The 72,089-nt window shown below is 45.8% G+C and overlaps 1 protein-coding gene and 1 long non-coding RNA gene across 2 annotated transcripts; one reads left to right on the plus strand and one right to left on the minus strand.

Moving 5' to 3' along the window:
- Positions 1 to 42,827: 42,827 nt before the first annotated feature.
- Positions 42,828 to 45,836, minus strand: LOC132385882 (uncharacterized). Its single transcript, XR_009509328.1, has 3 exons — positions 45,650 to 45,836; positions 43,455 to 43,595; positions 42,828 to 43,356 (listed from the first exon to the last, which is right to left on the minus strand). It is a non-coding gene; the product is annotated as an uncharacterized LOC132385882 (long non-coding RNA).
- Positions 45,837 to 45,841: 5 nt separating this feature from the next.
- LOC132385880 (gastrula zinc finger protein XlCGF57.1-like) lies at positions 45,842 to 58,272 on the plus strand. Its single transcript, XM_059958120.1, has 2 exons — positions 45,842 to 45,864; positions 54,252 to 58,272. Exon 2 carries the CDS (start codon positions 55,060 to 55,062, stop codon positions 56,287 to 56,289), a length of 1,230 nt encoding a protein of 409 aa, XP_059814103.1. The 5' UTR covers positions 45,842 to 45,864; positions 54,252 to 55,059; the 3' UTR covers positions 56,290 to 58,272.
- The last annotated feature ends 13,817 nt before the right edge of the window (positions 58,273 to 72,089 follow it).

Raw genomic sequence — 72,089 nt, forward strand, 5'->3', positions numbered from 1 at the left:
ACAAACTCTGCCCCAGCTAAACTCTTGGAACTAATCAAGTACTATTCAATATTCGGGAAGTTAAAGTCATCCATGATAACAACCCTGTTATTTTTGCACCTTTACAAAATCTGCCTCCCAATCTGCTCCTCAGTATGTCTTAAGAACATTCTACTCCTTTCACTCAGGTGAAGCTTTGCATGATGAGCAGAGTGCCAGTTCCCTGCGCTGAAACTGTTGTATTGATCCATTACCCAAGTCTTCCTTACTAGTGGGATCAATTATCAAGCTTGATGACATATTTGTGCCCCGTTATCAACTGTATAAGTTTCTTCACCCAAACCATTGTGCACCATTAGGACAGAAGTTTAATTTTAAAAAACCCAGTGATCATACCTGTGTCCATTCTGATTCTGTCTGACGATTGTCAATTGTCGTCTTCTTGCTTACACTGTAGGTCCGGTGCAGGATCCTCCACCTGTTGGTGATGTTCTGAATTGCACAAGACAGAGAAAGTACGATTACTTTGCAAATATCTCCATCCCCTGTTGCAGCATTTGGCTTCGGAAACCAAACATTCTCCGTTAACATAAACTTCCATACTATACCCGTATCCAGTGATATCCGGTGCATCCTACTGAGAGTGTCACAGAACAATGGAGCCCAACAATACCATGCCGACCACAGTGCCATTGAGATAAACCCAGTTTCTGGTGATAGGGTTAAATCCACCCAGGTCCCTTCACTCCGTCTACCCGCCCTAGGAGCTTCTTCAATGACACTATTGTACCTGCCTCGTCCACTTCTCCAACAACACATAATCACCAACCTCTGCATTAAAACGTTGCTGCTCGTTGCCTTTTAAAAATTTGCCTCACATCCGAAATCTATTTGTCTAGATTCTGGTCTCCCTGAAACTCTGGAAAAGACTTAACATTGACGTTATCTCTCTCTCATGGTTTTGGACATTTATGTAAAGTCGCTGCTGGTTCGTCAACGTTCCAAGGAGTAAAGACACATCTTGGCCACCCTCTTCTTGTAACTCAGGTCTTTAGTCATTGTAAATCTTTTCTACACTCTTTACAGTTTAATCACATCTTCCGTATAACAGAGCGATGAATTCTGCACCTAGCACTCCAAGTGCAGTCACACCAAGTACAAGTACAGCGGATGTCCCAACCTCTGTACTCAATATCCCGACCGCTGAAGGCCAGAGAGCTAAACACATTTCTCCCCACCCAGTACTCCTCGGGCTCTCTGTTCCATTACACTAGCTAGTGCAGCAAAGCATATTGGATCAGCCCTACGTTTGTTTGATTTCCAAAACTTCCGATACGTATTGGAATTGCAATCTATTGCCCACTCATCTGTCCATGTCCCTAACCGGTCACGATTCCCTCTAATGTAGAATAATCTTCAGTATCGACAGCACCTCCTAATTTTCTGTCATCTGCAAACTTACTGGTCTTGCGATTAGTATCCAATCATTGTTTTTTAAAAAAAACGAATGTCAAAGGTCCCATCTGCGGCCTTCCACTAGTTCCCTGCCTTCATTCTGAGGAGAAACCTTCAAGCTAACGTTGAATCCATTTGAGGATCCCACCCTGGGCAGCATGGAACCTAATCCCCCAGACCTACCTGTCATGTGGGTTCTTGTCAAATGCTTTGCTGAAGTCCAAAATACAACATCCACTTCCCTACCCTCTTTCACACTATTAGATAACTCTCGATAAATCTTAAATATTTTTTAAACACAGTTTTTCATGTAGAACGCCATGCTGACATCTAACTAGATTCTGGTGGCCCTGACGTTGGATTACCCTTCTGTCACAGTCCAGTAACTTCCCCACCGCTGACTGCCAGGCTGACTGGCCTATCCTGGCTGCACTTCTTATACCACAAAATGTATCTACCTACAACCTGTCGTCAGTAGAATCATCAGGGGGTGTTGGTGAAGCAAATGTCTTCACAGGAGCCTTCGCCTTTTCCTCTTTGCTGTCAAACCCTAGGTTAGCTCAGTCTCCAAACCTGAGGTGCTTATTGTCTGAAATCATTTATAGTTCACGACAGCATCTAACTACTCCTGATAACGCTTAGGGAAATGAGGAACTATTATTCTGCAGGTGAATACTGAAGTAACAAATTATTTTCCTTTTTTTATGGAACCCCATTAATCTGATTTGATAGGAAGTGGTCAGCAGTTCCATGTGATGATGCACCATGCATTTCGGTGCTTTCAGTTGAAAATACAGAGGCAATAAACACCATAATACCGTTGTGTCTCCTTACTTTGGATTGCGGAGACATTTCCCGACCGAACACTTAAGTCGGTCAATATCTTGATCCTAACAAAGATCAATTGACACTGTCATAAAATCCAATGTCATCCAATCACCTGATTCCTGACACACATATGTTCTGAAACACATGCAGGCATAGTCAAAACAGCAGCTCAAATTTTAAAAATATCATACGTTCTGTAGGAGAATTTAAATAGAAATACAGTATACACATGAACTTAAATAAAATTGTGTAATGCATCTACGTCTAATCGAAACGATGTAAAACATGACATTACTTGAGAAAATTGGGAAATTGGGAGATTCCAGGGAATGGTTCTCATTTGAAGAATATGTGGTAACTTTAATGCACAGAGAGGTGTTACCCACAGAACAGAGAACAGGAACGTTACTGCACATGCAAACTATTTGAGGATAGCACTCGAGGGTTAGTATATAATTGCAAATTGCAACACCAGGAGGAATCAATGACATATTTCTGTAGTTCATGGTAATTCCACATTTCTACAGCACGAAGCACCTGGAGCATCTTATAAAGGGAGGAAATTGTTAACGCATTTTGAGATTATGACGTAATACAGAGAAGCAAGGAAACTTCAGAACTGACTGAAAGCTACTACTGAACTTGCAAGATCTTCAAATGAGTAAACACTGTGAAGAAATGTGCTCGGTTTGAAGAGCTGGGATGCGAACAGCACATTAGATCGGGAGTGATTGCAACTGGGTATCATAGAGGTACGATTTTTACTTAGGGGCACGTTCAATCTCACTTCAGCTACGTCTTCCTGTGTACGGAGGTGTAATGTCTAAAGGACAAGTGTTTAAGTAAATGAAACTCACCAAATGTTCCTCTGACTGAATCTATGGAAACTCTAAGTTAGAAGGGCACTCTCCAGTTGCTCTGTCCTGGGGCTGGTTCACTTGCTTCAGTGACCATTTGCTTCCAGTTGTGGGCTTTTTTTCCAATAAATCTCTCACCGTAGGTCTAACATTAACATGAAAGAGAATGAAGCACGTTAACAATAAGTAGAATTATATAAAAACATTTTCTGCTCAATGTTCCTTAGAGCAATGCTGACAAATTTAAATGTGGAAAACAAATATCGTGATCTCGGTAGGTAATTCTGAAATTGTCCGTCACACTTGACGAAGCCTAATATGAGATACGAAGGAGTCATCTTTCAGTCATGGCAAGACATAAGATACTAGAGAAGAATTAGGTTATCCAGTCCATCGAATCGGCTCCACCATTCAATCATGGCTAATTTTTCCCCCGAAGCCATATTTCTGCCTTCTTCATGTAACCTTGAAGCTACTTAGTAATCAACAATATATCAATCTGTGCCATAAATGTACCCAAATGACTGCCTCCACCAGCATATGTAACAACACGTTCCACAGATAATCCACTCTTTGGCTGAAGAAACGTCTCTCATCTCGGTTTTAAAGGAAAAATTCATTCTTCTGAAGCAGTTCTCTCAGATCCAGACCCTCCGTCTGATGGAAACTTTTCCCTGTCCACTGTATCTAAGCTTTTCAGTGGTTGTGTAGACGGTGGTAGAGGAAGGTTTAAACTCCTACCTCATCCCTTCCATTTAGCTCCATTGAGCACAGGCCGGGAGTCATCAAATGGTTTGCATACATCAATCCAGAAATGATTCTTGTGAACCTTGTCAACAACAACTGCACTGAAAGCGCTTCCAGGAATAACAGGCAAAATTAACGAGAAAAGCTGTGGCTTCTTTACTATTCTAGAACTAATACAAAGCTAGCGCTTTGCAAAGATCCATTTCCTGGGACCTAAACCATTCCAGGAAGAATCTGATGACAAGAAATTGGAATTAATGGAAACGTTCAGCAGGTAAGGGACAGCTATGGAGAGGCGAACGAAGTGAGCAATTCTGGGCTTTCGTCAGAATATCTACATTTTTAGTGCAGACCTCGAGCATTTTGTGTTTCTCTTTGTTTCCTATCGCTGACAGACAGGTGAGAGTGACGGAGAATTTCCAAACACAGTTTGAACATTAATCTCCCCGGATCCATTTCTTCCTATTTTTTTGTAGACACCAGCAGCCTATGTAATCATGCCTCTCCCTGTGAGGGACGGAATGAAAAACCACTCTCTTGGAGTACCTTTCATTGCTTCCAAAGTAGCTTTGTATTAAACAGTAATATTGGCTGAACAGCTCATAAATGCGGGCAGCATAATCCCGGGTCCATTTTACTTGGGTCAAGTGCTGTGTGATATCCCAGAACCCATCCTCATATTGTCACACAGCTGAATCTGGCATTTAGCCATATCCGCTCCCGACAGCCTTGCACATCTTCCCCGCTTCTGAGACTGGCTGGTGTAGTCAGTGCTTTCCCTACAACCCATATCCAGCGGCCGGACGTTGCTGTGAAAGGGGAAAGATCCCTTTCAATCTATCTATACACCACCTGGTCTGAAACCCGAACACTGTCAGTTCCATTTCCGGAATACCCATCCCAGGATTTTAGCCAAAGCACCAACTCTCCCAGGACTCTTTGCAGCCGGTAATATGCTGCAGTGTCTCGGCTATTCTCATTTCTCAAATGAAAGCTTTCACCCGAACTCGCAAAAAGACTTTGAGCCTTATGATCTTTTGACTGGGATCTGGCAGAATCTGTGGCTGTTGGTCACCAGAGGGCGCGGTTTCGCTTCACATCGGCCCCAGCAGCTAAAATGAACACATTTTATCATTATCCTATTGTTAAATGAGATCTTGCGCAGCACAACTATCGTCACATTTCCTGTAAGCTAACAGGAATAAAATGCTTGTAATATAAAATTAAAATTAAAGTGCTGGAAACTCTGTACGTCAGATTGGTTTAGTTGTAAGGGAAATGGTGCAAGACCCAATATCAGAACTGGAGATGACCGAAATGCTGCCCGATCTGCTCAATATTTAGATCATGCGATATAATTGTCGAAGTAGACCGTCTGGCTCATCCAGACTGCTCCGCCATTTCAGCACGCCTTTTCCATTTTCTGTCTCAGTCCCAACCTCCTGTCTTCTCCCCATAAACCTTTCTGCCAGGACTGATCAAGTATCTACTAACTATTGCCTTAAATATAGCCAGAGGCTTGCTGTCTACACCTGCCCGTGTCGATGAATTTTTCAGACTCACCACTCCCTGGTTAAACCAAAAAGAAGAAAAAACCTCATCTCCGTTCTGAAAGGGTGCCCATTTATTCTGAGGCTGAGCCCTCTGGTCCTAGACTGTCCCACCATAAGAAACATCCTCTTCACATCGATTCTATGGAGACTTTTCAACATTCAATAGGTTTCACTAAGGTCCCTTCTTCTGAATTCCAGCGAGTAGAGGCCCAGGCCCATGAACGGCTGCGAATACGGAAAGCCTTTCAGATTTCCCCCTTCTCCAGCCCTTTATCTCTTTCACCAATGAACTTCACACCATCCCCATCGTCTGCTTTCACCCATCACCTGCTGCCACGTTTTCTTCCACTCCTTCCCCTCCCTCTAACTCATTTTTTTTCCAGAACTTATAAAGTTCGCTGCCAGAAACTTCGACTGTTTATACTTTTCCATAAATACTGCCTGGCCTTCTAATTTCCTCCAGTAATTTGTGTGTGTGTGCTCATCTCTCTTCACCTGTTTCAGCTCCCCCTAAATCGGTAAACATATTCTCCACATGCCTGTCAAGATAGCGCGTTATGCTGTATGTCCCCAGCAAGTGTTAAACTCGTTTACCTAAATTCTAGCAGATAATGCATCCTCTCATTCATCTAAATCACAGGGAATACAATCAACTCCCTGTCTTTAACGCGTCTCTTCTAATTGGCCTAAGCCATCGAAAGCAAGCTGAATTCATAAATAATTCCTCACAAGAGAATTCACACAAACAAGCTACCAATTTACAAAGCCTTCCGTGAACTATGACAGATTGATTGACTTTCGCTCTGGCATAAAGAAAACAACACCACATTCACTTTAGTTTCCAGGCACGGACTGTACAATAGTAGCATCATCTTCTTATATTTTCCTTCACTGCAATTGGCAACGTAGGTAGATTTTCTTGTTAAACCCGCACCCCCCGTACCTACCGACTGAATGATAGACGGTGATGGGCAAATAAAGAGGGTCCCAACAGAAAAGGAATAATTAAAGCAAAGCCTCAGTTCCCTATGTTCGGGATCATTAAAGCCCAATCTGTGGAAAGGTTAGTCTCTTGCATTGGAAACACTGGCCTGGAGACAGTTCAGGGTTGCGGGAATATCTCACTTCCCGGCCTTCGTTTTATAGTCTGTTCTATATGGAAAACACGCCATTTCCAATAACACTTCCAGCCGCACCGAGATCCCGCGGAAGATGTTCAGTGTTGATTCAACTCGCTGAACGAATTCGTTCATTTCTTCAAGAGCGAATTTGTCAAAGCTGCACTATTCAAGAATCCATTTTCTCTTGCAGTTTCATTTAAGAGTTCATAAAAATGCACAACTGTGTAAATGTGTTCCCATCGTGGAAAATGAGGATAAGGCTGTGGTGAACTATGTGCCTGTCTGGACACGCCCCCTGCTGACTGCTCCTGTGGCTCCTCCCGCAGGCCCCTGTATAAAGGCGATCTGAGGCCTGACGCTCGGCCTCAGTCTCCAGGACATAGTATGATAGACACTCGCTCCTGGTTCCTTCTTCCAGTCAATAAAAGCCGATATCTCGCCTTACGTCTCAGTGTGAGCTATTGATGGTGCATCAAAGGCAAATGTGACTTGCAAGTGAAATCAAAGTTAACATAAAAATAAGACAGAGCAGATGAAAAAGCAAACGATAGTGGGAAACTAAAGTATTGGAAGCTTTAAAAAACAAAAAAACAAATAAAGTAGATACCGATGTTTCAAATATATAAAGAGTAACTGAGGATGCTGGTGTTGGGGTGGGGGTGGTGTTGCAGGTGAGTGAATATCAGACCGCTGGAAACTGACGCTGGAGAGTTTGTAAAGGCAGAAAATGAAAGGACGGATGAGCTTATTAAATACTTGGCGTCAAATGTTACTGCGGAAAACAGCAGGAATGTGCCAGAACAGGAAATAGTCAGGGAGCAGAGGTGAGTGTAATTGCCATGACTGAAAAGAAGATGAAGGTTCGCAACACCTGCGCCAGATGTTGTGAACGTTGGGGTTCTGCATGAGTTAGTTGCAGAGATTGTGCAGGCATTAGTGATGATCTTTCAAGAATAGAAAACGAAAATGTCACAGATTTAAAGAAATTGGATTTTCAAAGTAACTGCTTAGCGTTAATTGAGTATCGTAAAGAAATTGAGTCTCATATCACTGTGCGCTTCTCTCGAACAAGACGAAATGATTTTATTTTGAGTTATTCATTACTGTTTTTTCTGATACCAGAGAGCCTCCCGGTGAATCAATTTGTCCACCCTGTTGACCATAATTATCTAGTCTGTAACCGGGAGCGCGATACTGTACCATATGCAAACGATGGGTTTTACCCTGATTAATATGCATAGTATCCAGCGTCATCTCTAATTATTATCTTTGTTTACAGCTGCTAGGTAACTACTGCTCTGAGCCGGTAATTCCTACACAGCCGGAAAGAAAAAACGAGGCACTTTAACGAGTATGCATTACTTCTGTAATCTGCACCGGTGAGTATTTAAAATGAAAATTGAAACAACAGAATAATTTTATTTATGAATGGAAGGATATGATAAAATGCAGAACAACAAAGAAACAATTTCACGTTTCGATTTTTTTCTAGCTGCGTTCAATTCCATCTGCGCTGGCACAAAGGCTACGTGTGCAGAAGCATTTTACTTACAGCCACCTTGCGGAACATTGACGGTCTCCCTCACCTGATTACACCGCCCTCATAACTGTGTTTGGCCCACTGCGTTATCAGCTGCAACCTATTGTTGGAAATAAGGGGATTCGCGAATACTCTGTCTCATGCTTATGTTCGAGACTGGGGAGACGATGTCTAAATGGGAAATACACTCAGCAGCCGCTTCATTAGGTACGCCTGCCTACCGGCTTGGTAATGCGAATCAGCTAAACGTATGGCGGCAACTCAATGTATGAAAAAAACCACGCAGACATGGTCAAGGCGTTCAGTGGATGTTCAGTTCGAATGTCAGAATGGGGCGGAAATGTAGTTTAAGTCACTTTGACCGTGGAGTGATTGCTGCTGACGACGGTGCTCTTGGAGTATCTGAGAAACTGCTCATCTCCTGGGATTTTCATATGTCGGGGGTTAAAGGAAATGCTGCGAAAAATAAGAAACGAAAAGAAAAGAAAAGGAAAGAAAACAAAAAAAAAACACCTCCAGTGAGCGGCAGATCTGAGGGTGAAAACACCTTGTTACCGAGAGAGATCAAAGAGATTGGGCAGACTGATTGAATCTGACAGGAAAGAGACAGTTGCTGGAAAAGCCACGCGTTACGAAAGTGAAATGCAGAAGAGTATCACTGAACGTGTAACATGCCGAACACCGAAGGGGATGGGAACCGCAGCAGGAGACCGGGAATTACACTCCGTGGCCACGTTAGAAGGCACAGGTGTCACCACCACGGACTCGGGAGCGCAACAGACGGCAATTGCGCTTGTGAGTTTGCACGGGTCAGGTAATTATCTAATCGTGATAGTATTTAACTCCATTCTTGTCGTCAACGTGCCTGTCGAGACTTCGCTGCTGTTTTGTATTCGGCCTTGGCCGAGACATTGGACTTTCAAAATCAACTGGCTCTGAAGACTAGCGGTATTCGCTCAACGTTGTGCTGACCTTTTCAGCCGCAGTGATCTTTTCGTTTCCTTTGAGAATTTTAGTTAACGGCCCTTTTTGGCCGAACATTTGTGGTTTCATTTTCTGTTCGTCTGTGAACTATCGACCTGCTTCAGTGTCTCTCACTCGGCACTTGGGCCAAATACGAACCGAGTTGACAACAGGAGGTAAGTACTAAAGTTCCCACTGACTACAAGCATCGATCTTTTCATCAACAGCCAGTCAGACTTAAAACAGGATTTTTAAAAAATTTAAAATAGCAGATTTACCCCGTCTTTGCTAAAAGCTCAATACACGGACAGAATAGAGAAACACACAGATCCGCAAAGCTATGCAGTTTTAAAGACAATATTGAATTGGTATAAACACTAGAAGTATTGCCATGAAAAGTGGGTGCAGTAAAGCGGCATCACATTTCCCGGTATAGTCTCTGTTCTTACCTGGTGACGAACCCCTGAGTCTGGCTGCAACAGATCCGAGCACCTGAATGTTATGTGAACACGCCGTGAGTGATGCACAATTGATAACACAGTCATAAACCCGAACCTGACCACACCCTGCTCCACAACGCTTGCATTAAACCGCACAAAGATTCATTTTGCTAACGTGGTTCGAGCCAGAATTACTCCTTCAGTGCATGTTGCAATTGTCCCCATTTTCTGAAGTACTTGATCTGCGCCAGAGCGGTGGCAAAACCTGCATCCTGGTCCGCTGCGGTCAGTGTTCAGGTTTTGGTTTATTGTTCTCCTTGGAAACAGTTTATTGTCAGGCGATTCGCTGAACCGACAGCTCGGGGCAAAGATCACCCTGGGTTTATTGCACTGAGTCAGCCGAGGAAGGGCAAAGTGAGTTGTGATCAACGATTACGCATTTGGAATAATATTTACTTTTGAACACCGCACATCACCTTTCTCCAGATATAACTTTGCTCCCCTGCCTGGCGCCGCACAGGCTTCAAGTTTGAGCCATCTGTTTGTCAAGCCATCTTTAGCTGTTCTCCGCAGTTGGATCGTTAGAGTAATGGGTCCGTTATGGAGTAACTGTGCCGAGATTACTGTCTCCCAGAGACAAATACCGGTCAAAGTCGACAGCAAGATAGGAACGCCCTTCTCCTTTAGGATATTGCTCACTTAGTGGAAACTAGCCTTTTGAACACGGCAGCAATCATATGAAATTACAATAATTTCCGGTAGTGAATTTGTATGTCATGGCATTTAGTTTAAATACACCTGAACCCAGGTTCTCTCTTCCTTTGTGGAACCAAATTCCAAGGACGCATTAGTCCCATCTCTTAAAAAGAATCTCACATACCTTCACCTGTACAGCAGCAAACACATTCTCCACTTTGCAGGCAAGAATCTGCGCGAACTTGTATATTCTCAGCTGTTGTAATCTGTTGTAATCAGTTGTAATATTTTATCTAAACAGCAGAGGAGAAAGTGATTTTTGCTTCATGTAAATAGTAGCGAATACAATCAACTCACCAGCTTTGTGACTGTAACCAGAGATTACAGTCAAATGCCGCATGTTCATGTAGTAACAGCGCTGCAGATGTATTCAGCACGAATCCTACTATGTCAGCGATATTTCCTCGCAAGACAATGCAGGTAAACCAGCTATCAATGTTCAGAACTGTCTTTGAACTAACTCATCCACCTATCATAAACAAAACGATGTCGCATGCATTGACCCGCATTAGTTCTCAGCAAAAACCAAAACAACCAAAACAGCGGAACTACCACCTCTTCAGATTTCCCCTCATTGTAGTTGGCTAGGTGGGTGAATTTCCTAACTACCCACGTATCTACCTACCGAATGGTAATCGGGATGGACTGATACTGACTGTCCCAGTACTGAAGGAGTAATTGAAGTGAAGCCTCTATCCGTCGGTCCAGGATCACTGAAGCCCAGAGTGTGCTGATGCAATCACGGGACAGAGGAAGTGTCGAGGCCGCCGGAGCCACGCACCTCTCCAACCTCTGTCCCTTAGTTGGACCTCTGTGGAAAGAGCAGTGTTTCCAACATATCCAACCGCACTGGGTTCCCGCTGGAAATGGAACGCAGCAGGCCAGCCAACTTACATAGGAAGAAGTGGATTCGACGTTTCGGGCCGAGACCCTTCGTCAAGACTAACTGAAAGAAAAGATGGTAAGAGATCTGAAAGTGGGAGGGAGAGAGGGAAATCCGAAATGCTAGGAGAAAACAGGATTGGGAGGGATTAAACTAAGAACCAGAAAGGTGATTGGCAAAAAGGATACAGAGCTAGAGAAGGGAAAGGATCACGGGACGGGAGGCCTGGGCAGAAAGAAAGGGGGAGGGGACCACCAGAACAGGCAAGGAATGATTGTGAGAAGGGCAGAGAGAGAAAAAAGAGAGAGAAAAAGAGGGGGGAGGATAATTAATTATTTAATAAGAGATGGGGTAAGAAGTGGAGGAGGGTCATTAACGCAAGTTAGAGACACCAGTGTTCATGCCATCAGGTTGGAGGCTACCCAGACGGAATATAAGGTGTTGTTCCTCCTACCTGAGTGTAGCTTCGTCTTGACAATGGAGGATGCCATGGATAGACGTATCAAAATGGGAATGGGACGTGGAATTAAAATGTGTGGCCACTGGGAGGTCCTGATTTCTTTGGCGGACGGAGCGTAGGCGTTCAGTGAAACGGTCTCCCAGTCTACGTCGAGTCTCACCAATATATAGAAGGCCGCACCGGGAGCACCGGATGCAGTATATCACACCAGCCGACTCACAGGTGAAGTGTCGCCTCACCTGGAAGGACTGTCTGGAGCCCTGGATGGTGGTGAGGAGGGAAGTGTAAGGGCGGGTGTAGCACTTACATTACTAAATGCCACCCCATTCTCTCGATTCCTCCGTCTCCACCGCATCTGCTCTCAGGATGTGGCTTTTCATTCCAGGACGAAGGAGATGTCTTCGTTTTTTAAAGAAAGTGGCTTCACTTCCTCTACCATCAACTCAGCTCTCTGACGCATCTGTCCCATTTCACGCTCACATGCTCTCACCCCGTCCTCCTGCCAGTCCACTCGGGATAGGTTCGCCTTGTCCTCACCTACCACCACACCACCCCTCGGAACCAACGTATAATTCTCCGTAACTTCCGCTATTCCAACGGGATCCCACTACCAAGCACATCTTTCCCTTTCCCATACACCCCCACTTTTTACTTTCAGCAGGGATCGCTCCCTACGCGATTCTCTTGTCCATTCGTCCCCCCCCCCATCCCTTCCCACCGACCTCTCTCCTTGTACTTATCCTTGTAAGCGGAACTCCATTAACTCATCCTTAAAAATTGACTCCAACAGTTTCTCAAGCACAGAGTTCAGGCTAACTGGTCTATAATTTCCATTCTGCTGTCTAACTACTCTCTTAAAGAATGGAGTGACATCTGCTTTTTTCCAGACCTCTGGCACCATGCAAAGTCCAATGGTTTTTGAAAAATACTTACTAATGCCTCCACAATCTCTGCTACTACCTCTTCCAGAACCATAGGGTGCAGTCCGCAATCCCAATCCAAGGATTAGTATATCATTCTGCATAATTATCTGCATGTTATAATCTGTATCTTTCTGCAGTAACATTTAAGAGTTCATAAAAATGCGGAACTGTGTAAGTGTGTTCCCATCGTGGAAAATGAGCATAAGGTAAATGTGACTTGCAAGTGAAATCAACTTTAACTTAAAAATAAGACAGGGCAGATGAAAAAGCAAAAGTTAGTGGGAAACTAAAGTATTGGAAGCTTTAAAAAACCAACAAAAGTAAAAAGAATATTATAAAAAAAACAAAAGGATAAAAATGAAATACGAAGGTAGGATACAGAAAAATATAAAAGTAGATACCGATGTTTCAAATATATAAAGAGTAACTGAGGATGCTGGTGTTGGGGTGGGGGTGGTGTTGCAGGTGAGTGAATATCAGACCGCTGGAAACTGACGCTGGAGAGTTTGTAAAGGCAGAAAATGAAAGGACGGACGAGCTTATTAAATACTTGGCGTCAAACGTTACTGTGGAAAACAGCAGGGATGTGCCAGAATAGGAAATTGTCAGGGAGCAGAGGTGAGTGTAATTGCCATGAATGAAAAGAAGATGAAGGTTCGCAGCACCTGCGCCAGATGTTGTGAACGCCGGGGTTCTGCATGAGTTAGTTGCAGAGATTGTGCAGGCATTAGTGATGATCTTTCAGGAACAGAAAACGAAAATGTCACAGATTTAAAGAAATTGGATTTTAAAAGAAACTGCTCAGTTTTGTAATCTGTATCGTTAAGAAATTGAGTCTTATATCACGGTGCGCTTCTCTCGAACAAGACGAAATGATGTTTTTGTTTTTCTGATACTAGAGAGCCTCCCCGTGAAACCGTTTGTCCACCCTGTTGACCATAATTATCTAGTCTGTAACCGGGAACGCGATACTGTACCATATGCAAACGATGGATTTTACCCTGATTAATATGCATAGTATCCAGCGTCATCTCTAATTATTATCTTTGTTTACAGCTGCTAGGTAACCACTGCTCTGAGCCTGTAATTTCTACACAGCCGGAAAGAAAAACGAGGCACTTTAAACGAGTATGCATTACTTCTGTAATCTGCACCGGTGAGTATTTAAAATGAAAATTGAAAAAACTGAATAATTTTATTTATGAATTGAAGGATATGATAAAATGCAGAACAACAAAGAAACAATTTCACGTTTCGATTTTTTTCTAGCTGCGTTCAATTCCATCTGCGCTGGCACAAAGGCTACGTGTGCAGAAGCATTTTACTTACAGCCACCTTGCGGAACATTGACGGTCTCCCTCACCTGATTACACCGCCCTCATAACTGTGTTTGGCCCACTGCGTTATCAGCTGCAACCTATTGTTGGAAATAAGGGGATTCGCGAATACTCTGTCTCATGCTTATGTTCGAGACTGGGGAGACGATGTCTAAATGGGAAATACACTCAGCAGCCGCTTCATTAGGTACGCCTGCCTATCGGCTTGGTAATGCGAATCAGCTAAACGTGTGGCGGCAACTCAATGTATGAAAAAAACCACGCAGACATGGTCAAGGCGTTCGGTGGATGTTCAGTTCGAATGTCAGAATGGGGCGGAAATGTAGTTTAAGTCACTTTGACCGTGGAGTGATTGCTGCTGACGACGGTGCTCTTGGAGTATCTGAGAAACTGCTCATCTCCTGGGATTTTCATATGTCGGGGGTTAAAGGAAATGCTGCGAAAAATAAGAAACGAAAACAAAATAAAACCTACAGTGAGCGGCAGATCTGAGGGTGAAAACACCTTGTTACTGAGAGAGATCAAAGAGATTGGGCAGACTGATTGAATCTGACAGGAAAGAGACAGTTGCTGGAAAAGCCACGCGTTACGAAAGTGAAATGCAGAAGAGAATCACTGAACGTGTAACATGCCGAACACCGAAGGGGATGGGAACCGCAGCAGGAGACCAGGAATTACACTCCGTGGCCACGTTAGAAGGCACAGATGTCACCACCACGGACTCGGGAGCGCAACAGACGGCAATTGCGCTTGTGAGTTTGCACGGGTCAGGTAATTATCTAATCGTGATAGTATTTAACTCCATTCTTGTCATCAACGTGCCTGTCGAGACTTCGCTGCTGTTTTGTATTCGGCCTTGGCCGAGACATTGGACTTTCAAAATCAACTGGCTCTGAAGACTAGCGGTATTCGCTCAACGTTGTGCTGACCTTTTCAGCCGCAGTGATCTTTTCGTTTCCTTTGAGAATTTTAGTTAACGGCCCTTTTTGGCCGAACATTTGTGGTTTCATTTTCTGTTCGTCTGTGAACTATCGACCTGCTTCAGTGTCTCTCACTCGGCACTTGGGCCAAATACGAACCGAGTTGACAACAGGAGGTAAGTACTAAAGTTCCCACTGACTACAAGCATCGATCTTTTCATCAACAGCCAGTCAGACTTAAAACAGGATTTTTAAAAAATTTAAAATAGCAGATTTACCCCGTCTTTGCTAAAAGCTCAATACACGGACAGAATAGAGAAACACACAGATCCGCAAAGCTATGCAGTTTTAAAGACAATATTGAATTGGTATAAACACTAGAAGTATTGCCATGAAAAGTGGGTGCAGTAAAGCGGCATCACATTTCCCGGTATAGTCTCTGTTCTTACCTGGTGACGAACCCCTGAGTCTGGCTGCAAAAGATCCGAGCACCTGAATGTTATGTGAACACGCCGTGAGTGATGCACAATTGATAACACAGTCATAAACCCGAACCTGACCACACCCTGCTCCACAACGCTTGCATTAAACCGCACAAAGATTCATTTTGCTAACGTGGTTCGAGCCAGAATTACTCCTTCAGTGCATGTTGCAATTGTCACTATTTTCTGAAGTATTTGATCTGCGCCAGAGCGGTGGCAAAACCTGCATCCTGGTCCGCTGCGGTCAGTGTTCAGGTTTTGGTTTATTGTTCTCCTTGGAAACAGTTTATTGTCAGGCGATTCGCTGAACCGACAGCTCGGGGCAAAGATCACCCTGGGTTTATTGCAGTCAGTCAGCCGAGGAAGGGCAAAGTGAGTTGTGATCAACGATTACGCATTTGGAATAATATTTACTTTTGAACACCGCACATCACCTTTCTCCAGATATAACTTTGCTCCTCTGCCTGGCGCCGCACAGGCTTCAAGTTTGAGCCATCTGTTTGTCAAGCCATCTTTAGCTGTTCTCCGCAGTTGGATCGTTAGAGTAATGGGTCCGTTATGGAGTAACTGTGCCGAGATTACTGTCTCCCAGAGACAAATACCGGTCAAAGTCGACAGCAAGATAGGAACGCCCTTCTCCTTTAGGATATTGCTCACTTAGTGGAAACTAGCCTTTTGAACACGGCAGCAATCATATGAAATTACAATAATTTCCGGTAGTGAATTTGTATGTCATGGCATTTAGTTTAAATACACCTGAACCCAGGTTCTCTCTTCCTTTGTGGAACCAAATTCCAAGGACGCATTAGTCCCATCTCTTAAAAAGAATCTCACATACCTTCACCTGTACAGCAGCAAACACATTCTCCACATTGCAGTCAAGAAATTGCGTGAACTTGTATATTCTCAGCTGTTGTAATCTGTTGTAATCAGTTGTAATCTTTTATCTAAACAGCAGAGGAGAAAGTGATTTTTGCTTCATGTAAATAGTAGCGAATACAATCAACTCACCAGCTTTGTGACTGTAACCAGAGATTACAGTCAAATGCCGCATGTTCATGTAGTAACAGCGCTGCAGATGTATTCAGCACGAATCCTACTATGTCAGCGATATTTCCTCGCAAGACAATGCAGGTAAACCAGCTATCAATGTTCAGAACTGTCTTTGAACTAACTCATCCACCTATCATAAACAAAACGATGTCACATGCATTGACCCGCATTAGTTCTCAGCAAAAACCAAAACAACCAAAACAGCGGAACTACCACCTCTTCAGATTTCCCCTCATTGTAGTTGGCTAGGTGGCTGAATTTCCTAACTACCCACGTATCTACCTACCGAATGGTAATCGGGATGGACTGATACTGACTGTCCCAATACTGAAGGAGTAATTGAAGTGAAGCCTCTATCCGTCGGTCCAGGATCACTGAAGCCCAGAGTGTGCTGATGAAATCACGGGACAGATGAAGTGTCGAGGCCGCCGGAGACACGCACCTCTCCAACCTCTGTCCCTTATTTGGACCTCTGTGGAAAGCGCAGTGTTTCCAACATATCCAACCGCACTGGGTTCCCGCTGGAAATGGAACGCAGCAGGCCAGCCAACTTACATAGGAAGAAGTGGATTCGACGTTTCGGGACGAGACCCTTCGTCAAGACTAACTGAAAGAATAGATGGTAAGAGATCTGAAAGTGGGAGGGAGAGAGGGAAATCCGAAATGCTAGGAAAAAACAGGATTGGGAGGGATTAAGCTAAGAACTAGAAAGGTGATTGGCAAAAAGGATACAGAGCTAGAGAAGGGAAAGGATCAGGGGACGGGAGGCCTGGGCAGAAAGAAAGGGGGAGGGGACCACCAGAAGAGGCAAGGAATGATTGTGAGAAGGGCAGAGAGAGAAGAAAGAGAGAGAAAAAGAGAGGGTGTCGAATAATTCATTATCTAATAAGAGCTGGGGTAAGAAGTGGAGGAGGGTCATTAACGCAAGTTAGAGACATCAGTGTTCATGCCATCAGGTTGGAGGCTACCCAGACGGAATATGAGGTGTTGTTCCTCCTACCTGAGTGTAGCTTCGTCTTGAGCATGGAGGAGGCAATGGATAGACATATCAGAATGGGAATGGGACGTGGAATTAAAATGTGTGGCCACTGGGATGTCCTGATTTCTTTGGCGGACGGAGCGTAGGCGTTCAATGAAACGGTCTGCAGGTCTGCGTCGAGTCTCACCAATATATAGAAGGCCGCACCGGGAGCACCGGATGCCGTATATCACACCAGCCGACTCACAGGTGAAGTGTCGCCTCACCTGGAAGGACTGTCTGGAGCCCTGAATGGTGGTGAGGGGGGAAGTGTAAGGGCAGGTGTAGCACTTACATTACTAAATGCCATCCCATTCTCTCCATTCCTCCGTCTCCGCCGCATCTGCTCTCAGGATGTGGCTTTTCATTCCAGGACGAAGGAGATGTCTTCGTTTTTTAAAGAAAGGGGCTTCCCTTCCTCCACATCAACTCTGCTCTCTAACGCATCTGTCCCATTTCACGCAAATAAGCTCTCACCCCGTCCTCCCTCTACTCCACCCGGGATAGGTTCGCCTTGTCCTCACTTACCACCACACCAGCCCTCAGATCCAACGTATAATTCTCCGCAACTTCCGCTATTCCAACGGGATACCACTATCAAGCACATCTTTCCCTTTCCCATACACCCCCACTTTTTGCTTTCAGCAGGGATCACTCCCTACGCGATTCTCTTGTCCATTCGTGTCCCCCCCCATCCCTTCCCACCGACCTCTCTCCTTGAACTTATCCTTGTAAGCGGAACAAGTGCTACACAGTCTCTTACGCTTCCTCCCTCACCACCTGTAGTACCATGGGCTCTGAAGCTCTCAAAGGGCTTGTTAAAGGGTTTCTGAAAGTCCAAATATATAACATCCACTGCGTCCCCTTTATCAATCTCACTTGTAATCTCCGCAAAAGCTTCCAACAGGTTCGTCAGTCAAGATGTTCCTTTAAGGAAACCATGTTGACTTTGTCCTTTCTTCTCCCGTGTCATCAAATACTCCATTAACTCATCCTGAAAAATTGACTCCAACAGTTTCTCAAGCACAGAGTTCAGGCTAACTGGTCGATAATTTCCATTCTGCTGTCTAACTACTCTCTTAAAGAATGGAGTGACATCTGCTTTTTTCCAGACGTCTGGCACCATGCAAAGTCCAATGGTTTTTGAAAAATACTTACTAATGCCTCCACAATCTCTGCTACTACCTCTTCCAGATCCATAGGGTGCAGTCCCCAATCTCAATCCAAGGATTAGTATATCATTCTCCATAATTATCTGTATCTTATCATCTGTATCTTTTTGCAGTAACATTTAAGAGTTCATAAAAATGCGGAACTGTGTAAGTGTGTTCCCATCGTGGAAAATGAGCATAAGGTAAATGTGACTTGCAAGTGAAATCAACGTTAACTTAAAAATAAGACAGGGCAGATGAAAAAGCAAAAGTTAGTGGGAAACTGAAGTACTGGAAGCTTTAAAAAACCAACAAAAGTAAAAAGAAAACTATAAAAAAAAACAAAAGGATAAAAATGAAATACGAAGGTACGATACAGAAAAATATAAAAGTAGATACCGATGTTTCAAATATATAAAGAGTAACTGAGGATGCTGGTGTTGGGGTGGGGGTGGCGTTGCAGGTGAGTGAATATCAGACCGCTGGAAACTGACGCTGGAGAGTTTGTAAAGGCAGAAAATGAAAGGACGGACGAGCTTATTAAATACTTGGCGTCAAACGTTACTGTGGAAAACAGCAGGAATGTGCCTGAACAGGAAATTGTCAGGGAGCAGAGGTGAGTGTAATTGCCATGACTGAAAAGAAGATGAAGGTTCGCAGCACCTGCGCCAGATGTTGTGAACGCTGGGGTTCTGCATGAGTTAGTTGCAGAGATTGTGCAGGCATTAGTGATGATCTTTCAGGAACAGAAAACGAAAATGTCACAGATTTAAAGAAATTGGATTTTAAAAGAAACTACTCAGCGTTAATTCTGTATCGTTAAGAAATTGAGTCTTGTATCACGGTGCGCTTCTCTCGAACAAAACGAAATGATTTTATTCTGAGTTATTCATTACTGTTTTTTCTGATACTAGAGAGCCTCCCGGTGAATCATTTGTCCACCATGTTGACCATAATTATCTTGTCAGTAACCGGGAGCGCGATACTGTACCATATGCAAACGATGGGTTTTACCCTGATTAATATGCATAGTATCCAGCGTCATCTCTAATTATTATCTTTGTTTACAGCTGCTAGGTAACCACTGCTCTGAGCCTTTAATTTCTACACAGCCGGAAAGAAAAACGAGGCACTTTAAACGAGTGTGCATTACTTCTGTAATCTGCACCGGTGAGTATTTAAAATGAAAATTGAAAAAACTGAATAATTTTATTTATGAATTGAAGGATATGATAAAATGCAGAACAACAAAGAAACAATTTCACGTTTCGAGTTTTTTCTAGCTGCGTTCAATACCATCTGCGCTGGCACAAAGGCGACGTGCTCGGAAGCATTTTACTTGTAGCTACCCTGTGGAACATTGACGGTCTCTCTGACCTGATTACACCACCCTCATAACTGTGTTTGGGTCACTGCGTTATCAGCTGCAACCTATTGTTGGAAATAAGGGGATTCGCGAATACTTTGTCCCATGCTTATGTTCGAGACAGGGGAGACGACGTCGAAATGGGAAATACATTCAGCAGCCGCTTCATTACACCTGCTTACCGGCTTGGTAATGCGAATCAGCTAAACGTGTGGCGGCAACTCAATATAAGAAAAAAACCATGCAGACATGGTCAAGGCGTTCGGTGGATGTTCAGTTCGAATGTCAGAATGGGGCGGAAATGTAGTTTAAGTCACTTTGACCGTGGAATGATTGCTGCTGACGACGGTGCTCTTGGAGTATCTGAGAAACTGCTCATCTCCTGGGATTTTCATATGTCGGGGGTTAAAGGAAATGCTGCGAAAAATAAGAAACGAAAAGAAAAGAAAAGGAAAGAAAACAAAATAAAACCTCCAGTGAGCGGCAGATCTGAGGGTGAAAACACCTCGTTACCGAGAGAGATCAAAGAGATTGGGCAGACTGACTGAATCTGACAGGAAAGAGACAGTTGCTGGAAAAGCCACGCGTTACGAAAGTGAAATGCAGAAGAGTATCACTGAACGTGTAACATGCCGAACACCGAAGGGGATGGGAACCGCAGCAGGAGACCGGGAATTACACTCCGTGGCCACGTTAGAAGGCACAGGTGTCACCACCACGGACTCGGCAGCGCAACAGACGGCAATTGCGCTTGTGAGTTTGCACGGGTCAGGTAATTATCTAATCGTGATAGTATTTAACTCCATTCTTGTCGTCAACGTGCCTGTCGAGACTTCGCTGCTGTTTTGAATTCGGCCTTGCCCGAGACATTGGACTTTCAAAATCAACTGGCTCTGAAGACTAGCTGTATTCGCTCAACGTTGTGCTGACCTTTTCAGCCGCAGTAATCTTTTCGTTTCCTTTGAGAATTTTAGTTAACGGCCCTTTTTGGCCGAACATTTGTGGTTTCATTGTCTGTTCGTCTGTGAACTATCGACCTGCTTCAGTGTCTCTCACTCGGCACTTGGGCCAAATACGAACCGAGGTGACAACAGGAGGTAAGTACTAAAGTTCCCACTGACTACAAGCATCGATCTTATCATCAACAGCCAGCGAGACATAAAACAGGATTTTTTTTTAAAAATTTTAAATACCAGATTTATCCCGTCTTTGCTAAAAACTCAATACACGGACAGAATAGAGAAACACACTGATCCGCAAGGCTATGCAGTTTTAAAGACAATATTGAATTGTTATAAACACTAGAAGTATTGCCATGAAAAGTGGGTGCAGTAAAGCGACATCACATTTCCCGGTATAGTCTCTGTTCTTACCTGGTGACGAATCCCTGAGTCTGGCTGCGGCAAATCCGAGCACCTGAATGTTATATGAACACGCCGTGAGTGATGCATAATTGATAACACAGTCATAAACCCGAACCTGACCACACCCTGCTCCACAACGCTTGCATTAAACCGCACAAAGATTCATTTTGCTAACGTGGTTCGAGCCAGAATTACTCCTTCAGTGCATGTTGCAATTGTCCCCATTTTCTGAAGTACTTGATCTGCGCCAGAGCGGTGGCAAAACCTGCATCCTGGTCCGCTGCGGTCAGTGTTCAGGTTTTGGTTTATTGTTCTCCTTGGAAACAGTTTATTGTCAGGCGATTCGCTGAACCGACAGCTCGGGGCAAAGATCACCCTGGGTTTATTGCACTGAGTCAGCCGAGGAAGGGCAAAGTGAGTTGTGATCAACGATTACGCATTTAGAATAATATTTACTTTTGAACACCGCACATCACCTTTCTCCAGATATAACTTTGCTCCTCTGCCTGGAGCCGCGCAGGCTTCAAGTTTGAGCCATCTGTTTGTCAAGCCATCTTTAGCTGTTCTCCGCAGTTGGATCGTTAGAGTAATGGGTCCGTTGTGGAGTAACTGTGCCGAGATTACTGTCTCCCAGAGACAAATACCGGTCAAAGTCGACAGCAAGATAGGAACGCCCTTCTCCTTTAGGATATTGCTCACTTAGTGGAAACTAGCCTTTTGAACACGGCAGCAATCATATGAAATTACAATAATTTCCGGTAGTGAATTTGTATGTCATGGCATTTAGTTTAAAAGCACCTGAACCCAGATTCTCTCTTCCTTTGTGGAACCAAATTCCAAGGACGCATTAGTCCCATCTCTTTAAAAGAATCTCACATACCTTCACCTGTACAGCAGCAAACACATTCTCCACTTTGCAGGCAAGAATCTGCGTGAACTTGTATATTCTCAGCTGTTGTAATCTGTTGTAATCAGTTGTAATCTTTTATCTAAACAGCAGAGGAGAAAGTGATTTTTGCTTCATGTAAATAGTAGCGAATACAATCAACTCACCCGCTTTGTGACTGTAACCAGAGATTACAGTCAAATGCCGCATGTTCATGTAGTAACAGCGCTGCAGATGTATTCAGCACGAATCCTACTATGTCAGCGATATTTCCTCGCAAGACAATGCAGGTAAACCAGCTATCAATGTTCAGAACTGTCTTTGAACTAACTCATCCACCTATCATAAACAAAACGATGTCGCATGCATTGACCCGCATTAGTTCTCAGCAAAAACCAAAACAACCAAAACAGCGGAACTACCACCTCTTCAGATTTCCCCTCATTGTAATTGGCTGGGTGGGTGAATTTCCTAACTACCCACGTATCTACCTACCGAATGGTAATCGGGATGGACTGATACTGACTGTCCCAGTACTGAAGGAGTAATTGAAGTGAAGCCTCTATCCGTCGGTCCAGGATCACTGAAGCCCAGAGTGTGCTGATGCAATCACGGGACAGAGGAAGTGTCGAGGCCGCCGGAGCCACGCACCTCTCCAACCTCTGTCCCTTAGTTGGACCTCTGTGGAAAGAGCAGTGTTTCCAACATATCCAACCGCACTGGGTTCCCGCTGGAAATGGAACGCAGCAGGCCAGCCAACTTACATAGGAAGAAGTGGATTCGACGTTTCGGGCCGAGACCCTTCGTCAAGACTAACTGAAAGAAAAGATGGTAAGAGATCTGAAAGTGGGAGGGAGAGAGGGAAATCCGAAATGCTAGGAGAAAACAGGATTGGGAGGGATTAAACTAAGAACCAGAAAGGTGATTGGCAAAAAGGATACAGAGCTAGAGAAGGGAAAGGATCACGGGACGGGAGGCCTGGGCAGAAAGAAAGGGGGAGGGGACCACCAGAACAGGCAAGGAATGATTGTGAGAAGGGCAGAGAGAGAAAAAAGAGAGAGAAAAAGAGGGGGGAGGATAATTAATTATTTAATAAGAGATGGGGTAAGAAGTGGAGGAGGGTCATTAACGCAAGTTAGAGACACCAGTGTTCATGCCATCAGGTTGGAGGCTACCCAGACGGAATATAAGGTGTTGTTCCTCCTACCTGAGTGTAGCTTCGTCTTGACAATGGAGGATGCCATGGATAGACGTATCAAAATGGGAATGGGACGTGGAATTAAAATGTGTGGCCACTGGGAGGTCCTGATTTCTTTGGCGGACGGAGCGTAGGCGTTCAGTGAAACGGTCTCCCAGTCTACGTCGAGTCTCACCAATATATAGAAGGCCGCACCGGGAGCACCGGATGCAGTATATCACACCAGCCGACTCACAGGTGAAGTGTCGCCTCACCTGGAAGGACTGTCTGGAGCCCTGGATGGTGGTGAGGAGGGAAGTGTAAGGGCGGGTGTAGCACTTACATTACTAAATGCCACCCCATTCTCTCGATTCCTCCGTCTCCACCGCATCCGCTCTCAGGATGTGGCTTTTCATTCCAGGACGAAGGAGATGTCTTCGTTTTTTAAAGAAAGTGGCTTCACTTCCTCTACCATCAACTCAGCTCTCTGACGCATCTGTCCCATTTCACGCTCACATGCTCTCACCCCGTCCTCCTGCCAGTCCACTCGGGATAGGTTCGCCTTGTCCTCACCTACCACCACACCAGCCCTCGGATCCAACGTATAATTCTCCGTAACTTCCGCTATTCCAACGGGATCCCACTACCAAGCACATCTTTCCCTTTCCCATACACCCCCACTTTTTACTTTCAGCAGGGATCGCTCCCTACGCGATTCTCTTGTCCATTCGTCCCCCCCCCCAATCCCTTCCCACCGACCTCTCTCCTTGTACTTATCCTTGTAAGCGGAACTCCATTAACTCATCCTTAAAAATTGACTCCAACAGTTTCTCAAGCACAGAGTTCAGGCTAACTGGTCTATAATTTCCATTCTGCTGTCTAACTACTCTCTTAAAGAATGGAGTGACATCTGCTTTTTTCCAGACCTCTGGCACCATGCAAAGTCCAATGGTTTTTGAAAAATACTTACTAATGCCTCCACAATCTCTGCTACTACCTCTTCCAGAACCATAGGGTGCAGTCCGCAATCCCAATCCAAGGATTAGTATATCATTCTGCATAATTATCTGCATGTTATAATCTGTATCTTTCTGCAGTAACATTTAAGAGTTCATAAAAATGCGGAACTGTGTAAGTGTGTTCCCATCGTGGAAAATGAGCATAAGGTAAATGTGACTTGCAAGTGAAATCAACTTTAACTTAAAAATAAGACAGGGCAGATGAAAAAGCAAAAGTTAGTGGGAAACTAAAGTATTGGAAGCTTTAAAAAACCAACAAAAGTAAAAAGAATATTATAAAAAAAACAAAAGGATAAAAATGAAATACGAAGGTAGGATACAGAAAAATATAAAAGTAGATACCGATGTTTCAAATATATAAAGAGTAACTGAGGATGCTGGTGTTGGGGTGGGGGTGGTGTTGCAGGTGAGTGAATATCAGACCGCTGGAAACTGACGCTGGAGAGTTTGTAAAGGCAGAAAATGAAAGGACGGACGAGCTTATTAAATACTTGGCGTCAAACGTTACTGTGGAAAACAGCAGGGATGTGCCAGAATAGGAAATTGTCAGGGAGCAGAGGTGAGTGTAATTGCCATGAATGAAAAGAAGATGAAGGTTCGCAGCACCTGCGCCAGATGTTGTGAACGCCGGGGTTCTGCATGAGTTAGTTGCAGAGATTGTGCAGGCATTAGTGATGATCTTTCAGGAACAGAAAACGAAAATGTCACAGATTTAAAGAAATTGGATTTTAAAAGAAACTGCTCAGTTTTGTAATCTGTATCGTTAAGAAATTGAGTCTTATATCACGGTGCGCTTCTCTCGAACAAGACGAAATGATGTTTTTGTTTTTCTGATACTAGAGAGCCTCCCCGTGAAACCGTTTGTCCACCCTGTTGACCATAATTATCTAGTCTGTAACCGGGAACGCGATACTGTACCATATGCAAACGATGGATTTTACCCTGATTAATATGCATAGTATCCAGCGTCATCTCTAATTATTATCTTTGTTTACAGCTGCTAGGTAACCACTGCTCTGAGCCTGTAATTTCTACACAGCCGGAAAGAAAAACGAGGCACTTTAAACGAGTATGCATTACTTCTGTAATCTGCACCGGTGAGTATTTAAAATGAAAATTGAAAAAACTGAATAATTTTATTTATGAATTGAAGGATATGATAAAATGCAGAACAACAAAGAAACAATTTCACGTTTCGATTTTTTTCTAGCTGCGTTCAATTCCATCTGCGCTGGCACAAAGGCTACGTGTGCAGAAGCATTTTACTTACAGCCACCTTGCGGAACATTGACGGTCTCCCTCACCTGATTACACCGCCCTCATAACTGTGTTTGGCCCACTGCGTTATCAGCTGCAACCTATTGTTGGAAATAAGGGGATTCGCGAATACTCTGTCTCATGCTTATGTTCGAGACTGGGGAGACGATGTCTAAATGGGAAATACACTCAGCAGCCGCTTCATTAGGTACGCCTGCCTATCGGCTTGGTAATGCGAATCAGCTAAACGTGTGGCGGCAACTCAATGTATGAAAAAAACCACGCAGACATGGTCAAGGCGTTCGGTGGATGTTCAGTTCGAATGTCAGAATGGGGCGGAAATGTAGTTTAAGTCACTTTGACCGTGGAGTGATTGCTGCTGACGACGGTGCTCTTGGAGTATCTGAGAAACTGCTCATCTCCTGGGATTTTCATATGTCGGGGGTTAAAGGAAATGCTGCGAAAAATAAGAAACGAAAACAAAATAAAACCTACAGTGAGCGGCAGATCTGAGGGTGAAAACACCTTGTTACTGAGAGAGATCAAAGAGATTGGGCAGACTGATTGAATCTGACAGGAAAGAGACAGTTGCTGGAAAAGCCACGCGTTACGAAAGTGAAATGCAGAAGAGAATCACTGAACGTGTAACATGCCGAACACCGAAGGGGATGGGAACCGCAGCAGGAGACCAGGAATTACACTCCGTGGCCACGTTAGAAGGCACAGATGTCACCACCACGGACTCGGGAGCGCAACAGACGGCAATTGCGCTTGTGAGTTTGCACGGGTCAGGTAATTATCTAATCGTGATAGTATTTAACTCCATTCTTGTCATCAACGTGCCTGTCGAGACTTCGCTGCTGTTTTGTATTCGGCCTTGGCCGAGACATTGGACTTTCAAAATCAACTGGCTCTGAAGACTAGCGGTATTCGCTCAACGTTGTGCTGACCTTTTCAGCCGCAGTGATCTTTTCGTTTCCTTTGAGAATTTTAGTTAACGGCCCTTTTTGGCCGAACATTTGTGGTTTCATTTTCTGTTCGTCTGTGAACTATCGACCTGCTTCAGTGTCTCTCACTCGGCACTTGGGCCAAATACGAACCGAGTTGACAACAGGAGGTAAGTACTAAAGTTCCCACTGACTACAAGCATCGATCTTTTCATCAACAGCCAGTCAGACTTAAAACAGGATTTTTAAAAAATTTAAAATAGCAGATTTACCCCGTCTTTGCTAAAAGCTCAATACACGGACAGAATAGAGAAACACACAGATCCGCAAAGCTATGCAGTTTTAAAGACAATATTGAATTGGTATAAACACTAGAAGTATTGCCATGAAAAGTGGGTGCAGTAAAGCGGCATCACATTTCCCGGTATAGTCTCTGTTCTTACCTGGTGACGAACCCCTGAGTCTGGCTGCAAAAGATCCGAGCACCTGAATGTTATGTGAACACGCCGTGAGTGATGCACAATTGATAACACAGTCATAAACCCGAACCTGACCACACCCTGCTCCACAACGCTTGCATTAAACCGCACAAAGATTCATTTTGCTAACGTGGTTCGAGCCAGAATTACTCCTTCAGTGCATGTTGCAATTGTCACTATTTTCTGAAGTATTTGATCTGCGCCAGAGCGGTGGCAAAACCTGCATCCTGGTCCGCTGCGGTCAGTGTTCAGGTTTTGGTTTATTGTTCTCCTTGGAAACAGTTTATTGTCAGGCGATTCGCTGAACCGACAGCTCGGGGCAAAGATCACCCTGGGTTTATTGAAGTCAGTCAGCCGAGGAAGGGCAAAGTGAGTTGTGATCAACGATTACGCATTTGGAATAATATTTACTTTTGAACACCGCACATCACCTTTCTCCAGATATAACTTTGCTCCTCTGCCTGGCGCCGCACAGGCTTCAAGTTTGAGCCATCTGTTTGTCAAGCCATCTTTAGCTGTTCTCCGCAGTTGGATCGTTAGAGTAATGGGTCCGTTATGGAGTAACTGTGCCGAGATTACTGTCTCCCAGAGACAAATACCGGTCAAAGTCGACAGCAAGATAGGAACGCCCTTCTCCTTTAGGATATTGCTCACTTAGTGGAAACTAGCCTTTTGAACACGGCAGCAATCATATGAAATTACAATAATTTCCGGTAGTGAATTTGTATGTCATGGCATTTAGTTTAAATACACCTGAACCCAGGTTCTCTCTTCCTTTGTGGAACCAAATTCCAAGGACGCATTAGTCCCATCTCTTAAAAAGAATCTCACATACCTTCACCTGTACAGCAGCAAACACATTCTCCACATTGCAGTCAAGAAATTGCGTGAACTTGTATATTCTCAGCTGTTGTAATCTGTTGTAATCAGTTGTAATCTTTTATCTAAACAGCAGAGGAGAAAGTGATTTTTGCTTCATGTAAATAGTAGCGAATACAATCAACTCACCAGCTTTGTGACTGTAACCAGAGATTACAGTCAAATGCCGCATGTTCATGTAGTAACAGCGCTGCAGATGTATTCAGCACGAATCCTACTATGTCAGCGATATTTCCTCGCAAGACAATGCAGGTAAACCAGCTATCAATGTTCAGAACTGTCTTTGAACTAACTCATCCACCTATCATAAACAAAACGATGTCGCATGCATTGACCCGCATTAGTTCTCAGCAAAAACCAAAACAACCAAAACAGCGGAACTACCGCCTCTTCAGATTTCCCCTCATTGTAATTGGCTAGGTGGGTGAATTTCCTAACTACCCACGTATCTACCTACCGAATGGTAATCGGGATGGACTGATACTGACTGTCCCAGTACTGAAGGAGTAATTGAAGTGAAGCCTCTATCCGTCGGTCCAGGATCACTGAGGCCCAGAGTGTGCTGATGCAATCACGGGACAGAGGAAGTGTCGAGGCCGCCGGAGCCACGCACCTCTCCAACCTCTGTCCCTTATTTGGACCTGTGTGGAAAGTGCAGTGTTTCCAACATATCCAACCGCACTGGGTTCCCGCTGGAAATGGAACGCAGCAGGCCAGCCAACTTACATAGGAAGAAGTGGCCGAGACCCTTCGTCAAGACCAACTGAAAGAAAAGATGGTAAGAGATCTGAAAGTGGGAGGGAGAGAGGGAAATCCGAAATGCTAGGAGAAAACAGGATTGGGAGGGATTAAACTAAGAACCAGAAAGGTGATTGGCAAAAAGGATACAGATCTAGAGAAGGGAAAGGATCACGGGACGGGAGGCCTGGGCAGAAAGAAAGGGGGAGGGGACCACCAGAACAGGCAAGGAATGATTGTGAGAAGGGTAGAGAGAGAAAAAAGAGAGAGAAAAAGAGGGGGTGGCGAATAATTAATTATCTAATAAGAGATGGAGTGAGAAGTGGAGGAGGGTCATTAACGCAAGTTAGAGACATCAGTGTTCATGCCATCAGGTTGGAGGCTACCCAAACGGAATATGAGGTATTGTTCCTCCTACCTGAGTGTAGCTTCGTCTTGACAATGGAGGAGGCCATGGATAGACATATCAGAATGGGAATGGGACGTGGAATTAAAATGTGTGGCCACTGGGAGGTCCTGATTTCTTTGGCGGACGGAGCGTCGGCGTTCAGTGAAACGGTCTCCCAGTCTGCGTCGAGTCTCACCAATATATATAGAAGGCCGCACCGGGAGCACCGGGAGCACCGGATGCAGTATATCACACCAGCCGACTCACAGGTGAAATGTCGCCTCACCTGGAAGGACTGTCTGGAGCCCTGAATGGTGGTGAGGGAGGAAGTGTAAGGGCGTGTGTAGCACTTACATTACTAAATGCCACCCCATTCTCTCGATTCCTCCGTCTCCGCCGCATCCGCTCTCAGGATGTGGCTTTTCATTCCAGGACGAAGGAGATGTCTTCGTCTTTTAAAGAAAGGGGCTTCCCTTCCTCCACCATCAACTCAGCTCTCTGACGCATCTGTCCCATTTCACGCTCACATGCTCTCACCCCGTCCTCCTGCCACTCCACTCGGGATAGGTTCGCCTTGTCCTCACTTACCACCACACCACCCCTCGGAACCAACGTATAATTCTCCGTAACTTCCGCTATTCCAACGGGATCCCACTACCAAGCACATCTTTCCCTTTCCCATACACCCCCACTTTTTGCTTTCAGCAGGGATCGCTCCCTACGCGATTCTCTTGTCCATTCGTCCCCCCCCCCATCCCTTCTCACCGACCTCTCTCCTTGAACTTATCCTTGTAAGCGGAACAAGTGCTACACAGTCTCTTACGCTTCCTCCCTCACCACCTGTAGTACCATGGGCTCTGAAGCTCTCAAAGGGCTTGTCAAAGGGTTTCTGAAAGTCCAAATACTTGTAATCTCCTCAAAAGCTTCCAACAGGTTCGTCAGTCAAGATGTTCCATTAAGGAAACCTTGTTGACTTTGTCCTTTCTTCTCCCGTGTCATCAAATACTCCATTAACTCATCCTTAAAAATTGACTCCAACATTTGCTCAAGCACAGAGTTCCGGCTAACTGGTCTATAATTTCCATTCTGCTGTCTAACTACTTCCAGTCCTCTGCCACCATGCAAAGTTCAATAGTTTTTGAAAAATTCTTACTAATGCCTCCAGAATCTCTGCTACGACCTCTTTCAGAACCATAGGGTGCAGTCCCCAATCTCAATCCAAGGATTAGTATATAATTCTCCATAATTATCTGTATTTATAATGATCATTAGATATAAAGGTTTCCTTGTCACGCTTTATTGTCATTTGTAACTACAGCCTTTGGTTTCTCCTCCTCTCCCTGAAGTGTACCATGTCTTCGATGCAATATGTCTGTGACCCTGGCACGTAAGATTCAACATCCCTTTCCGGGTCTCATTCTTATCCACCGATTTCATAGTCTGTTCACCTAACCAGAGAATCCATAGTCAGCAGTATTGAATGTATTAATAACCCTTAGGAAAATTACGGCCAAGTTAGGGACAAGAAATTGAATTATATAGTAATAGAAATCTATAGCACAGAACGCGGTCCTTCGGCCCATCTAAGCATGCCGAACCATTAAAAGTGCCCACAGCAATCGATCTGCACCGGGAAAACAGCCCTCCATGCCCCAGCCTTCCATTTACCGATCCAAACTTCGCTCGGACTTTGAAACCGAGCTTGCGTGCACCACTTGTGCTGGCAGCTAAATCCACCTTCTTGAAACCCTCTGAACGGGTTTCCCGTCATGTTCCCTTTATACTTGTCATCCTTCACCATGAAACCATTAGTGCTGGTTGTAGGCCCACGCTACCTCCATCGAAAAAGCGTGCTTTCATTGCATGTACCCTATCTATACAGCTCATAATTTTGTGCGCCTCCTTTAAATCTTCTCCTAATTGTCTACGTTCCAAGCAATGAATTCGTCAGCTATTCAGTCTTTCCGTATAACTCGCGTTCTCCTCTGTAATCTGTGGCCTGTCCGTGAAGTCAATGCCACTTTACCTGAATTCTACAGACTTAGTGTCCGTCTGCTGAGTAAATAAATCTGTAAAGAAAAATAGATCTCGCTCGCCTATCTTAGCTCCACACATGGATAACGTTCCTATATTCCTGATCATCAGTTTTGTCACTTGCAATCCTTGATCCCCGCCTCATTACCACCCTCACTTCATTCGCGTACTGGAAGGATTTGGAGTCGAAGACGAAAGCTCCTTGACTTCAGTGTGGAATGGGACAGGATCCCTTTCCGGATCAATGTAAAACATGTCCAGTTGCGGACCTTTAGCCAGAATAATTTCCGTCGACCACTATCTTGCCTTTTACGAGCAAAGCAATTGTGAATCCAAACGGGACAATTCACTGTGGAGTTTGTGGAGCTAGGTCGTAATTTTAAGGGCAGGACCTCCACGGTTATGATATCGGGATTGCTACTGGTACACATGCCAGTGAGGCCAGGTGTAGACACGTTATACAGTTTAACACTTGGCTCGGGAGTTAGTGTTGGAAGAGAGACGGGAGGGGGGGTGGCGTGGAGGTATACGATATATCCATCGTTGGGTTCTCGTCCCTTGAATGTGAGATCTACACGGGAGAAAGGGTTTGCACCCAATCTGGAGAGGGTCTAATATCCTAGACGGAAGGCTTGTTAGTACTTCACGTAAGGGCTGAAACTAGAGTTCTGGGGACGGGAGCCTCAGTGCCAGAATAGTTAGTGGAGAGGTTCTGAAGATAAATGTTGATAAGACCTCAGACAAAGTCTGGATTCAAAAGTTTGAGCACGTTGCGACCAGTGTCTTGAGCTGGAAGTATTGCATGAAAGATAGATGGACTCAGCACATGGAACGACATCTGGAATTATGATATTGTAGCCATTACTCAGACTAGGTTGCAGAAGGGTTAGGAACGGCAGCTCCATATTATGGGGTTTCGTTGTTTTAGATGAAACAAAGCGGGAGAGATTAAATGAGGAGGTATGGTGTTACTTTGGAGGGAAAATATCACATGTAAACAGGGCATTAGTTCCCTTGTAGTTCAGGTGAAAACCGCCTCTTGTGTTCAGGTCCCAAAGTGTTCCCTTGCACACATCTGTCATCTGTCATCTATCACAAAGAGTGGGAACAAAGGGAGCCTTTTCTGGTTGTCTGAAAGTGTCTCGTAATTTTCCACAGGGGTCTGTCTCGGGACCGCGTCCTGTACCTCTATGTCAGTGAGTTGGATGACAGAATTTATGGCTTTGTGGCCAGATCTGGGAAGGTTGGAGAATAGATGGACGTATCGTACGAGTAATTTGTGCGTGGCATTCCGAAGCATTTCTTTGGCTGACATCTGCCCGCCCAATGAGGAACTGAATTAAATTGAATTTTGTTACAAATATAGAAATAACTGCAGCTGGTGAAAGAACGATACTTGATCTGCTGTTAGGGAATAAAACAGGACAGCTGACAGGAGTTATGTGTACGACAACACTTTGCATCGAGTGACTACAATGGAATTAGTTTCAAAGTCAATAGAAAAAAAGGTAGGACAGGTTGACATTCTAAATGGGAGAAAGTCCAATTTCGATGGCATCAGAAAAGATCTGGCAAGTGTGCTTTCGGACAGACTGCTCTATAGCAAAGTTGAAGTTTGCAAGTGCGAATCCTTTAAAAATGACATTTTGATAATACAAACCTTGTATGTATCTGTCCTAATAAAATGTAAACTAAACAGGTGTAGGGATCTTTGGTTTACAACAGATACTGAGGCCTTGGTTAAGAAAAAAAACGGAGTTCTGTGGCAGGTAGGATCAAGTGAGGTGCACTTGGATCATAAGAAATGCAAAAGAATATTTAAGAAACCTCCAGAAGACAAGAGAGGTCCTCTGGAAGACGAGGATGGTAACTCATGCATGGAGCCGAAAGAGATGGGAGAGATTTTTTAAAAAAATTGCGTCTTTACTTATCCGGGAGTCTGCCACAGAGTCGATAGAAGTCAGGCAAAGGGATATCGAATTCATGGAGCCTACACAGATTAATGAGGAGCAGGTGATTGTTGTCCTGTGGTAAATTAGGGTGGATAAAATCCCTTGGGTCTGACAAGGATCCATCGGGCCCAATGGATGCAAGTTGCTAGGAAACTGGCAGAGATATTTCAATCATCCTAAGCGACAAGTGAGGCGTCAGAGGATTACTTGATACCGGATGTTGTTTCACTTCGAGGGATACAGTTCGCTAATTCAGTCACAGATAGGACCGGACGTAAAAAAAGCTTTTGACACATTGGGCATCATAAATCAAAGTATTGATTCCAGGAGACATTGAAATTCTTGATGCCTAATCTGGGGTATTGTGTGCACATTTGGTCACCCACGTACAAGATAGATATAAACAAGATTGAACAAGTGCAGAACAAATTTACAAGGGTGTTTCCGGGTCCAGAGGACCAGATTTATAACAGAAGTTTGATTGGTTGAGGACGTTATTCCTGGAAACATAGAAAATTGAGGGGATATTTGGAGGTATACGGAATGAGAAGTATAGATATGGCAAATGCAAGCATGCTTTTCCCATTCAGGTTGCGTAGGGCTAATGGAATTCATGGGTTAAGGGTGAATAGAGAATATGTGGAGCAATGCGACAACGTGAAAAGCAGGACCACAGGGCTGGTCTTTGCTGGGTGGCTCCCTGTGCCACGCTTGCATTAGGATTAGGAAGAATAGGATGATTTGGCAGATGAATATGTGGCTGACGAATTGGTCCAAGGGGGCAGGGTTTCACATTACTGAATCATTGAAATCTCTTCTGGGAATGGCCATGACATGCACAATAATGAAGGGATACCTCTGAACTCGAGGGAATACAATATCTCTGCGTGCAATTTTTCTGGAGCTGTTGGTGAGTGTTCAAACTAACTTGGCAGGGGAATGGGAAGCAGCGAGATCGGGCAAAGGATAGGTGCACAAGTGGATTCAGCGTGTTCTGAGACTGTGGTAGAGGGTAGGTTGTCAATAGATTCGAATCGCAGTGACAGCTCCATAGAAGAGTAGAGCACAGAATCAAACCCTTCGGCCATTCTATTCCATGCTGAAATATTTATCTGCCCATTTATCGACTTGCTCCCGTAGAGGAAGTCAAATTAGACCCGCTTTTTTAAATTCTGCTTCCACTGACGCAAATGATTAACAGAACACGAACAGACACAACAGATGCTACTTTAGATATATTTGATCTATGCACGGTGTAGATGCTCACATCCACAGAAGTGCATAAGATTGACTCAAGTTGGAAATTTTCCATCCCAATTAAGCGGCATAGGAAAGCCTAGCTATTTCCTTGATTAGATTTTGTTCTTCAAGAGTTGTCCCAATCAAGCTGTTACCTTGATTAACCGATGGCCCAATTAACCGGAATACACTATACAGTGTACTTATACACAGTACAGAGTATAAGTACACTATACTTATATATCTGGTTCCTCAGAATACTATCCGGTCAGTGTCACCGGCTTATTTTAGAGCCTTTCTTAACAAACAGAAGAACATGAGCTTTCCTCCAATCCTTCGACACCTCACCCGCTACCAAGACGTCTACAAATGTGCAGTGGACAGTATATTGACTGGTTGCAACACAGCCTGGTATGGAAACACCAATACCGTTGAAGGGAAAATCATTCAAAAATTAGCGGAGTTGGCACAGTACATCACGGTTAAAGCCCTCCCAACTACTGAGCACGTGTATATGAAAAGCTATTGCAGGGATTCAGCATCGAACAATAGAGATCCCTACCGCCCAAGTCCATCAGGTAGAAGGTTGAAAAATTTCAGGACTAAGATTACCAGGTTCAAGAATAGTTACCATCGGACTCTTGATTAAAAGGGGATACCGACGCTGAACTTCAATTCCCCATCATTCAAATATTCCGCAACTAATGATCTCACTTTCAAGGACTCTTTGCCTCGTTATCTCATGTCTCGTTATGTATTGCTATTTACTTATTTTTGAATTTGCACGGTTTGTTGTCGTTTGCACTCTGCTTGATCTTCCATTGATCTATGTCAGTACTAGTCCATAGATTTGCTGAGGATGCCCATAAGAAAATGGGTTTCAGTTTTATATATCGTAACATGTATGTACGTTCAAAATGAACTTTGAAATATCTCTGTTACGGCTCCCGCACTTTCTCACTAGACTTCCATAAGGTGTCATTAAACACCTTGTCAAGTGCTGTGGGTTTAGCCGCTCTAATTTGCCTCAAGACAGCAACACCTCCTTGCCTGTAACCTGTATACTGTATGATCCACTGCTGCATTGTATCACGACTACAGACTCTGTGTCGATTTCTCAAGTTTATGAGTAAATACAGATGTAAAAAAGAAAATTAAAATCACCCCACCTCCACGCATGGAATACCATTCTGGTCTTCCAGAGGACCATTTTTCCCTTTGTTGGCATTTTGTTCTTAACGTATCTGTAGAATCGCCGAGGATTCTCCTTTACCCTGTTTGCTAGGGCAACCTCGTGCCTTCTTTTAGCCCTCCTGCTTTATTTCTAAAGTGTTCTCTTGCATTTCATATTTTCCTACCTGCTATGAACCTCCGTTTTTTTAAACTTCATAACCAGGTCTCAATATCTCTTGAAAACGACTGTCCCCTCCATCTGTTGTATTTACCCTGTCATATGTCTGGTCATACAAGCACATATATCATCCTTTCCTGAAGACGTCTGGCTTGCATTAAAATCACACATGGAATACTCCACATAAGTAGTACTATCATTGCCACAGCTGACTTCCAACACATCAGGGAATTCCATATTTCAGTAACAATCATTTTACCCTCATCAATCAATAGTTGAATATTGTGATTTCTTTTTAATCATTCTTCAAACATCTCCAATTTTAATATTTCTTACAATAGTCTCAGAATGTGACCTGCATTAGAACTTTTTTCTCAACCTTCACCACTTTTCGCAACCTGTGCCCATTTATATTAAATAAAGTCACTCGAAGACTGATAATTCTTACCTTTTTTAAACGCCTTCTTTATCTCCCTAATTGCGCCTGCACACTCCTCAGTCCACCAGAGCACAACCTTCCTGCTGATGTACTGTTTCATCGGAATCACTTCAAACGCAGTTTGATGAATAAGGGGAGATTAACTTTCATGAGAAAAATCCACATTATCCCCAACATTCAGCCTTCACAGACGTTCATCACCTAAAACCTTAAACTCGTCCCGATTTGCTTTACCAAATATTTCACCACCTAAAAGCTGTTCCTGTCCCCGTTTCAGAACTACAATTAACATTAAGTCTCGTTGTAACAATTGGGATTCGTGATAACTTGTAACAGCGGAGGGTTTGGCAAATCAGAAATAAGCTTCTTAAAGTCTTGTCCATCAGAAATCAGGCTTCTCGCATTCCACAGCAATATTTTTAATCCCATTATGTACCTTCATAAGACTGGGATACAGATACCACACCCATCAGAGCTTCATTTACAGCTTCGCACATAACACCAGTAATACCAGCCTGTCCTTTTGCAGTTTTCACAATAGTTTTAATTTCCTCAGTACGACCTGATGTCTGATTAGTACAATTCACCGCATCCGTTATAAAGATCACAAACTTCATTTTATCCAGCAGTAAATTTGCTTCAGTGAGAAAACTGTGATGACCATGTATATTCACTTAGGTCACAGTGTCTTCTCTGACTGGGAACACTATCGACATTCGATTTAAGTTTTTGCACAGCTGACTAAATTCATATCAACTAATCATCGTATGAGTTCTCATTTGACAAAGAGACATCTCAGCCAATAACAGCAGGGGACGGACGTGCGTCTGAGCCACCATAGGCCCAATGGAAATCTATCTTATGCTCAGCTCTTCCATTTCTGCTGTCACAAATCTTTCGTCATGGCGGAGTTCAGTGAAATGGTATTGTAAAATCTCCAAACTTACCAATATTCAGATTCCGACAAGAGCAGTATATCCCGGTTATCCTTCTTTCCTTAGACTTCAATGATGGGCCATAAAATATTTCAGGAACCGTATGAAGGCGTAGGTGTTCCCAAACAAAATACTTATCGGGGACAGATTCTGGAATCATCTGACATGATTTATTGAAGATATAACAAAGGTATGGGATTTTACACACACAGGGGCAGGGCGAGTAAAATTTATTATCATATCATGCCGCTTTGTTTGGGCGATGATCATGCATTTACCTTAAATACGAAAGGTATTAAATCTAATCGGGAAAATTTAGCAACTAGAATCACCTGTGGATAAGCATCCGCCTTTAGCTGTTACATTCTTCTGGACTTTATAAAAGCTGTTTCTGAGTCTTGTAAAATTTGCAAAAAAAAAAGAAGAAAATATACAGTGAACAATGAATGAAAATAACACAAATGTATGAAATGACAGAAAATGTCACTGGGAGATATCCGAGTGGATTTCTATACCGGAAAGTTCTGGCATTTAATCTGCCCTTTTGTTTCAGTGGTTTCCTGACATTAATCACCCATGACCCTCATGTCAGTGTGGATGTGGTGATGTCCTTTGAGCAATATAACTATTCTCATCATTTACTAAGTTACTTCACATCCACGTTGGCCTGTATTGTGACACCAAACTAAACAAAACGCAAAGAGGCATAAACATTCTCCTTCCAGGAAAAGATAATCGAATTTAATAGACAATTTAAATGCCTTTCCATAACATAGACATTCTGATACACTGCGCCTACTGTAAATGTTTACTGCTTTTACGAGGTGGAATAAGTTATTCAGGTAGAGCTATGAAATTGAGTTGCCGACAGAATGAACGAAGAATTTCGAGATGCATCTTTTCTCTGGTGCCCGGTAACTCTTAAAAGAACCAGCATCAATTAGATAAAACACTGCTTTTCCCGCTCCCGAAAGAAAAACGTTAATTAGAGATGCCATCGGATTTCTAAATGGACAGAGAGTCGGTGAACACTACCTCAGTATTTTCCATCACTTTTTGCAATAGGATTTGATTTTAATTTGTTCTTTTATATATATATAGTCCCCTGGCTAGCCTCAGGCTCGCTCAGCTCGCTGCCGTCTAGGGGGAGCAGACTTCGGTCCCGCCGGACGGGGTAGTCAGCTTGTGTGGATGCTGTGTGATGTCCCCAATACCGCCAATTAACAGACAGTCACCATATGCAATTAAATGATTACACTTTGCAGAGATTACTAAAACTAAGTGATTAATAACGATAGAGTATATATGCAGGAAAAGAAAATAAAGAAAAGGAGCCAAACTATTCAAAATCCAAACCACTTCGTGCACAACCGTTGGAGCTCAATTAACGAAGTCTTCTGACCACCATTCAATCCCCTCTGACCTCCTCGACTCGCAGCTCAGGACCACCCGAAGTGATCAACCAAGCACCTCAGGCACGTCTGTCTTCATCTCCTCTCCTCGCCGAACCTCCTGGCCTCGGACCCCCGCTTACAGCATCGCGTCCTCTCTCTCTCCCTACTCGCGCCGACTCCCCAAATACCCGCCAGTACTAACCTACAGACCCAGAAAAGAGAATAACATTAGTTCAAATTGGTTAACAAATGAATACAATCCACTGTTATCAGTAAATTTTAACCCAAACAAGCTTCCAGCACTCTCTCATAACAAAGCATTCCTACTTTTAACAAAACAAAGAAGCCATTTTGTTTAACATACGCAGTAACATAAAGAAGAAACCCCATTACGTATATATTTCTCATTGTAATTTATGGTTTTATTATTATTCAATGAAAGTATTGCCGCCGGTAAGCAATATATCTCACAATATATTCCAGTGATCTTAAACCTGATTCCGAATCTGAGCCACTAATGTTCGCACAGCAGGCTGCTTGAATATTTAGCATATATAGCAGACATACTAATGGCACAGAAATTTGCTTGAGAAAACAAAGGAAACTTACAATTGTATTTGTTTCTGATCCACGGAACCGACTACATAGTGTCACTCCATTCCTCAGCTCCTCTCTGAACTTCCGTTGTGTCACCCTGTAAGAATGGGGACATCAAGTGGACGGAACAGAAAATGCAGCGGAGGTAGAAATGCTCCGTCACGATGCGGCTGCTTCTTAACGCTAACATTTTTTGCTCTCTCAGAATCAGAATCAAAATCAGGTTTATTATCAACGACATGTGTCGTGAAATTTGTTAACTTATCAGCAGACGTTCAAAGCAATACAAAATATAGAAGGAAGAAAACAATAATAGTCATTATAAATAAGTAAATCAATTACAGTGTACGTATATCGAACAGATTAATAAACATGCAAAACATGCATTGGCCAGTGAAGGAGTGGAACTTTGTGGCTTTGACTCGAGAGGCTTCGACGAGAAGCGGCGGTGGACGAGCTTGTTCCCAGTTAGTCTTTACAATGCCTCCTGAAACGGTGATGTGCCTCTCCTGTGAGATGTGGCAGTCTTGGGGGAACTCTGCTTTCCCGCAGAGTCACATCTGCCAGAAGTGCTTGCGGCTGGGTGATCTGGAAGACCGTGTGAGGAATCTGGAGCAGCAGCTGGATGACCTTCGACTCATAAGGGAGAATGAGGCGGTCAGAGATGAGAGCTACAGGGAGGTAGTTCAATGTCATCACTACCCTTTTGCAACAATTCTGCCTGCCCCGGTAGTTTCGTCACTAGCCTCTACTGTGATTGAAAATGGTTTATTAAAATCAGATGCTTTGAGCACAGGATGATAACACACAATGGTTTTCAGGCGTTCAAATGCCTCCTGACAAAGGTCACTCGATATAAATCTTTCACTCTTCCTTAATAGTTTCGTTACAGGGAGAGCGATGTCCACCAAGTTTTTACAAGACTTACGGTAATACCCAACCATTCCTAGAAACCTTCTTAACGCTTTCTTGCCTGTCAGAACGGTAACCTCAGCAATATCCTGAAGGCCTGCCATAGCCAAACTATGTAACATTGGCGTGGCCAAATTCACTTCCAGCGAGGTTTACAGTAAGATTTGTCTTCGACAGCCTTTCAACCAGTTTCTCTACTGCTGAGATACATTCTTCCCATGTGTCATTAACCAAATCATCAATATAAGCCCCTGTGTTTTCTAAACCTCGAATTACTGTATTTATCATCCTTTGGAATGTCCCTGGAGCAGTTTTGATCCCATTATATACTCATTCAGTCCAGATGGTGTAACAAATGCAGAGATTTCTTTAGCCCCTTCTGTCAAAGGAACACATCAGAATCCTTTTAATAAGTCGGTTTTTGAAAGGTGCTTAGCCTTTCCCACTTTATCAATACAGTCACCCATTCGCAGAATAGGATGAGGATTTGTCACAGGAGCTGACATTTTTTATAAGCCTACCGATCTGTACGGTTGTCTTGACCAAACTACTTCCTGCCTTCCTATCTTTACCTCCACAGCTTCCCCCCCACTTCCTGCTTTCCACAAGGATTCCATTCGCCCCTTCCCACTAATCTGCCCCTGGAACAAATCCTTGCAAGTGAGGGTAGTTCTACGTGCTCCCATTTACTTCCTCCCTCAGTCCCAATCTGGGTCACAAACAGTCCTTCCAGGTGAGGCAACACTTCATCTGCGAGTCTGCCTGGAGATCCCATTGAGGCCTCCTCTATGTCAGTGAGACCCAATGTGGATCGGGACTCCACTTTGGCAAGTAGATTTGCTCTGTCCACAACAAACGGAATTTCCCAGTTACAAACAAGCGAAAATCTGCAGATGCTGGAAATCCAAGCAACACACACAAACTCATTACAATGATTCAAGTTCCCTGGTCCCGATCCCAGTCCATGTACACATCCATCTCCCACCAGGAAAGCCACAGAGCTCTCCATTTCCCTCTGGACATCAAACCCATTGAGTTCCCCTCCACCACCACTCTCCTGCTCTTCTTGTCTTCTTGTTTGAGCTGAGCTGTACTGTCACTTCTTTCTGTCATCTTGCAGTGAACTGGTGCTTTTTACCCCTTGAGGCTCTGGATTCAAAAGACGAGACTGGTGTTATGGTTCAGCTGATCAGGTTGGAGTGTACCAAGACTGAAAATAACGTGTTGCTCCTCCATCCTGAGCGTAACCTCATCACTTAGCTGAGCAGCTTCTTACCATCTGCCACAAGTAGAACTTCACAGCGCCAAACATTTTATTCCTGATTCCCATTTAGGTTTGACAGAGGTTAAAACGGAACATCATTGGGAGGCAGAAACAGGCTGAGAAATGGCAGGGGGTGTTCAACGCATTTACTTGTAAATGATTCATTTTGGTATGTCAAATTTGCAGATAAATCACAGTATTAATGTTAAAACTCTTGAAAGTGTGGAGAATCATCGAGATCTTGGGGTCTGTGTCCATAGGACACTCAAAGCTACAGTGAGGGTTGACATGTTGCTGGGAAGGCATATGGTGTGATGGCCTTCATCAGCTGTGGAATTGAGTTCAAGAGCCGTGAGGTAACGTTAAATCTATATAGACCTTGTCAAGAACCCACTTGGATTACTGTTTTCAGTTCTGGTCACTTCACTACAGGAAGAATGTAGATATAGAGAGAGTGCAGAAGAAATTTACAAGGATGTTGGAGAACATGCCTTATGAGTATAGGTTGAGTAAACTTGGCCTTTTCTCCATGACAGACGATGAGAGGTGACCTGATTGACATGTATAAGATGATGAGAGGCATTGTTTTGAGTGGATAGCCAGAGGCTATTTCCCAGGGCTGGAATGGTTAACACAAGGGGGCATAGTTTTAAAGTGCTTGGAAGTAGCTTCAAGGGAGATGTCAGAGGTATGTTTTTACAGAGAGTGGTGTGTGTGTGTGGAATGCACTGCCAGGGGCGGTGGTAAAGGCGGGTACAATAGGGTCTCTTACGAGATTCTTAGACAGGTACACGGACCTTAGCAAAATGGTGGGCCCTGGGGAAATTCTAGGCAGTTTCCAGAGTAGGTGACATGGTCAGCACAGCATTGGGGGCAGAAGGGCCTATAAAGAACAGTGGTTTTCTATGATTCTATGGAACTTCATGCTGCGCACAGTTTTTGAGAAGGTGATAATTGCTTTCCTGGATATTGATTGTGTTGTTGCAAACTCTGGCTCTTCCCATTACAATCAAACAACTACTCCCCTAATCTGAAAAATGCTTGTCTGGTACAGGGTGCAGAGTAAGGGGTTTTGCCTGCTACTTTGGTCAACATAAATCAGTGGTCTGTCTGACATCTTGGTTCATTCTTGGACAGTACATCACTTCATGAGCTCATTCTTTACATTTTTTCCTCATTAAGATGCTCTTCATGCACCTTCTGGGGCACTTCCTTGTGCAACGACACTGAAAACGTAAACACAAAATACTCTGCAGATGCTCGGGTCAAAGCAACACGCACGACACGCTGGAGAAACTCAGCAAGTTGGGCAGCTTCTGTGGAAACAAACAGTCAGGACACGTAAACCTGCTCCCTTTGAGGACCATATCTTCCACTGCTGACAGTTCAGCTCTGTCTGCCCAACAATCCCAAATAAATATTGAACATCTATTCGTAGTTGCAGGCCATCCTTTCTGAATTGTCTCTTTGTGTACCTTCATTGATTCAGCCATCCCTGCTTGAGTCCTAATCATCTATTTTCTGCCAGCAGATATTGGAATGGAGGTCACAATCATGTCCACTTCGGCCTATATATCAGCATTAATCTCTTGTTAAGTCTTTGATTTCTTGTGATCTCCCCGAGACAATGCATCAGTAGCAAATACAGTGACATGCAAAAGTTTGGGCACCCCTGATCAAAATTTCTGTTACTGTGAATATATAAGTGAGTAAAAGATGAACTGATTTCCAAAAGGCATTAAGTTAAAGATGACACATTTCTTTAATATTTTAAGCAAGAAAACTTTTACTTCCATCTTTTACAGTTTCAAAATAACAAAAGAGGAAAAGGGCCTGAAGCAAAAGTTTGGGCACCCTGTACTTAGTAACATCCCTCTTTGACAAGTATCACAGCTTGTAAACACTTGTTCTTGCCAGCTAAGAGTCTTTCAATTCTTGTTCGTAGGATTTTTGCCCAATCTTATTTGCAAAAGGCTTCTCTGAGATTCTTGGGCCATCTTTCATGCACTACGCTTTTGAGGTCAATCCACAGATTCTCGATGATGTTTAGGTCAGGGGACTGTGAGGAGCAGGGCAAAATCTTCAGCTTGCACCTCTTGAGGTAGTCCATTGTGAATTCTGAGCTGTGTTTAGGATCACTATCTTGTTGTAGAAGCCATCCTCTTTTCATCTTCAGCTTTTTTACCGACGGTGTGATGTCTGTTTCCAGAATTTGTTGGTTTTTGATTGAATTCATTCTTCCCTCTACCAGTAAATGTTCCCTGTGCTACTGGCTGCAACACAAGATTGATTGATTGAGTCACCCCCATGCTTAACAGTTGGAGAGGGGTTCTTTTCAAGAAATTCTACACCCTTTTTTCTCTAAACATACCTTTGCTCAATGCGGCCAACAATTTATATTTTAACTTCATCAGGACTTGTTTCCAAAATCCATCTGGTTTGTTTAGATGTTCCTCTGAACCTTTTGAATCGAACTTCTCCACTATTGGACCTCGATAGAACCCGAACCACCCTGGAAAGGGGAAAACGAGATATTAAACAAGGAATTAAGCTGTTTTCTCAGATGAACACCAAGAGGCGGCATCTTAATTCCACCCTTTTTTTTGCTTTGATGTTGCCTTGGGAAGCACCTGGAGTTCTGTACCCCTGTTTTCATAGCGTGCACTATTACATCAGCCTGTACAGTTCCTCAGTTTGTGCTCATGTCGTCTCTGCTGTCCAACACATATCCTCAGACTTCAGCAACGTCAAGTCTTTTGTTTTCACAGAGCAATCTTTCTTTGAGCCCATTATCTGTGATTCCACTAACTATTTTGTTCCCATCTAGTAAGTCTGTCAAGTCTCCAAAATCACAGGACTCATTCAGTGTGTGAAGCTCGGCTGAGTATTGGTCTCAGCTAACAACTTGTTTCTGGTCACAGAAAAAAAAGGTTATATCTCTCAATCATGATGCTTTTAGTTGGAACAAGATATACCTCAAATTCTGTAAAGGCTGTGCCCTCAATTTGAAAGTTATTTCAGATATCCAAAGCATCTTTGCCAAAATCAGCCAAATGTCACAAGGGGACAAGGAGGCTGGCCCAAATGCAGGATGTTGACACTGAAGTACCAGGGACAGTTCAGGAACAACTAAAAGATAGAACAAGATGGGGAGACTGTGGCATGCAAAGGTGATCCTGGGGTTCAGAGAGACTTCCTGGCGAAGGCAGGACCCTGGCTAGGCTAAAGGATGGGTCTATCGGACAAGGAATGCTGGGAGGATAGCCCCCTGGGTGGGCTGCATTACTTTTGGGCAGGGCCCGGCCTCCCAGGCAGGAACACAGAGGCCTGGGCAAGTCGCAGGGTACCTGGGCAGGATGAAGGGCACAACCTGTCGGAAGCGAGGGGTAGGAAAGGGTCGGAGTCCTCTGGGCGGGCTGCAAAATTCCTGGGCAGAGCCCAGCCTTGCAGGTAGGAACACAGGGGCCTGGGCAGGTCGCGGGGCACTTGGGCAGGTGCGGGGCACAACCCGTCGGAAGAGAGGGGTAGGAAAGGGTCGGAGTCCCCCGCCGGGCAACGGCAGTCCGGCCTGCTTACCCGACAGAGGCAAGGGATCGGAAGGGAGCTCGGTCCAGGGTGACTACAAGAACAGACTTACAGAAGTAGATGATTAACGGTGAGGGTGGAAGGCAGGGTGGAAACGGGATAAACAGGTGAACAGCGCGACAGTGCAAACAAGGCAAACCGGATGGAACAGCAGGACCAGCGCGTACAAGACAAACAGAGGAACAGGACAACCCCCCAACTAGATTCAGTCCCAGAGCCCCTTATATACACCTACCAGCCGATAGGCATCAGGTGCACCTCCTTAAGCCAAGCTGATCCTATTTGGGCATAAGGGTGAAAGGAGGGACGGCTACAAGACCCGGAGTCTGGTGTCCGTGGACCAGATCAAGACCTGGAATGCGGGCTCCAGACTGGACCATAACACCAAAGGCTTTGGAACAACCGAGGTGGGGTTACCGAGAAAACTACCGTGGAACACATTGCATAATCAAACAGACTCAAATTGCTAGAGTGTTGAGAACCCAGACACCCAAAAGCAAAAATGCTCTTGTAGTATTCCAGAGAAATTCCCTCTGGACTACATCAAATTCTGTGACAACACCATCTTGCCAGTCAGGGTTGTAAGCTGTTTCCACAACAAGCCCTGCCTGGATCACCAGTGACCATTCACATGCTCGGCACCTGGGAAGGGATTCACTCGGTCCACTCACCTACTGTCACACCAGTCAGTTCGCACTGGGGAGAGCCCTAACCCTATTATTGTTTATATTATTATTCTCGATTTTCTTTTTAGTTAACCCTGCACGCTGCTATTTGTGTTTTTAAATGTTACTACTGAAACGAAAGAATTCCCCACTCGGGATCATTAAAGTATTTATAATTATTATCATCATCATTGTTACTATCCAGCCCTTTATATCTTTCAGCAACCAACTTCCCAGCTCTTCACCGCTGACCAATCTGACCTATCACCTCCTCTCCCCAACACGCCCCCCCCACACATTCTGACTCCCTCCCTACCTCTCCAGTCCTGAAGATGGGTCTCGGTTCTCTCCTCTCCATAGTTGCTTTCTGCCCCCCCTGAGTTCCTCCAGCATTTTGTGCGTTTTGCTTTTGGATTTCCGCATCTGCAGAAGTCTCCAGTTTAAGCAAATGCGCATGCGTGGGCGGCACAGCCAATCCCGAATATCGCGCATGCGCTCAGCAGACGAGAGGCTCTCAGGGATCGGACGCAGGTAAGAGCTGGGCCGCGGGTAGGAACTTTGGTCACCGGCTTATGAACCGCGATTTTAGGAAAATCACTATGAGCTCTGTCCACACTGGTCCTGCACCCCAGGACAGTCCCTGTCCTTTCTTCCTCTCTCAGCCCCGCGATTTATCCGATCCACGGGGGAGTTAACCGCGGTTGAGAGCTGGCGCCGCCGCCATTCGCGGCGCATGCGCATCGTTGGGTCCGTCGATGGCGGATAGACAGGTTTCTTGTTCGTGGTGTTTTCTGGGTAAGGAGGCAGCCATGGGTGACACGCCAGCGTTGTCCCCATAGAGAATGTCCCTAACGCTGCGACCTCCAGCCAGGTAAATCGAGGAGTACCTCGGAACAAAAATATAGTGTCCAGTTACTCTCGGATGAAGAATCTACCTTCCAGTCAGTGAAAATGTCATAGAACATATGTACACATATGTATAAACATAATGTATAACACATTACAGGCCCTTCGGCCCTCAATGTTGTGTCGACCCTCAAACCCTGTCTTAAATATAACCCCCCACCTTAAATTCCTCCATATACATGTCTAGTAGTCTCTTAAACTTCACTAATGTATCTGCCTCCACCACTGAATCAGGCAGTGCATTCCACACACCAACCACTCTCTGAGTATAAAATCTTCCTCTAATATCCCCCTTGAACTTCCTTCCCCTTACCTTAAAGCCATGTCCTCTTGTGCTGAGCAGTGGTGCCCTGGGGAAGTGGCTCTGGCTGTCCACTCTATCTATTCCTCTTAATATCTTGTACATCTCTATCATGTCTCCTCTCATCCTCCTTCTCTCCAAAGAGTAAAGCCCTAGCTCCCTTAATCTCTGATAATAATCAATTCTCTCTGAACCAGGCAGCATCAATTAGTATTGTATAGCATATATAAAAAAAATCTGCCCGTCAGCTTTAGTTCTCTCTGGGTAACTAACGATATGAAACACCTTTGCCCTCGATGACAGGTGACTTGTAGCTTTCACATCACAAAAGTGCCACACTCCAATGAGAGTAACTACTGCCCACCCCTTCATAGTCATTGGCATTGCCATCGATGGGTTCATCACTGTCACTCAGCTGGGGGTGGGAAGGGAAAATCTCCAGGATCAGATATGTAGTAACTGTTTGTAGTGTTACGTATCCCGTAACTGGATCATTTACCAGCAAAGATAGAGAGGTCCGTTGAAGTCTGATGGCACTATTTTTAAAAGTTTTTATTTATAAAGGGGCACAAAAATAAGGTTAATGCAAACATTCAGTTAGTATACGTCGTCAATACTCAATCTAAAGCGCAGGTATAGTAATAATCATCAATAAGAAAGAGCTCTATCGTTTGTCTAGGGGTAATATATTGTCCGATGGAAATATAAAAGTCTCTCAAGTTCATGCAAGCTTTCTGCCTCTGTGGGGGGGGGGGGGGGGCCGCTGAGTTTCACGTGTCGGAGAGAGAAAGAGATTTTTGGTGAGAAAAGAAACTTGCCATTCCTTTTGGCCGCAAACCGTTGAATCGGGAACGTGGGTTCCCGATTGTCAGTTCGAAGTCCTTTTCGGTGTTATCAGCCACTCGTTTCCCAGGCAAGGGGAACGAACCACACATGGCTTCCGAATAGCTTCCTGTTAGCCCGGGAGCGATGAGCGATGGTGTCTCCTCCTGTTGGGTCGCTGGGGAACTGCCCACTGCAGCCCCCCTTTTATCCTTACTCATGGGGTCTCAGATGTCAATCAGGTTGGGATGATGCAATCTCTCCCCGTCACTCAGCCCATGTTGCCCTGAGGGCCTGCACGTAGCACAGTCCCCATTCCACAAAGGTGTCTCCAAGAGACAATGGCCAAATTCGTTGCTTTGTCCTGCTCTTTCTCTCTCATTTCCTGGGTCTGAGACCCGAATTAATAGCGATCTGGCGATTCTCACAACGGAGGGGGCTGCGGTCATAACAGTAGTGTTGTATAACATGACCAGAACTTGAAACAGTACCAAAGGACAGAGACAGTTTGAGCCAAGTCGCAGGTTGATTGAAGGCAGAAATAGCCCAGTCTCATACAGACAGGAATACAGTCAGAGATTTTGTTGGTCAGTCGGGATGCTTGATCCATGCCTTGTTAGAGATGGGGAGTTCACATATAAACTCAGAAACATAAGTCTGCAATTCATTACAGGCCCTTCGGACAACCTCATGACGACCATATAACCGACTCGAGAATCTGCCGAGAGTTTCACTACCAAATATCCCTCTGTTATTCCCAGCTCCACGTACCTACCGAACAGTGTCTGAAAAGACCCTGATTGTACCAACCTTTACCACCGTCGCTGGCAGTGCATTCCACGTACCTACCGAACAGTGTCTGAAAAGACCCTGATTGTATCCACCTTTACCACCGTCGCTGGCAGTGCATTCCAGGTACCTACCGAACCGTGTCTGAAAAGACCCTGATTGTACCCACCTTTACCACCGTCGCTGGCAGTGCATTCCACGTACCTACCGAACCGTGTCTGAAAAGACCCTGATTGTACCCACCTTTACCACCGTCGCTGGCAGTGCATTCCACGTACCTACCGAACAGTGTCTGAAAAGACCCTGATTGTACCCACCTTTACCACCGTCGCTGGCAGTGCATTCCACGTACCTACCGAACAGTGTCTGAAAAGACCCTGATTGTACCCACCTTTACCACCGTCGCTGGCAGTGCATTCCATGTACCTACCGAACAGTGTCTGAAAAGACCCTGATTGTACCCACCTTTACCACCGTCGCTGGCAGTGCATTCCAGGTACCTACCGAACAGTGTCTGAAAAGACCCTGATTGTACCCACCTTTACCACCGTCGCTGGCAGTGCATTCCACGTACCTACCGAACAGAGTCTGAAAAGACCCTGATTGTACCCACCTTTACCACCGTCGCTGGCAGTGCATTCCACGTACCTACCGAACAGTGTCTGAAAAGACCCTGATTGTACCCACCTTTACCACCGTCGCTGGCAGTGCATTCCAGGTACCTACCGAACAGTGTCTGAAAAGACCCTGATTGTACCCACCTTTACCACCGTCGCTGGCAGTGCATTCCACGTACCTACTGAACCGTGTCTGAAAAGACCCTGATTGTACCCACCTTTACCACCGTCGCTGGCAGTGTATTCCACGTACCTACCGAACAGTGTCTGAAAAGACCCTGATTGTACCCACCTTTACCACCGTCGCTGGCAGTGCATCCCACGTACCTAACAGTGTCTGAAAAGACCCTGATTGAACCCACCTTTACCACCGTCGCTGGCAGTGCATTCCACGTACCGAACAGTGTCTGAAAAGACCCTGATTGTACCCACCTTTACCACCGTCGCTGGCAGTGCATTCCACGTACCTACCGAACAGTGTCTGAAAAGACCCTGATTGTATCCACCTTTACCACCGTCGCTGGCAGTGCATTCCACGTACCTACCGAACAGTGTCTGAAAAGACCCTGATTGTACCCACCTTTACCACCGTCGCTGGCAGTGCATTCCACGTACCTACCGAACAGTGTCTGAAAAGACCCTGATTTTATCCACCTTTACCACCGTCGCTGGCAGTGCATTCCACGTACCTACCGAACCGTGTCTGAAAAGACCCTGATTGTACCCACCTTTACCACCGTCGCTGGTAGTGCATTCCACGTACCTACCGAACAGTGTCTGAAAAGACCCTGATTGTACCCACCTTTACCACCGTCGCTGGCAGTGGATTCCAGGTACCTACCGAACAGTGTCTGAAAAGACCCTGATTGTACCCACCTTTACCACCGTCGCTGGCAGTGCATTCCACGTACCTACCGAACCGTGTCTGAAAAGACCCTTATTGTATCCGCCTCTACCACCGTCGCTGGCAGTTCACCTGCCACTCTCTGTGCGAAAATCTTACCTCTGGTATCCCCCGGTACCTACTTCCAAGCACCTTTAAACTATGCGCCTGCATGTTGGCTAGTTCAGCCCTGGGAAAAAGCCTCTGGCTATCCACACGATCAATGCCTCTCATCATCTTATACAACTCTCTCAGGTCACCACACAAAAAATGCTGGTGGAACACAGCAGGCCAGGCAGCATCTGTAAGGAGAAGCACTGTCGACGTTTCGGGTCAAGACCCTTCTTCAGGACTAACTGAAAGGAAAGATAGTAAGAGATTGAAAGTAGTGGGGGGAGGGGGAAATATGAAGTGATAGGAGAAAACCGGAGGGGGTGGAATGAAGCTAAAACCTGGAAAGGTGATTGGTGAAAGTGACACAGAGCTGGAGAAGGGAAAGGATCATGGGACGGGAGGCCTCAGGAGAAAAAAAGGAGGGGGGAGCACCAGAGGGAGATGGAGAACAGGCAAACAAGTAAATATGTCAGGGATGGGGTAAGAAGGAGAGGAGGAGCATTAACAGAAGTTAGAGAAGTCAATGTTCATGCCATCAGGTTGGAGGCTACCCAGCCAGTATATAAGGTGTTGTTCCTCCAACCTGAGTTTGGATTCATTTTGACAGTACAGGAGGCCATGGATAGACATATCAGAATGGGAATGGGACGTAGAATTAAAATGTGTGACCACTGGTAGATCCTGTTTTTTCTGGCAGACTGAGCGAGGGTGTTCAGCGAAACGGTCTCTCAGTCTGTGTCGGGTCTCACCAATATATAAAAGGCCACACCAGGAGCACCGGACACAGTATTCCACACCAGGTGAAGTGTCGCCTCACCTGGAAGGACTGTCTGGGGCCCTGAATGGTGGTGAGGAAGGAAGTATAAGGGCAGGTGTAGCACTTGTTCTGCTTACAAGGATAAGTGCCAGGAGGGAGATCGGTGGGAAGGGATTGGGGGGGAAGAGTGGACAAGGGAGTCGCGTAGGGAGCAATCCCTGTGGAAAGCATAAAGGGGGGGGAGGGAAAATGTGCTTGGTAGTGGAGAAGTTATGGAGAATTATTCGTTGGACCTGGAGGCTGGTGGGGTGGTAAGTGAGGACAAGGGGAACCCTATCCCGAGTAGGGTGGCGGGCGGATGGGGTGAGGACTGATGTGCGGGAAATGGGAGAGATGCGTTTGAGAGCAGAGTTGATGGTGGATGAAGGGAAGCCCCTTTGTTTAAAAAAGGAAGACATCTCCTTCGTCCTGGAATGAAAAGCCTCATCCTGAGAGCAGATGCAACGGAGACAGAGGAATTGTGAGAAGGGGATAGCATTTTTGCAAGAGACAGGGTGGGAAGAGAAATAGTCCAGGTAGCTGTGAGAGTCTGTAGGCTCATAGTAGATATCAGTAGATAGGCCGTCTCCAGAGATGGAGACAGAAAGATCAAGAAAGGGGAGGGAGGTGTCGGTAATGGACCAGGTAAATTTGAGGGCAGGGTGAAAGTTGGAGGCAAAGTTAATGAAGTCAATGAGCTCAGCATGCGTGCAGGAGGCAGCGCCAATGCAGTCGTCGATGTAGCAAAGGAAAAGAGGGGGACAGATACCCATATAGTCTTGGAGCATGGACTATACCACAAAACCAACGAAAAGGCAGGCACAACTGGGACCCATGCGGGTGGTCATGGCTACACCCTTGGTTTGGAGGAAGTGGGAGGAGCCAAAGGAGAAATTATTGAGAGTAAGAACTAATTCTGCTAGATGGAGGAGAGTGGTGGTAGAGGGGAATTGGTTAGGTCTGGAATCCAAAAAGAAACGAAGAGCTTCGAGTCCGTCCTGGTGGGGGATGGAGGTAGGTGATAGGAGATTGGAGAGTAAAATCAGAGCTCATGGCATTGGGGGCAGGGTTTCAACATGGATAGAAAACTGGTCTACTTCTGCACCTATTGTCTACTGTATATAGGGACTGGACGTCCATGGTGAAAATAAAGCGGTGGGGGCCAGGGAACTTAAAATCATTGAAAAATTTCAAAACGTGAGGAGTGTCACGAACATAGGTGGGAAGAGATTGAATAAGGGGGGAATAAGACAGTGTCAAGGTATGCAGAAATGAGATAGGTGGGCCAGGGGCAAGCTGAGACAATAGGTCTACCTGGACAGGCAGGTTTGTGGATGGTAGAAACGGGAAGTGCATGGTGTGGGAACTATGAGGTTGGTGGCAGTGGATGGGAGATCCCCAGAGCTCCCTACATGACTCCCTTGTCCACTCGTTTCCCCCCACCCCCCCATTCCTTCCCACTGATCTGCCTCCTGGCACTTATCCTTGTAAGCAGAACAAGTGCTACACCTGCCCTTACACTTCCTCCCTCACCACCATTCAGGGCCCCAGACAGTTCTGCCAGGTGAGGCGACACCGTTTCGCTGAACACCTACGCTCGGTCTGCCAGAGAAAGCAGGATCTCCCAGTGGCCACACATTTTAATTTGACGTCCCATTCCCAATCTGATATGTATATCCATAGCCTCCTCTACTGTCAAGATGAAGCCACACTCAGGTTAGAGGAACAACACCTTATATACCGGCTGGGTAGCCTCCAACCTGATGACATGAACATTGACTTCGCTAACTTCTATTAATGCCCCTCCTCCCCTTCTTACCCCATCCCTGACATATTTAGTTGTTTGCCTGTTCTCCATCTCCCTCTGGTGCTCCCTCCCCCCTTCTTTCTCCCGAGGCCTCCCGTCCCTTGTTCCTTTCCCTTCTCCAGCTCTGTATCACTTTCGCCAATCACCTTTCCAGCTCTTAGCTTCATCCCACCCCCTCCGGTCTTCTCCTATCATTTTGCACTTCCCCCCTCCCCTCACTACTTTCAAATCTCTTACTATCTGTACTTTCAGTTAGTCCTGACAAAGGGTCTCGGCCCGAAACGTTGACAGTGCTTCTCCCTATAGATGCTGCCTGTCCTGCCGTGTTCCACCAACACTTTGTGTGTTTTTTGAATTTCCAGCATCTGCAGACTTCCTCATGTTTGCTCTCCGGTCACCTCTCATCCTCCATCACTCCAGAGTCTACTCAGCCTATTATTGTCAGGCATGCTCTCCAATCCAAGCAACATCCTTGTAAATCTCCTCTGCACCCTTTCTGGAGTATCCACATACTTCCTGTAGTGAGGAGATCAGAATTGAACACAGTACTAAAAGTGGGGTCTAACGAAGGCCTTTTATATCTGTAATAGTACCTCATGGCTTTTGAACTGAGTCCCATGGTTGATGAAGGCCTTCTTAACAATATTGTCACCTGTGCAGCAGCTTTGCATGTACTATTGACACGGACCACAAGATCTCGCTGCTCCTCCAAACTGCCAAGAGTCCTATCATTAATATTGTATTCTGTCTTCAAATTGGACCTACCGAAATGAACCACCAAAACCAAAATGATCTCCATCTGCCACTTCTCAGCCCAGTTCTGCATCCTATCGATGTCTCGCTCCACTGTGACAACCATTCAGACTATCCACAACACCCCCTACATTTGTGTCATCGTCAGACTTATAAACCCACCCTTATACTTACTCATCAAGGTCATTTTTTAAAATCACAGTGGTCCCAGAACAGATAGCTGCAGAATATCACTGGTCACATCCTCCATGCAGAACATAAACCATCGACAACCACCCTTTGCCTTCTGTGGATAAGCCAGTTCTGGATCCACAAAGCAGCTCTCCTTGGATCCTTCCTCATGATTTTCTCAATGAGCCTCGTATGGGGAACCTTATCAAAAGTCTTACTGAAAACCACGTACACTACATCCAATGTTCTACCTTCAATGTTACATCCCCAAAGAGTTCAGTCAGGTTGGTAAGGCATGACCTGCCCTTGACAAAGCCACGCTGACTACCCCTAACCTGATGCTCATAAGTCCTCCCGCTTAGGATCTTCTTCAACAAATTGTCCACGACTGATGCAAGACTCACTGGTCTATAATTTCCTGGGTTACCTCTACTCCCTTTCTTGAACAATCCTCGGGTGCTTCTCCCCTCTCTATTGACGATACAAAGATCATCACCAGATGCTCAGCACTCTCCTCCCTCGCTTCCCACAGTCCCCTGTGGTATATTTCAACTTGAGTTGAACTCGGTAATATTATGATGCCAGTGCTCACATTGAGAGAAGATAGAAGTGACTTGACTTGACTTCTAGAAACATGTAAAATTATGAAAGGGGTTGATAAGATGGGGGCAGGAAAGCTGGCTTCCACTGGGAGGTGAGACTGGATCTAGAGGATATCACCTTAAGGTTCGGGGCTTTTGGGATGGAGATGAGGAGGAACTGCTTTACCCTGACAGTGGTGAATCTGTGGATTTCTCTACCCCATGAAGCAGTGGAGGCTACCTTAGTAAATGTATTTGAGACAAGGTTGGATAGATTTTTGCAAAGTAGGGAAATTAAGAGCGGTGGGGAAAAAGCAGGTTGGTGGACATGGGCTAGCTGACATTCTCATACTCCTATTTCTTCTGTTCTCACCACAGACTAAAATCCCACCTGAAAAATTGTTCTTCACCCATTGATGTCCTTGCAAATATTCTTACAAGTTTGAAATGGCAGAACACTTGCGCAAGGGAATCTCAACATGTCAGATTTGCCGTCTCTGTCCAGATATATAAGGAGTGACCAAATATTTTCTTTGCAAGACCAACACTTCTGTTGTTCATCCTTGGAGATGAAGAAGTACCTCATCCCAGCTGGAAATGTATTTTGTCTCTGAAGTGAAGTTTTCTGCTGTAACTCAGTGTTACTTACTGGAAGCAGGGTGCTGAGAACACACCAGCATTTGTTCACTGGAGATCACTTCTTCAACTGCACTGATTGTACAAGGGATTCAAACATCTGACTTTCTGAATTGCCAGAGAATTGATTGCAGTGAGACATCATTCTCCTTCTCTCCATGTGGGAAGGGATTTTCTTACACCCTACCTGTGGACAAGCCAGTCAGTTCACAGTGGGGAGTCGCCATTCACCTGTGCTGTGTGTGGGAGGGGAGCTACCCAGTCATCCAGCCTGAAGGTTCAACAGCAGATTCACACCATAGTGGGATGCTCCACCTGTTCTGACTGTGGGAAGCAAATCATTCTGTCTTCAATGCTAAACATGTCCGAAAATTCACCAGTGAGAGGACGGTAACCTGCTTAGATGGTGGGAAGGCATTCACACACTCAACCACGCCACAGTGACACCTGCGAATTCACACAGGGGAGGAGCCAATCACCTGCTCTGTTTGGGACAGGGTTCACTCAGTCTTCTCAACTGAATGAACACCGGTGAGTTCACACTGAAAAGATGCCGTTCACCTGCTCAGACTGTGGGAAGCGATTCACTCGTTCATCCACGCTGCAGAGACACCAGCGAGTCCACACTGGGGAGAAGCCATTCATTTGCTCTGAATGTGGGAAGGGATTCACTGATTCATCGCACCTGAAGGTACATCAGCGAGTTCACACAGGGGAGAGGCCATTCACCTGCTCTGAATGTGGGAAGGGATTCACTGAGTCGTGCTCCCTTGTGAAGCACTACCAAATTCACACTGGGGAGAAGCCATTCACATGCTCTGAATGTGGGAAGGGATTCACTCAGTCATCTAATCTGAAGGTACATCAGCGAGTCCACACTGGGGAGAGGCCATTCACATGCTCTGAATGCGGAAAGGGATTCGCTGATTCATACTGCCTTCTTAAGCACTGCCGAATTCACACTGGGGAGAAGCCATTCACCTGCTCTGAATGTGGGAAGGGATTCACTGACTCATCCCTCCTTGTGAGACACTGCCGAATTCACACTGGGGAGAAGCCATTCACCTGCTCTGAATGTGGGAAGGGATTCGCTGATTCATACTCCCTTGTGAAGCACTGCCAAATTCACACTGGGGAGAAGCCATTCACGTGCTCTGAATGTGGGAGAGGATTCACTGAGTCATCTCAACTGAAGGTACATCAGCGAATTCATAATGGGGAGAAACCATTCACCTGCTCTGAATGTGGAAAGGGATTCACTCAGGGATCTAATCTGAAGGCTCATCAGCGAGTTCACACTGGGGAGAAACCGTTCAGCTGCACTGAATGTGGGAAGGGATTCGCTCGGTCATCTCGACTGATTGAACATCAGCGAGTTCACACTGGGGAGAAACCGTTCAGCTGCTTTGAATGTGGGAAGGGATTCACAAAGTCAGACACCCTTGTGAAGCACAACCGAATTCACACAGGGGAGAAGCCATTCACGTGCTCTGAATGTGGGAAAGGATTCACTCAGTCGTCACATCTAAAGGCACATGAGCGAATTCACACTGGGGAGAAACCATTCACTTGCTCTGAATGTGGGAAGGGATTCGCTCAGTCGTCCAACCTTGTGCAGCACTGCCAAATTCACACTAGGGAGAAATCGTTCACCTGCTCAGTTTGTGGGAAGGAATTCACTCGGTCATCAGACTTTAAAGTACATCAACGAATTCACACTGGGGGATGCTACTCACCTGTTCTAAATGTGGGAAAGGATTTGGTTGGGCATCTCAATTGAATGAACATCAACGAGTTCACACTGGGTGAGAAACTGTTCAACTGCTCAGACTGGGAAGGAATTCACACATTCATCTCACCAACCGACACACCAGACTGTTTTCAGCAGTGAGAGGACGTTGACCTGCTCAGAGTGTGGGAAGGCATTCACACACTGATCCACACTGCAGAGACAGTGGTGGGTTCACACTGTGGGGAGGGTGGTCACCTGCTCAGAGTGTGGGAAGGGATTCACACACTGATCCACAATGCAGAGACAGAGGTGGGTTCACACTGTGGGGAGGGTGGTCACCTGCTCAGACTGTGGGAAGGCATTCACACACTGATCCACAATGCAGAGACAGAGGTGGGTTCACACTGTGGGGAGTGTGATCACCTGCTCTGACTGTCGGAAGGCATTCACACACTGATCCACACTGCAGAGACAGTGGTGGGTTCACACTGTGGGGAGGGTGGTCACCTGCTCAGACTGTGGGAAGGCATTCACACACTGATCCACACTGCAGAGACAGTGGTGGGTTCACACGGTGGGGAGGGTGGTCACCTGCTCAGACTGTCGGATGGGTTTCAGTCACTCATTTATCCTTTTGTCGCCCTACTGAGCTTTGACTCGTTAATCAGAGAGATCAGAAGCTTGAGAAGACGTAATTCACTCAGTTTCGCTGATTGTGTATCAACGGCAGTGGTTCAGGGCAGGTTAGTTTTGAGTCTTTCAGCAGTGGCCAGTCAGCATTCAGGATTGACTATCAAGTCAGGCAGAGGAGCAAATGGGGCAGCCAGTGTTGGAGTGGAGACTTTGAGGTTTCAGTGAGGAGAGCATTTAGTCACAGAAGTTCATGATGGGACTAGAATTTTTATCTTCACGTTTGCTCAGTTGGAACAGTGGAGGTGCCAGGCGGGATAGTGGAAAGCTGCTTTGCGGGATGTTGGAAGGCCGGGGACCCTCCTGTGTCCCTGATAACTACACCTGTGAGAAGGGCATCCGGCTTCAGCTCCGAACAATCCACATTAAGGAGTTACAGCTGGAAATGGATGAACTCCAGATCATTCCGGAGGCTGAAGGGGTGATAGGTAGGACATTTGAGAGGTAGTTGCACCCAAGGTGCATGGCACAGGAAACTGGGTGGCAGTCAGATAGGGGAAAGGGGGAAACAGAGAGTGCAATTTACCCGTGTCCATCACTCTGAACAATATAGGTATCACTTTAGATACTGTCGAGGATGGTGGGATGACCTGGCAAAGGAAGGTCACAGCAACAGGGTCTCTAGCACTTAGTCTGGCTCTGAGACTGAGATGGGAAGGGCGGAGAAGAGGTGAGCTGTCATCGTGGGTGATTCAGTGGTTCAGGGAACTACTGTGGATGCTCTGCGGGGAGAATGAGATTCCAGGATGGTATCTTGCCTCCTGCATACGAGCATCTGTGACATCTCGGGTTGAGTGAACAGTGAAGGCCATGGTCCATGGGGGTGACAATGATATGGGCTGGTAGAACAACAAGGTTCTGCAAAGGGAGTTCAGGGAGTGAGGTGCTGAGTTAAATTGCAGCTCATCCAGGGCTGTGATCTCAGGACTGTCATCTGTGCCAATTGCTAGGAATTGCAAGATTATACAGTTTAACATGTGGCTTACGAGTTGGTGCAGGAGGGAGTGTATAAGATTTTTGGAACATTTGTGCTGGTGAGTATTGATGTGTACAGAGGAGTGTGAGTGTGTTGGGTGGGGAGAGCACATTGTTGATGGAGTGTGACTGGGCACACAGGTCTCTATCTCTCTCTCATACACAGACACATCAGTGGAGTGGGAGGGAGGGGACTGAGAAGGGAAAAGAGGAATGAGATAGGGCTCCTTCGCAAAGTCCCAGACTCAGCCTTTCCTCCCCTCTGGAACTTGTCCCATTCCCTACCCCAGGCTGGGGGTGGGCATTGAGTTGCCTTGTCAAGAAGAAAATGAATTCTTCGATAACATCTGGTTAACACACTTTGATAATAAATTTATGTTGAACTTGAACATTGAAATGTATTGTTTGTAAAACATGTACTGATGAGAAATGGTCTCAGTGAAGGTCCCAGAGTGGAAAATCAACCGGTGTTCAGCCCCACTACTCCGTGCCAAACAAGAACCCCTATCGGAGTCTGTCCCATCTGTCTATGCTTGCCTTGTCACATTCTAAAGTTTCCTCTCTCTCTCTACCTGTCCCTGTGTCTTTTATTTTCCTTCTCAACCTTATTCTTGAGCCCTCTCCCCATGACATTCGACACCTTTACTAATCAAGCACTGATCAACCTCTGTTTTAAATAAACCCGATGACTTGGTGTCTGAGTGGTCCGTGGCAATGAAATCCATAGGTCCCTCACCTCTCCAAGTGCATGCTCTCTGATATTGGACATTGTGACCAGAAGGTTAAAAATGGCAGCTGTCCACTAGAACCATAGAACAATACAACACAGAAACAGGCCTTTTGGTCATTCTTGGCTGTGACGGACCATTTTTCTGCCTAGTCCCACTGACCTGAACCTGACCCATATCCCTCCATACACCTCTCATCCATGTACCTGTCCAAGATTTTCTTAAATGTTAAAAGTGAGCCCACATTTACCACTTCATCTGGCAGCTCATTCTGCACTCCCACAACCCTCTGTGTGAAGAAGACCCCCCCCCCCACGCTAATGTTCCCTTTAAACTTTTCCCTCCTCACCCTTAACCCATGTCCTCTTGTTTTTTTTTCTCCCCTGGCCTCAGTGGAAAAAGCCTGCATGTATTCACTCTATCTATACACACCATAATTTTATATACCTCTATCAAGTCTCCCCTCATTTTTCTACGCTCCAGGCAATAAAGTCGTAACCTATTCAACCTTTTTCAATAACTCAGTTTCTCAAGTTCCAGCAACATCTTGTAAACCATCTCAGCACTCTTTCAACATTATTGATATCATTCCTGTAATTAGGTGATCAAAACTGCACACAATACTCCAAATACAGCGTCACCTGCGCCTTATGCAACCTCACCATAACATTCCAACTCTTACACTCAATACTTTGATTTATAAGGACCAATGAACCAAAAGCTCACTTTACTACCCTATCTACCTGTGACACCACCTATAGGGAATTTTGTATCTCTATTCCTAGATCCCCGTGTTCTACTGCACTCCTCAGTGTCCTACCATTTACCTTGTACGTTCTACCTTGGTTTTTCCTTCCAAAGTGCAATACCTCACACTTGTCCGTATTAAGCTCCATCTGTCATTTTTCAGCCCATTTTTCCGGCTGGTCCCGATCCCTCTGCAAGCTTTGAAAACCTTCCTCCCTGTCCACTACAGCAACTTTTGTATCTTCAGCAAATTTGCTGATCCAATTTACCACATTATCATCCAGATCATTGATATAGATGACAAATAACAATGGACCCAGCACTGATCCCTTTGGCACACCACTAGTTACAGGTATCCACTCAGAAAAGCAATCCTCTACTATCACTCTCTGACTTCTCCCATTGAGTCTAATCCAATTTACTACCTCACCATGTATATCTAGTGGCTGAATCTTCCTAACTAACCTGTGTGGGACCTTGTCAAAGGCCTGACTGAAGTCCATGTAGACAACATCCATTGCCTGCCCTTCATCCATTTTCCTTGTAACCTACCACACACAAAGCCGTGTTGACTCTCCCTAATAAGTCCCTGTCTATCTAAATACTTGTAGATCCTATCTCTTAGTACTCATTCCAATAATTTACCTACTGCCGACGTCAAATTTACTGGCCTATAATTTCCCGGATTACTTTTAGAGACTTCTTAAAACAACAGAACAACATGAGCTATCCTCCAATCCTCTGGCACCTCACCCGTAGATACTGACATTTTAAGTATATCTGCCAGGGCCCCTGCAATTTCAACACGAGTTTCCCTAGTATACCCTGTCAGGTCTGGGGGATTTATCTACTCTGATTTGCCTCAAAATAGCAAGCACCTCCTCCTCTTCGTCTGTATATGTTCCATGAACTCACTACTTGTTTGCCTTATTTCCATTGACTCCATGCCAGTTTCCTTAGTAAATACAGATGCAAAAAAACCATTTAAGATCTCCCCCCATTTCTTTTGTTTCCATACACTCTGATCTTCAAGAGGACCATTTTATCCCTTACTATCTTTTTGCTGTTAATACACCTGTAGAAGCTCTTTGGATTATCCTTCACCTTGACTGCCAAAGCTACCTCATGTTTTCTTTTAGCCCTCCTCATTTCTTTCTTAAGTATTTTTCACTCTATCTATACTTATCATAATCTGATCAAACTCTATCAGGTCACCTTGAACCCCCTCAACTCCCGAGAAAACAGCCCAAATTTGTCCGAACTCTCATTACACAGTAGCTCATGCCTCTAATCTAGACACCTCCTGGTGAACCTGTCCATTCCTGCCACAGACACCAGCGGCATAACTGGCTTTAAGTATGTAAATAGTGGGTTATTAATTAATAAGGGTGTCAAAGGTGAAGGTGAGAAGGCAGCAGTATGGAGTTTAGAGGCAAAATCCAATAGCCATGACTCAGCGGATGGAACTGGTATTTCAGTTCCTATGACTTGTGGTGTAGTGGTGAGATAGCGAATCCAGGGGAGTAAGGTGCGGCTGCAGGTGAGATTGTGCCAAGCATCTTTTCACTTCACCTTATTACCAACAATTAACTCAGAGCGTATCAATCATGAGTGTTTATTTTTACTTGAAGCAAGGGAAGACTAGCATTGCACAAGAGCTGGTATTAGCTGTTCTCCAAAAAAAAACACAAGACGGTAAGTTCACCGCTTTGGACACAAGTTCAAGGACAGGGTGCATTCCGATTGTCTGCTGAATCAGTGTATTTGACATTCTTCCAGTAACACAGCTGCGGGTCTGCACTCAAGTGCTCAGGTACCATGTGGCACGAACATTATTAGCAAAGCTGTCTGACACAACACAGCTTCCAGTTGGTTACAGGCCACGTTGGTGCGACAAGTGAAATACATTTTCCCAGTGGTGGAGAAGCATTCCTACACACCTTGCCCCCTGTGAAAACCCTTCCAACCCCTACACCACTCCCCATTTCTGTTAACACCCCCTGTGAAAACCCTTCCAAAACCAACACCAGTCCCCATTTCTGTTAACACCCTCTGTGAAAACCCTTCCAACACCGACACCACTCCCCATTTCTGTTAACACTCTTCCAACCCCTACACTACTCCCCATTTCTGTTAACAGCCCCTGTGAAAACCCTTCCAACCCCCACAACACTCCCCATTTCTGTTAACGCCTTCTGTGAAAACACTTCCAACCCCCACACGACTCCCCATTTCTGTTAACACCCCCTGTGAAAACGCTTCCAACCCTCACACCACTCCTCATTTCTGTTAACACCCTCTGTGAAAACCCTTCCAAACCCTACACCACTCCCCATTTCTGTTAAGACCCTCTGTGAAAACCCTTCCAAACCCTACACCACTCCCCATTTCTGTTAACACCCTCTGTAAAAACACTTCCAATCCCGACACCACTCCCCATTTCTGTTAACACCCTCTGTGAAAATCCTTCCAACCCTCACACCACTCCCAATTTCTGTTAACACCCCCTGTCACAACCCTTCCAACCCCTACACCACTCCCCATTTCTGTTAACACCCTCTGTGAAAACCCTTCCAACCCTCACACCACTCCCCATTTCTGTTATCACCCCCTGTCACAACCCTTCCAACCCCCTACACCACTCCCCATTTCTGTTACCACCCCCTGTGAAAACCCTTCCAACCCCAACACCACTCCCCATTTCTGTTAACACTCTTCCAACCCCTACACCACTCCACATTTCTGTTAAAAACCCCTGTGAAATCCCTTCCAACCCCTACACCACTCCCCATTTCTGTTAACACCCCTGTGAAAACCCTTCCAACCCCCACACCACTACCAATTTCTGTTAACACCCCCTGTGAAATCCCTTCCAACCCCGACACCACTCCCCATTTCTGTTAACACGCCCTGTGAAAACCCTTCCAACCCCTACATTACTCCCAATTTCTGTTAACACCCCCTGTGAAATCCCTTCCAAACCCTGCACCACGCCCCATTTCTGTTAACACCCCCTTTGAAAACCCTTTCAACCCCTACACCACTCCCCATTACTGTTAACACCCCCTGTGAAAACCACTCCAACCCCTACACAACTCCCCATTTCTGTTAACACCCCCTGTGAAAACCACTCCAACCCCTACACCACTCCCCATTTCTGTTAACACCCCCTGTGAAAACACTTCCAACCCCCTACACCACTCCCCATTACTGTTAACAGCCCCTGTGAAAACCACTCCAACCCCTACACCACTCCCCATTTCTGTTAACACCCCCTGTGAAAACCACTCCAACCCCTACACCACTCCCCATTTCTGTTAACACCCCCTGTGAAAACACTTCCAACCCCCTACACCACTCCCCATTTCTGTTAACACCCTCTGTGAAAACACTTCCAACCCCCTACACCACTCCCCATTGCTGTTAACACCCCCTGTGAAAACCACTCCAACCCCTACACCACTCCCCATTTCTGTTAACACCCCCTGTGAAAACCACTTCAACCCCTACACCACTCCCCATTTCTGTTAACACCCCCTGTGAAAACCCTTCCAACCCCTACACCACTGCCAATTTCTGTTAACACCCTCTGTGAAAACCCTTCCAACCCCTACACCACTGCCAATTTCTGTTAACACCCCCTGTGAAAACCCTTCCAACCCCTACACCACTCCCCATTTCTGTTAACACCCTCTGTGAAAACCCTTCCAACCCCTACACCACTCCCCATTCCTGTTAACACCCTCTGTGAAAACCCTTCCAACCCTCGCACCACTCCCCATTTCTGTTAACACCCCTGTGAAAACCCTTCCATCCCGAACACCACTCCCCATTTCTGTTAACACTCTTCCAACCCCTACACCACTCCACATTTCTGTTAACACCCCCTGTGAAATCCCTTCCAACCCCTACACAACTCCCCATTTCTGTTAACACCCTTTGTGAAAACCCTTCCAACCCTCACACAACTCCCCATTTCTGTTAACACCCCCTGTGAAAACCCTACCAACCCTCACACCACTGCCAATTTCTGTTAACACCCCCTGTGAAAACCCTTCCAACCCCTACATTACTCCCAATTTCTGTTAACACGCCCTGTGAAATCCCTTCCAAACCCTGCACCACGCCCCATTTCTGTTAACACCCCCTTTGAAAACCCTTCCAACCCCTACACCACTCCCCATTACTGTTAACACCCCCTGTGAAAACCACTCCAAACCCTACACCACTCTCCATTTCTGTTAACACCCCCTGTGAAAACCACTCCAACCCGTACACCACTCCCCATTTCTGTTAACACCCCCTGTGAAAACACTTCCAACCCCCTACACCACTCCCCATTTCTGTTAACACCCTCTGTGAAAACCCTTCCAACCACTACATTACTCCCCACTTCTGTTAACACCCCCTGTGAAAACCCTTCCAACCCCTACACCACTCCCCATTTCTGTTAACACCCTCTGTGAAAACCCTTCCAACCCCTACACCACTCCCCATTCCTGTTAACACCCTCTGTGAAAACCCTTCCAACCCCTACACCACTCCACATTTCTGTTAACACCCACTGTGAAAACCCTTCCAACCCCTACACCACTCCCCATTTCTGTTAACACCCCTTGTGAAAACCCTTCCAACCCCTACACCAGTCCCCATTTCTGTTAACACCCCCTGTGAAAACCCTTCCAACCCCTACACCACTCCCCATTTCTGTTAACACCCCCTGTGAAAACCCTTCCAACCCCTACACCACTCCCCATTTCTGTTAACACCCCCTGTGAAAACCCTTCCAACCCCTACATTACTCCCAATTTCTGTTAACACCTCCTGTGAAATCCCTTCCAAACCCTACACCACGCCCCATTTCTGTTAACACCCCCTTTGAAAACCCTTCCAACCCCTACACCACTCCCCATTACTGTTAACACCCCCTGTGAAAACCACTCTCAACCCCTACACCACTCCCCATTTCTGTTAACACCCCCTGTGAAAACCACTCCAACCCCTACACCACTCCCCATTGCTGTTAACACCCCTTGTGAAAACCCTTCCAACCCCTACACCAGTCCCCATTTCTGTTAACACCCCCTGTGAAAACCCTTGCAACCCCTACACAACTCCCCATTTCTGTTAACACCCTTTGTGAAAACCCTTCCAACCCTCACACAACTCCCCATTTCTGTTAACACCCCCTGTGAAATCCCTTCCAACCCCTACACCACTCCCCATTTCTGTTAACACCCTCTGTGTAAACGCTTCCAAACCCTGCACCACTCCCCATTTCTGTTAACACCCCCTTTGAAAACCCTTCCAACCCCTACACCACTCCCCATTTCTGTTAACACCCCCTGTGAAAACCCTTCCAACCCTCACAACACTCCCCATTTCTGTTAACACCCGCTGTGAAAACCCTTCCAACCCTCACACCACTGCCAATTTCTGTTAACACCCCCTGTGAAAACCCTTCCAACCCCTACATTACTCCCAATTTCTGTTAACACCCCCTGTGAAATCCCTTCCAACCCCTACACCACTCCCCATTTCTGTTAACACCCTCTGTGTAAACGCTTCCAAACCCTGCACCACTCCCCATTTCTGTTAACACCCCCTTTGAAAACCCTTCCAACCCCTACACCACTCCCAATTTCTGTTAACACCCCCTGTGAAAACCCTTCCAACCCTCACACCACTCCCCATTTCTGTTAACACCCTCTGTGAAAACCCGTCCAACCCCTACACCACTCCCAATTTCTGTTAACACCCCCTGTGAAAACCCTTCCAACCCTCACACCACTCCCAATTTCTGTTAACACCCCTTGTGAAAACCCTTCCAACCCCTACACCAGTCCCCATTACTGTTAACACCCCCTGTGAAAACCACTCACAACCCCTACATTACTCCCCATTTCTGTTAACACCCGCTGTGAAAACCCTTCCAACCCTCACACCACTGCCAATTTCTGTTAACACCCCCTGTGAAATCCCTTCCAACCGCTACACCACTCCCCATTTCTGTTAACACGCTCTGTGAAAACCCTTCCAACCCCTACACCAGTCCCCATTTCTGTTAACACCCCCTGTGAAAACCCTTCCAACCCCTACATTACTCCCAATTTCTGTTAACACCCCCTGTGAAATCCCTTCCAACCCCTACACCACTCCCCATTTCTGTTAACACCCTCTGTGTAAACGCTTCCAAACCCTGCACCACTCCCCATTTCTGTTAACACCCCCTTTGAAAACCCTTCCAACCCCTACACCACTCCCAATTTCTGTTAACACCCTCTGTGAAAACCCTTCCAAGCCCTACATTACTCCAACTTCTGTTAACACCCGCTGTGAAAACCTTCCAACCCTCACACCACTCCCCATTTCTGTTAAAACCCCCTGTGAAAACCCTTCCAACCCTCACACCACTCCCAATTTCTGTTAACACCCCTTGAGAAAACCCTTCCAACCCCTACACCAGTCCCCATTTCTGTTAACACCCCCTGTGAAAACCCTTCCAACCCCTACACAACTCCCCATTTCTGTTAACACCCTTTGTGAAAACCCTTCCAACCCTCACACCACTCCTCATTTCTGTTAACACCCTCTGTGAAAACCCTTCCAAACCCTACACCACTCCCCATTTCTGTTAAGACCCTCTGTGAAAACCCTTCCAAACCCTACACCACTCCCCATTTCTGTTAACACCCTCTGTAAAAACACTTCCAATCCCGACACCACTCCCCCTTTCTGTTAACACCCTCTGTGAAAATCCTTCCAACCCTCACACCACTCCCAATTTCTGTTAACACCCCCTGTCACAACCCTTCCAACCCCTACACCACTCCCCATTTCTGTTAACACCCTCTGTGAAAACCCTTCCAACCCTCACACCACTCCCCATTTCTGTTATCACCCCCTGTCACAACCCTTCCAACCCCCTACACCACTCCCCATTTCTGTTACCACCCCCTGTGAAAACCCTTCCAACCCCAACACCACTCCCCATTTCTGTTAACACTCTTCCAACCCCTACATCACTCCACATTTCTGTTAAAAACCCCTGTGAAATCCCTTCCAACCCCTACACCACTCCCCATTTCTGTTAACACCCCTGTGAAAACCCTTCCAACCCCCACACCACTACCCATTTCTGTTAACACCCCCTGTGAAATCCCTTCCAACCCCGACACCACTCCCCATTTCTGTTAACACGCCCTGTGAAAACCCTTCCAACCCCTACATTACTCCCAATTTCTGTTAACACCCCCTGTGAAATCCCTTCCAAACCCTGCACCACGCCCCATTTCTGTTAACACCCCCTTTGAAAACCCTTTCAACCCCTACACCACTCCCCATTACTGTTAACACCCCCTGTGAAAACCACTCCAACCCCTACACAACTCCCCATTTCTGTTAACACCCCCTGTGAAAACCACTCCAACCCCTACACCACTCCCCATTTCTGTTAACACCCCCTGTGAAAACACTTCCAACCCCCTACACCACTCCCCATTACTGTTAACAGCCCCTGTGAAAACCACTCCAACCCCTACACCACTCCCCATTTCTGTTAACACCCCCTGTGAAAACCACTCCAACCCCTACACCACTCCCCATTTCTGTTAACACCCCCTGTGAAAACACTTCCAACCCCCTACACCACTCCCCATTTCTGTTAACACCCTCTGTGAAAACACTTCCAACCCCCTACACCACTCCCCATTGCTGTTAACACCCCCTGTGAAAACCACTCCAACCCCTACACCACTCCCCATTTCTGTTAACACCCCCTGTGAAAACCACTCCAACCCCTACACCACTCCCCATTTCTGTTAACACCCCCTGTGAAAACCCTTCCAACCCCTACACCACTGCCAATTTCTGTTAACACCCTCTGTGAAAACCCTTCCAACCCCTACACCACTGCCAATTTCTGTTAACACCCCCTGTGAAAATCCTTCCAACCCCTACACCACTCCCCATTTCTGTTAACACCCTCTGTGAAAACCCTTCCAACCCCTACACCACTCCCCATTCCTGTTAACACCCTCTGTGAAAACCCTTCCAACCCTCGCACCACTCCCCATTTCTGTTAACACCCCTGTGAAAACCCTTCCATCCCGAACACCACTCCCCATTTCTGTTAACACTCTTCCAACCCCTACACCACTCCACATTTCTGTTAACACCCCCTGTGAAATCCCTTCCAACCCCTACACAACTCCCCATTTCTGTTAACACCCTTTGTGAAAACCCTTCCAACCCTCACACAACTCCCCATTTCTGTTAACACCCCCTGTGAAAACCCTACCAACCCTCACACCACTGCCAATTTCTGTTAACACCCCCTGTGAAAACCCTTCCAACCCCTACATTACTCCCAATTTCTGTTAACACGCCCTGTGAAATCCCTTCCAAACCCTGCACCACGCCCCATTTCTGTTAACACCCCCTTTGAAAACCCTTCCAACCCCTACACCACTCCCCATTACTGTTAACACCCCCTGTGAAAACCACTCCAAACCCTACACCACTCCCCATTTCTGTTAACACCCCCTGTGAAAACCACTCCAACCCGTACACCACTCCCCATTTCTGTTAACACCCCCTGTGAAAACACTTCCAACCCCCTACACCACTCCCCATTTCTGTTAACACCCTCTGTGAAAACCCTTCCAACCACTACATTACTCCCCACTTCTGTTAACACCCCCTGTGAAAACCCTTCCAACCCCTACACCACTCCCCATTTCTGTTAACACCCTCTGTGAAAACCCTTCCAACCCCTACACCACTCCCCATTCCTGTTAACACCCTCTGTGAAAACCCTTCCAACCCCTACACCACTCCACATTTCTGTTAACACCCACTGTGAAAACCCTTCCAACCCCTACACCACTCCCCATTTCTGTTAACACCCCTTGTGAAAACCCTTCCAACCCCTACACCAGTCCCCATTTCTGTTAACACCCCCTGTGAAAACCCTTCCAACCCCTACACCACTCCCCATTTCTGTTAACACCCCCTGTGAAAACCCTTCCAACCCCTACACCACTCCCCATTTCTGTTAACACCCCCTGTGAAAACCCTTCCAACCCCTACATTACTCCCAATTTCTGTTAACACCTCCTGTGAAATCCCTTCCAAACCCTACACCACGCCCCATTTCTGTTAACACCCCCTTTGAAAACCCTTCCAACCCCTACACCACTCCCCATTTCTGTTAACACCCCCTGTGAAAACCACTCCAACCCCTACACCACTCCCCATTGCTGTTAACACCCCTTGTGAAAACCCTTCCAACCCCTACACCACTCCCCATTTCTGTTAACACCCCCTGTGAAAACCCTTGCAACCCCTACACAACTCCCCATTTCTGTTAAAACCCTTTGTGAAAACCCTTCCAACCCTCACACAACTCCCCATTTCTGTTAACACCCCCTGTGAAATCCCTTCCAACCCCTACACCACTCCCCATTTCTGTTAACACCCTCTGTGTAAACGCTTCCAAACCCTGCACCACTCCCCATTTCTGTTAACACCCCCTTTGAAAACCCTTCCAACCCCTACACCACTCCCCATTTCTGTTAACACCCCCTGTGAAAACCCTTCCAACCCTCACAACACTCCCCATTTCTGTTAACACCCGCTGTGAAAACCCTTCCAACCCTCACACCACTGCCAATTTCTGTTAACACCCCCTGTGAAAACCCTTCCAACCCCTACATTACTCCCAATTTCTGTTAACACCCCCTGTGAAATCCCTTCCAACCCCTACACCACTCCCCATTTCTGTTAACACCCTCTGTGTAAACGCTTCCAAACCCTGCACCACTCCCCATTTCTGTTAACACCCCCTTTGAAAACCCTTCCAACCCCTACACCACTCCCAATTTCTGTTAACACCCCCTGTGAAAACCCTTCCAACCCTCACACCACTCCCCATTTCTGTTAACACCCTCTGTGAAAACCCGTCCAACCCCTACACCACTCCCAATTTCTGTTAACACCCCCTGTGAAAACCCTTCCAACCCTCACACCACTCCCAATTTCTGTTAACACCCCTTGTGAAAACCCTTCCAACCCCTACACCAGTCCCCATTACTGTTAACACCCCCTGTGAAAACCACTCACAACCCCTACATTACTCCCCATTTCTGTTAACACCCGCTGTGAAAACCCTTCCAACCCTCACACCACTGCCAATTTCTGTTAACACCCCCTGTGAAATCCCTTCCAACCGCTACACCACTCCCCATTTCTGTTAACACGCTCTGTGAAAACCCTTCCAACCCCTACACCAGTCCCCATTTCTGTTAACACCCCCTGTGAAAACCCTTCCAACCCCTACATTACTCCCAATTTCTGTTAACACCCCCTGTGAAATCCCTTCCAACCCCTACACCACTCCCCATTTCTGTTAACACCCTCTGTGTAAACGCTTCCAAACCCTGCACCACTCCCCATTTCTGTTAACACCCCCTTTGAAAACCCTTCCAACCCCTACACCACTCCCAATTTCTGTTAACACCCTCTGTGAAAACCCTTCCAAGCCCTACATTACTCCAACTTCTGTTAACACCCCCTGTGAAAACCCTTCCAACCCTCACACCACTCCCCATTTCTGTTAAAACCCCCTGTGAAAACCCTTCCAACCCTCACACCACTCCCAATTTCTGTTAACACCCCTTGAGAAAACCCTTCCAACCCCTACACCAGTCCCCATTTCTGTTAACACCACTTGTGAAAACCCTTCCAACCCTCACAACAATCCCCATTTCTGTTAACACCCCCTGTGAAATCCCTTCCAACCCTCACAACACTCCCCATTTCTGTTAACACCCCCTGTGAAAACCCTTCCAACCCTCACACCACTGCCAATTTCTGTTAACACCCCCTGTGAAATCCCTTCCAACCGCTACACCACTCCCCATTTCTGTTAACACGCGCTGTGAAAACCCTTCCAACCCCTACACCACTCCCCATTTCTGTTAACACCCCCTGTGAAAACCCTGCCAACCCCTACATTACTCCCAATTTCTGTTAACACCCCCTGTGAAATCCCTTCCAAACCCTACACCACGCCCCATTTCTGTTAACACCCCCTTTGAAAACCCTTCCAACCCCTACACCACTCCCCATTACTGTTAACACCTCCTGTGAAAACCACTCACAACCCCTACACCACTCCCCATTTCTGTTAACACCCCCTGTGAAAACCACTTCAACCCCTACACCACTCCCCATTGCTGTTAACACCCCTTGTGAAAAGCCTTCCAACCCCTACACCAGTCCCCATTTCTGTTAACACCCCCTGAGAAAACCCTTCCAACCCCTACATTACTCCCAATTTCTGTTAACACCCCCTGTGAAATCCCTTCCAACCCCTACACCACTCCCCATTTCTGTTAACACCCTCTTTGTAAACGCTTCCAAACCCTGTACCACTCCCCATTTCTGTTAACACCCTCTGTGTAAACGCTTCCAAACCCTGTACCACTCCACATTTCTGTTAACACCCTCTGTGTAAACGCTTCCAAACCCTGCACCACTCCCCATTTCTGTTAACATCCCCTGTGAAAACCCTTCCAACCCCTACACCACTCCTCATTTCTGTTAACACCCCCTGTGAAATCCCTTCCAACCCCTACACCACTCCCCATTTCTGTTAACACCAATGTGAAAACCCTTCCAACCCTCACACCACTGCCAATTTCTGTTAACACCCCCTGTGAAATCCCTTCCAACCCCTACACCAGTCCCCATTTCTGTTAACACCCCCTGTGAAAACCACTCCAACCCCTACACCACTCCCCATTTCTGTTAACACCCCCTGTGAAAACCACTCCAACCCCTACACCACTCCCCATTTCTGTTAACACCCCCTGTGGAAACCACTCCAACCCCTACACCACTCCCCATTTCTGTTAACACCCTCTGTGAAAACACTTCCAACCCCTACATTACTCCCCACTTCTGTTAAAACCCCCTGTGAAAACCCTTCCAACCCCTACACCAGTCCCCATTTCTGTTAACACCCTCTGTGAAAACCCTTCCAACCCTCACACCACTCCCCATTTCTGTTAACACCCCCTGTCACAACCCTTCCAACCCCCTACACCACTCCCCATTTCTGTTACCACCCCCTGTGAAAACCCTTCCATCCACAACACCACTCCCCATTTCTGTTAACACTCTTCGAACCCCTACACCACTCCACATTTCTGTTAACACCCCCTGTGAAATCCATTCCAACCCCTACACCACTCCCCATTTCTGTTAACACCCTCTGTGAAAACCCTTCCAACCCCTAAACCACTCCCCAATCCTGTTAACACCCTCTGTGAAATCCCTTCCAACCCCTACACCACTCCCCATTTCTGTTAACACCCCCTGTGAAAACACTTCCAACCTCTACACCACTCCCCATTTCTGTTAACACTCTTCGAACCCCTACACCACTCCCCATTTCTGTTAACACCCTCTGTGAAAACCCTTCCAGCCCCTACACCAGTCCCCATTTCTGTTAACACCCCCTGTGAAAACCCTTCCAACCCCTACATTACTCCCAATTTCTGTTAACACCCCCTGTGAAATCCCTTCCAACCCCTACACCACTACCCATTTCTGTTAACACCCCCTTTGAAAACCCTTCCAACCCGTACACCACTCCCCATTTCTGTTAACACCCCTTGTGAAAACCCTTCCAACCCCTACACC

Source organism: Hypanus sabinus, assembly GCF_030144855.1.
Source record: "Hypanus sabinus isolate sHypSab1 chromosome X2 unlocalized genomic scaffold, sHypSab1.hap1 SUPER_X2_unloc_4, whole genome shotgun sequence".
Taxonomy (NCBI): domain Eukaryota; kingdom Metazoa; phylum Chordata; class Chondrichthyes; order Myliobatiformes; family Dasyatidae; genus Hypanus; species Hypanus sabinus.

Bases quoted from the DNA above. Each gene is read 5' to 3' on its own strand.
- LOC132385880 (XM_059958120.1), top strand. From the start codon at position 55,060: ATGCCGTTCACCTGCTCAGACTGTGGGAAGCGATTCACTCGTTCATCC.